Here is a 61,365-nt window from a genome sequence, read left to right on the forward strand (position 1 = left end):
TCCTCCCTTCCTCCCTCCCTCCCTCCTCCCTCCCTCCCTCCCTCCCTTCCTCCCTTCCTCCCTTCCTTTATTTATACGTGGAGGCTTTCTGAGCATCCTCCTCTGCTCACCCCCGTGCCAGCCTGAGAGGGCACAGGTGGGATTTGAATGCAGATTCCATGTCAGGTAACATTTACTGGGAGCCTTCAGTGTCGGGTGTTTGATCCATATCTTAACACTTAATTCTTGCAATAGTGCACCGGGAGGGAATCTGCTGCCTCATTTTACAGGCTCAGAAACAAATGGTTGGCCTAAGACGACCCCATGGGTAGGGGGCAGAGCCCAGGACCCAACAGACACCATGTGCTCAATCCCCACCTCAGGTTTCACATTCCAGTCTCACATTTGCTCTTGCGTTCCCTCGTGCCACTCTGGCTGGGTCCTGGGCTCTTACTCCTCTCAACAGAAGCAGCCCTGGTATCTAATAGCCCAGCTCCCAGCAGGCTCTGTGGGAGGAAGGTGGCAGAGGGAAGCAGCCCCCTTGGGGAGCCCATGAGTGCAGTCCTTGTTTGGGGGACCGCTCCCTGGCCAGGGCCCTGGAGCAGTCAGGGGCAGGAAGAGGGCCAGGCTGCTCCGCTCTGCACGGGGTGGGGGTGGGGTATCTCCAGGCCTGAAAAGTCAAGCCAGACCAGGGGTCACAGCCACTCCTTCCTTCCCCCAAGATGTCATGGGTCCAGCAGGCTCCCCCTGGCTGTGCTGGTGCCCTTCACCATCCTGGAGCACCTGCCTGGCGGAGGGGTGGGGTGAGAATTTAAGCTTGCCAGGCCCCGGGCTGCGTTGAGTCAGGAGCCAGGAAGGAGCTTTGGGAGAAACTAACACCACCACTCCACTGGGCTGGGAAGACGAAGGGGGCCACTAGGGTGGGAAACGGGCCTGGAGAGAAGAACACAGGAAAACCAAGACAAGGAGAGAGGGACAGAGAAGGAAACACAGATGCAAAGAACACGTAGAGAGAAGAAAGACAAAGAGCACAGAGGCCAAGAGACAGACACACAGAGAGGAGAGGAAGAGCCTGAGAGAGGGAAGAGGGACTCCCCCCACCTCCAGGACGGGGAGAGGCCTCGGGCAGCTCCTCAGCTGGGGTTCGGCCACAGCCTGCTGGGCTCCGGGAAAGAGGCAGGGACCACACCCCTCTGGAAGCAGTCAGGGTCCCTCAAGGAGGAGGGTGTGGGGAGGAAGCCAGACATGAGCCACGTCTGAAAAGAGAAAACAGCAGGGTTTTGCAAAGGCCTGAACTGGCTCTGGGCAGGGAGGTTACGCAGACTGGGTTCTCTGGTCTGATACTTCACAGTGGACAGAAGGGACAGAGCCCCAGGCAGTCTTGGGCTCCATAGAAGGACTGGGCGGGCAAGGTTGTCCAAAAGAGAAGCCCGGCTCCCTCACCACCACTCCCTTGCAGGTGGAAAACAGAGACCCAGGGAGCGGAAAATGTCCGGCCAAAGGTCACACGGTTTCCAGGTTTTCTAGAACGGCAGCCCCTCAGTCACTCATTCAGTGATTCACTGAATTATTCCACAAGCATTGGCTGAGCAACTGCCATGTGCTAAATACTGTGCTAGGTACTAAGGGGACATTGATGAATAGTAGATGGCCTTCCTTCCCCAGAGAGAGGCAAGCATGACAGCGCATTGTGCTAAATGCTGTGATGAAGGGGAGCTCTGGGGTGTGGAGCCAGTCTGGGAGTTCAAGGGTAGTTCCCCAAGGAGGAATAATAGGGCTAAATTGAAAAGTTGAGTAGGAGCCAACCAGGAAGGTGGGGAGGGGGGAGGGGGGAAGGGGAGACATGCCCAGCAGAGGCAACAGAATGAACAAAGTGCATTGCATCCAGGTCACAAAATTCAGCTCACTCTGCATCCCAGTGCACAAGGAAGCTCAGTTATTTTGTTTGTTACTAATCTGACTTTCCTCCCAAACCACGCCCTGCCTCGGTTAGCAGGAAAATATGACATAATGTCATCTAATGTGGTTTAAAGCTGGGTCTGATCCGATGTAAATGATCTCTTTAGGTAATGCTCAGTCTGTCTCATGTAAAAATGTTCCATCTTTCAGGTCACTTCTACCTCCATCTGCCTCCCCAGGGGTGTGTGTGTGTGTGTGTGTGTGTGTGTGTGTGTGTGTGTGAGAGAGAGAGAGAGAGAGAGAGTGTAGGGGGCTCTAATGTGAGCAACCAGGCAGATGCTGGGTTGCCCTGAAGGGCAGATGGGATCCATACCATCTCCCTCTCCAGGGTGATGATGGGGTCCTCACAGGAGGTCTCCAGCCCAGCCCAGGCCCAGTCGTGGCCCTGGCTGGTCTGGCTGCACCTTGGCTGGTGGTGCTTACAAAACCACAGTCTCTCGCTTGTTCCCCGTCTGACCTCCTGCCCCGTGGTCTCCCCTCAACCTCTGCTGCCCGGGTCCTTTACCCTCCCAGGACTACTTGCTCACTTGTTCTCAGTTCAGCCTCCAGGTTACTTGGAATGCAGGACAGCCCAGGAAAACAAGTGCTCAGGACTCCCTCTCTTGGACCACAGCGTGAGGCTGCATGCCCCTGTTCCTGCGTGGTATTGCGGAGAATGAATGCATCATCCCCTGTTCTTGTATATTTACCTCTAATTTTTCGCTATTATGAATAATCCTGTAATACATGTCTTTGAACCTTTTTCTATGTGCACATATGCAAATGTTTCTCTGAGGTAGATACCAAGAGGTGAGTCACCAGGTCAAATACACCAAGGTATGAGTATTCTAAATTCTGAATTGAGTCTGTGAGTTGGCCTCCAAAAAGTCTACACCAACTTACATGGCCACTCATCAACATTGGATATCATCAATATTTTTCAAAATTTGTCAAATAATTTTTCCAAAATTTCTTTTTTTTTTAAAGATTTTATTTATTTATTTGAGAGAGAGAGAGAGAATGAGAGATAGAAAGCACGAGAGGGAAGAAGGAAGAGGGTCAGAGGGAGAAGCAGACTCCCCGCCGAGCAGGGAGCCCGATGCGGGACTCGATCCCGGGACTCCAGGATCATGACCCGAGCCGAAGGCAGTCGCTTAACCAACTGAGCCACCCAGGCGCCCTCCAAAATTTCTTATTTGCCAAATGAATTTCCTTTGGCATTGCCCAAGCAATATTCCCCTTTAACTTCCATTTCTCTGAGGAGCTGCAAGGCAGGCATCTTTGCAGGCATAAATCCATTTTATTTCTCTTATGACTTTCCTGTTCCAATGCTTTGCCCAGTCTTCTATCGGGTTGCCTATCTTTTGTTGTTGATTTACAGAAGTCCTATTTTCCAGACATTGATCTCTTCCTCTGTGGCAAATATTTCTCTTGATTTGTCATTCGAGTTTTGCCATTATGCTCTCTCCTTTTACAAAGAAGTTCCTAACCGAGAGGCGGTCAAATGTAGCAAACCTATCCTTTAGAGCTATCGTCTTTTATTTTATATTTTGTTTTTTCTAAGTTAAAATTAAAAGTTGCTCAGGTATCCCAAATGGTCTCCCACACAAGGGACTTAGTGACTGACCCACAAAGGATTTAGTCCAACTTTCCGCGTCAGGGAGAGAGCCCTGTGCCCAAGCAGCCACTGCCACCATCACTCCTGTCTGCCACCCGGCATCACCTGCCCCCCATCCCCGATCCAACAGCCAAAGCAGGGCCCTCTGCCAGGCCCCGTGTTCCTCCAAGGGCCGCCCCACCGTCTCCACTTTAAGTTCAGATAAGGGTGCACAGTGCCCGGGCTCCTTGCCTGGCAGGTCTGCCTGCTTGGCCCAAGGCCATGGGCAGTCCTGGTGGGGTAGGGTACAGCCTCCACCTTCCTATGGATGTGACTTTGGTCCCTTTTTCTCCTCTGGGATCTGGCAGCTTTTCCTTTTCAGCCCACAAAACACTCTAATTACACTCTGGTTACACTCCCTATCCCTGACCACCCTGTTGGCCCCTGGCTGCATTTCCCAGAGCCAGGCAGAAGATGCATGCTCTGGTGTCTGCCTCACTCCCTCCCTCACAGCCCCTCACAACCTGACAGCCTGAGCCCATGCTGTGCAGCTTTTCAGGGTCCCCTTTCCCACTTCTCATTCCCAGGTAACCCCAGAGCCAGGGATCCAGGTTGTTTCCAGTATCTGCCTTCTCAAAACTGCTGATCTGCTGCCCCTTCCCCCTGAGGACCCCACATTCTTGTAGGACATCTGGGGGCCTCTCCTGCAGCAACACTCTAAAAAAGGCCACACTCATGAATTCCAAGGTCATTTTCTGCCTAGAGCTTCTCTCATTAAAGACAATATAACTTCGTTCCTTACAGAACAGTCCTCCTGAGCCCATACCCCATCTGAATTCTAGGGTGACCACTAAGGTACATACATTCAGAGTAGCACCCATCAGCCGCTGTGCCTGAAATGTCACCATGTGTATGTCACAATGTCATTCCCTTGTGTAAAATGCCTTTTCGGGGAGCTTTCTTTAAATGCAAACATATTCCACTCTTTATGCTTTAGTATGAATTAGATTATCATTGGGTCCCCCTGTGACAAGAAAAACTATGACAACCAGACAGCCCAGATTTTCCAGGGACATCCTGATTCTAAATATTAAAATATTATATTAATTGATATGTGCATAACCAAAATTTGTACTCCCTTTATGTGAGTCTATTTTTTCAATGAAATTATTTATTACGTGTGTGACTACGTATGGTTTAATTTTTGTAAATTATTCACACTTAACCCTGTCCCAGGCCCTGAGCTAGAGCTAGGGATACAAGCACAAAGACCCTGGACACTGATTCAAGATGAAGCTCATGGCCACAGGAGAGGACAGGTGGGCAACAATTCTATCCTACAGAAGATAAGTGCTGGGACAGGGGTTTGACCCAAGCACTTTGGAGCCAGCGAGGGGGGTAACTAACCGCTTGAGGCAAAGGGGAAGGTCGCGAAGGGCCTCCGGATGTAGCCATATGGGATAGACAGTCAAGGGCATTCACACAGATGTAACAGCTGTGCAAAAGCCCGGAGGCCAGAGACAGCATCTTGCTTCTGGGGAAAGGCAAAGCCCCTGGTGCTGTTAGGGCCAGAGGACAGGGTGCGTGGAGGAGGGGAGGGAGGCAGCAAGACAGGGACCAGATCATGAAGGGCCTGGCATTTACCAGGCTAGAAAGGAGCTTGTGGGTTTTATCTTGATCGCAATCAAGAGCCCACAGAGGATTTTCTTTCTTTCAAATATTTTATTGACACACTTACAGAAAGATTCACGTATCTTAAGTATACATGTCGATGAATTTTTACAGGAAGTACACCCATATAAACCAGCATCCCAAGCAAAATACAGAACATTTTCACTACCCAGAGGTACTCCCCAGGCCCCTTCCGGTCATTATGCACTCCCCCCCCACCACCACCAAGGTTAACCACTTGTCCCGTCTTCCAGCACCATAGTTTCATCTCACCGGGTTTGAACTTGATGAAGGTAGAATCGTACAGTATGAACTCCCTGGTGTCTCTGAGAGTCACTGGAACGGCCGCGGGAGCAGTAACTAGAGCGAAGCGCGTGCGCAGTCTCGGGTCTAGGCGCTCTGGCACAGTCCTGCGGACGTTCTGGTGCGTGTCTTTCAGAGCTCATATGTACACATCTGGGGGAATATTTCACAGAGTGGAATCTGGCTCAGCTTTAATATGTGGTGCCAAATAGTTTTCCAGAGTGTTCGTAGGTGAAAAGTTTTGAGCAAAGAAAAGGCAGAATGAGGCAACCCGTCTCGGAAAAAGCGGAGTGTGAGGGGCGCAGGGACATCGCAGGGGAGCTGCCCTGAGGCTGGTGGCTGGTGGGTATGGAGCTGGGGGAGATTGCCACCTCGGCCGGAGAGGGAGATCAGGGAGTGGTCAGAGCAGGGAGGACAGAGAACGTGTGCTGTGGAGAAGGACTGTGACCAGAGACAGGCCCTGGACACAGCCATGGTGAGGGAGCCGTGGAGACAGAGGAGCCTTCACAGGCTACCGAGAAGTCATAGCCTAGGAAAGAGGGAAGAGCCAGCCAGGGGAGGGGGACCAATCATAGGCACTAAGGGGAGTGTCTGAGGTAGAAGGGCAGGTCTAGAGCAGCGGAGACACCAAGAGGGCCACCGATTAGGACCAAACGAGAGATGTCCACTGAATTTGATGAGAGCGTGCGGGGGTCCTGTCGGAGGGCATGGTCAGTAGTTCTGGTGTGCACGCCAGTCTGCGCACTAGGCTGCCACACGATGAAGCAGGAGAAATAAGCAACAGGCTTAAAGGGCTCAGCACTGCATCTGGAACCCTGACATCTGTCCTACTGAAATCATCCCCCCTGGAGGCTGGGTGCCGCCACCGGCAAGGGGCAGGTGCGGTCTGCTCCTCCCTTTGTCTCCCCTCTCCCCAGCACCTTCCCGGGCTTCAGTAGGAGTTGTCCTCAGGGCCCAGGCTGAGGAGGAGAAGGTGATGATGCCAAGGGGTTAAGCCTGAAGGGCCAGGCAAATCTCTCAACAGCTGCGTGGTTTATCAGAAGCTTAAAGGTTACTAGAGGGGGTAGGAATGGGAATCGCTTCTTGAGATGAGAATGAGAACAAAGCAAAGCAGCCTGGGTCCCTGTCCAGGTCCTCTCCTTCCTGGGGACACCCTGCCCTTGCCCTTCCCCAGGTGTGGCACTCAGGCCAACCCCAGGGGACCTCCCTCCCAGCACTAATGATGACAGCCACAGATGAGCCCCGAGCCAGGACCCCGTGCTAAGTGCTTTCCTCACAGCCTCTCTTTCAACTTTCAAGGGGATCTGCTGAAGAGAGTGGAGTGTATCATTACCCCCTTTTTACAGGCGAGAAAACTGAGACCCGGGGAAGTAAATTCACCTGCCCAAGAATACCAGCCAGGAGGCTGCAGACACTGACTCCAAAGCCTCTGGGTGCTCTAACCCCCACCCAGTCCATCTCTGCACCCAGGCTCTTTGAATCTCGGAGTTGAGTTGACCCCCGCTCCATCCTCTGGGAAGGCCCAGACCTACCCCTTTCCTCTCTACTTCCTGAAGTAGGAGTTCTGCTGTGCATTCGGGAACAAAAGGGCCACTGTGTTAGGGTGGAGTTTTTTACTGGCTGCATGCCCTTGGGCAAGTCATTTGGCCTCTTTTCTTTATAAAAAAGTGGGGATAATCTAACCTGCCAGGGTGGTGGTGAAGAGAAACTTGAGTTGTACGTGAAGGACCAAGTGCAGATGTCTCAGAGTCAGCAGTCCATCGGGTTCTGGTCACTCCTTCCTCTGGTTTCCATGTTTGGAACTCCCTCTTCCCTTTCCTGTCAGAGGCTTGGTCATTTACATGGACAGCTCCAGTGATGGTCTTTGCTGTGTAATCTGAACAAGGGCTCATGTTTGCTTTGGGTAACCCAGAATATCTCCTTGGACCCTGACATTAACATCCCCCAAAACCTTTCAGCCTGAGGGGTTCCTTGCCTGACACTGACAGACCTTACCAAAAAAAAAAAAAAAAATAGAGCTGGAGTGTTGGCTCAGAGCCCCTGGACCGGCCTACCGAGTAACTGCTGGGGTCCTCTTTTGAAATGCACACCTTGACTCAAAGGCTGATGGGCCAATAGCACCTGATGGGTCTTCATTCAGGGTTCTCTGACTTTTTAATTCAGTGAGGTTCCTCCTGTGGACACATACTCTCACACGCAAGCCCCACTCACACTTATGGTCACAGTCAAGCCCACGGTCACACACACACTCATAGCCAAGAGTATATACTCCGAGGAGTCACCTACTGCCAATTGAGGGGAGGGTGCGGTTGGCAGCCAGCGGGTAGGATGCAGAACTCTGTGACAAGGGAGATGTCATGGTCCTGCCCAAAGGGGTTCTGTGTCAGCACCCCTACTCCAAAGAGGGAGTGATGCTTTCAGGTGGGAGGGGCTTTGATGCTCCTTACAATAGAGTAAGTGGGAGGCACTCACCTTGGATAGCTGTGACACAAGGCTCAGGTTGGAGAGAGGGATGGGCTGCCTCAGCCATGCTCCTGGGTGCAGGGGTGTGACCTCCATGCTTCACTTCTCCTGCTGCTGGAGAGAACTCTGGTCAGGTGAGGGTTCTCTCAGATGATTCAGGGCCCTGGGGTGCTAGAATTCTGGAGATGGATAGGGTGCATAGTGCTAAGGCAATGGCAAGGAGCCACCCATCCTTGGTCCACTACATTCTGTGATAGCAACACCCCTGCTGTCCCCTCATTCCTACTGGTGGCCCTGGTCAGCAGCATCTGTCCCCACTGGCATCTGTTGAAGGGCACACATTCCCATCTGATCAGACCCATCTTAGATCTGGGCAAAAGGGGCCCCGCCCTGGGCCCTGTGCTCTAGAGGCTCATGCACATCACAAAGACTGAAATACGAGTATAGAGATGCAGAGAGTAAGAAATTATTTTGGAAGCCCATTAACTGACTGAGCAAACAAGAAGACCAGAGATGGAAGTCAGACACAAATTGTCCCCATCTGTGCTGGGCCAGAGGCCCCAGGGCTGAGGTTACATTACTGTGTGAGCATCAAGCCTCCCTGCATCAGACACACTGAAGTGTTAGGACGTAAGAGTGCATTGGAGAGGCAGAGCCCTCACCCCTCACATATCCAGGTGGGCTCTCAGCCGCCCCCAGCCTGCCCAGATAACCCTGGGTCCACATGGCTGGCACCATTAGCCTCACAGCGAGTCTGAGCACCCCTCCAAGGGGTTTGGCACAGTAATTAAATCAGGGCCAGGAGGAGGGGGAGAATTGAGTGCAGGAAGTAAAGCAGCAACTGCAAGGTCCAGAAGGAAAAGAGAAGCCCAGAGGCACTCACCTGGGACCTCCCTGGTCAGAGCTCTGGGGACAACACAGCTGGGACACCGTAGCACTGCGGGTCCTGGCAGCCTGTAGGAGGCAGGGAACTGTAGCACAGCTGAGGAGGCAGGTCCAGGGTGGAGGCAGGGATCACTCCAAAGGTACAGAGCTGAGCTGGAGTAGAAGCCGGGTCTTTTGGTAAGAGGACTCTTCCCACCTCCCCACACCCCGCAGGAGCCATGGAAGCTCCAGGCTCGTGACTTGTTCCCACACGGCCGGGGCTTTGTTTCTCCGTCACAACATAATGCTATTAATGAGACCAAGGCACTGAGCCTTGTCCCTAGGCTGGGCTCTCCTCCCCTGACGACAGCTCCTATCCCCCAAAAGACAGACACAATCTTAAGAATAATTGGTCAAATTCAGCAGATAGGTTTTCTAACGGTTGGACTGCTTCCATATCATCTGACTGCCCCCACCCCAACTCTCCAGACCCCCGCCAGGAAGCAGGCAGCCCAGAGCTCATCTCAGGTTGATCTATCAGTGGTTTGTGAGCAATTCAAGGGCAGGATTGGACCCCACCCCTCCCTGGGTCCGCAGCACCGAGAACAGAGCTTCTCACAGAGGCCTCAAGGGTACCTGATGAATGAATGAATGAATGAATGAACCATGTCTGTTTTGCCTGGAATAATATCCCCATACCAATAAGAGAGCACATGTGACATGGCACAGTGCCAGGAGAGACGTGGAGGGTGGATGGATGGATGGTGTGCTGCGTGTCTTCCCTTTGTCCCTCCAGCTCTGCTCACCACATTTCCACATCTGCTCTCTGTCCCGGAGGCTGACCTGAAGGGACTGCATCAACTGGCTGCAGTGCCCTTTGGTTTCTGGTCGGGTCAGCTGAAGGGAAGCCCAGCAGGAGATAGAAAGGAAGAGAGAAGAAGGGAAGAAGCTGGGGTACTTATTCCTCAGGCCCCCCTCTCTGTGTGGTGTCTCAGACTGACATATCTCTTGACAAAGGGAACTGCTCCTCTCAGGTCCTCTCTCCCCCCGTTCCATCAATGTCTCCCTCTCCTCATTCCTTCAGGTTCTAGGTAATATCAACCTTGCTGTTCCTAACTCTAGGACACTAGAGTGGTTTCCCTTCAAACCACACCTCCTCATCTTAATAGATGTCCCTTTATTAAGCCCACCTTTTTTTAAAAATATTTATTTATTTTGACAGAGAGAGAGGGAATACAAGCAGGAGGAGTGGGAGAGGGAGAAGCAGGCTTCCTGCTGAGCAGAGAGCCTGACATGGGGCTCGATCCCAGGACCCTAGGATCATGACCTGAGCCAAAGGCAGACGCTCAATGACTGAGCCACCCAGGCGCCCCTATTGAGCCCACCTTGAACTCTCCTACTTTAAGTGTAAATCTGTTTTCTGCTGGGATTCTGTCTGATACAAATGGGTAACTGGTTGGATGGATGGATGGATGGATGGTTGGATGGACGGATGGATGAATGGATGGATGGGTGGATGGATGAATGGATGGATGGGTGATGGATGGATGATGGATGGATGGATGGATGATGGATGGATGGATGAATGGATGGATGGGTGGATGGAGGGATGGGTGGATAGAACCAGAGATGGTCACAGTAGGAAATGGATGAATTCAAACCCACATTTTTCAGATGTGGACCGTGAGTCCCAGAGAGGGAATGGACCTGCCCAAGGCCACCCACCACTTTGGGGCAGAGCCTGTTCCAACCCGGTTTTCCAACTACCAGGCCAGTATCTTTCCATTGCCTGAGTCAGCGAGAGTTTCAGGAAAGGAGACAAAGTGGGTCATGGCTTGGGGCCAGGGAATTGAGGGGCTTTGGAAAGTGACCTGAGTTCAAGGCCTGGCCCCACGGCTGGCTTGCCGGGAGATGTTGGCAAGTCACCTGATCTCTCTCGGCCTCAATTTCCTCAGCTTTGAAATCAGAAGAATAACTCCTCCTTGCAGAGAGTTCCCTCCTGCAAGAATATAGAGAGAGAATCTCCGGCTTTGTGCCTGAATAACATGTGTCAGGTTGAACGTAAGAAACTGTCAGATTTTCAAATGATGGTTTCACTCACAATTATCACTTTTATTGGTCTTAGTGCAATTATTATCAACTGTGTGCTCTTGCACATATCCCTTTCTCTCTCGGCCTCCTCATCCAAAAAAAGGAAGCTGATATGCAAAGCACATCGCATAAGCCCTGGCACATAGTAGGTGCTCCCTGGAGCTTGGTCTCCTCAACGTCTTCCCCTCCTCATGCAGTCACTTCCTCTGTGGGAGGTCACAGGGGGACCTGTCCTCCCTGCCAAGTACCACGGCCCCGTGAGGCTGAGGATGAGATCGTGACTGAGAGACAGGGGAAGAGTAAGGAGCTGGCTTCTAAAATCATTTTCTCGGGGAAATGTGAAAAGTTAAAAGAAAAACTTACCAGGTCATGTTTTCAAACACCTGACACCGTGCAACCCTATGAAGCCATGCCTGGGACTTCAGGTGTCAGCGACAGGAGACCAGAGCCCTGCGGGTAGAAACTCCCTCCTCCACTCCCCGCCTCCTCCCTGAGCAGGATTTAGCAAGACGGTTAGTTCAGTGTGTTCTGGGTCATAGCTGAGCAAATTGCCAAAATGTCCTTTGGGCAGCTGGAGGCCACCTGGAGCCATAGCAGAACTGAAAATTCCAGATCTGGGAAGGCCCCTCATCTCTGAGTTCAGCCTCCTGCCTCTAAATGGGTGGCTGTCAGACCCTGAGGGCAGAGGCTGCCCCCACCCAAGGATAGAAGACGCCATCCCAACTTTCATCCTCTGTAGGGCTTTCCCTCGTGCCAGCCAGGAAGCCTCCCTTTTGTCCAGCCTCAGCCCTTCCTCCCTTGACCCATCAATCAATAGCCCTTGATCGCATCTCCATGTGCTAGCCCAGGGGACACAGGGACCCCCAGAGCATCCCCTCCCCTGTCCACTCCCCAGTCTGCATCACTGGGTCAAGCATACAACTTCTCTACCAGCCTGGACACAGGCTAAGGCTAGACCCAGGTGAGGCAGGACCCAGGTGACAAAGAGCATGTGGCAAGCACTCCCTAAACAGTTGCTCAGTATTAAATGACTGGGTGAACAAATGAGTGAACAGCCAGGCTCTACAGGAGCATTTTTGGGAACCAGGCTTACGGCTTCCCAGGTAGCCCGTTTCCCTAGAGGAAACAGGCTAGAAGTGGTAGGCCCGAGCCAAGGCAGGCATGGCCGGCCACCCAGGCCTCCTTCCGCCCCCGGGGAGGCGCTATCCACTGGAGAGGCCACAAACCTTCCCACACATGCCTCGGCCTCAAACCAGGAGCTGGGGGATCCCCAGGTCTGGAAAAATCCCTCCTGCCTGGTGCTAGGCTTTCCCATCCCACCCCACCTCCCCCACAGTCCTGGACATTCTCAGCACCATTTCTTGGAAGGAGATACTGGCTTATGATCAGAAGTTCTGGAATTCACTACAGGAAGTGGCCATCTGAACAACGGGAAGGGAGCCCTGACTGCAGAGCCAAGAGTTTCAGGCTCTGATGCCCACTCCGGCAACTACAGATGTAGGATGGGGGATCGGATGGACATGGGTTCAACTCCAGCCCTCCCGCTTAGGCGCTGTCTGATTCCTGGCAAGCCATTCCCCTCACTGAGCCCTGGTTTCCTCTTTTTAAGAAGGGATTATAGTATCTGCCTCAGCAGATTCCTCTGAGGATTATGTGAGGAACCAGATATTCAGCTGGCATGCAAAGATTCTAACTTACTGCATGGTAAGTCGCTGGTGCTCAGAGCCCCCTGAGTGCCCCTCCCATCCAACACATCACCACCCCCAGCACGATTCAGCAATGGAAGGGTTAACTTCTAGCTCAACAGAGGATCTCCAGGATCTGGTGACCTTTCTGATCAGTGGGTGCCCATATTAAACTAAGGGGTATGAGAAAGTGCTTTATAAACTGCCGGGTGCTGGCTAACCCCTAGATCCACACCTTCATCTCAGATCCGTCTCCTGATCATGGATAGTCCGCCCTGCCTCCTGGACCCCCATCTGGATGGCCCGTGGGCATGGCATGCTCTCCACTCCCACTACACTGGGTCCCGTTAAACCCAGTGCAAAGATCTGCCTCACCTCTGCCCAGCTGCTCTGCATCGCTTCCGTACCCCGTCTGTCCCTGCCTGACGATTCTGTATTCCCTAAGTCCCCCAGATCCGTCCCTCCTTCCTGCCCCCACCCACCTCCTGCCCTCCTCAGTCCTCTGCTGAATCAGAACAGCCTCCTCACCGGCCTCTGCACGCAGACCGCACCCCCGCCCCGGCATTTCATTCTCACGCACTGACATCCCTCAGTGATGGCTGTCACAGGCCGGGTTCCTGGGGAAGGAGATTCTGGCATGAACATGGGCTGACAGGAGGCTTACTGGGGATTGAGCGCAAGAGCAACACCTGTGGGGGAATGACTGGGCAGAGGGACAAGTTGGGCTGTGAGGCAGACCCCACCTAGGCCTCAGCCACCCTCTCAGGGAGCTCTGCAGTTGGAATGAATTTTCACAGTTGGGCCAAATTGAGGCATGGGCTCTGGGCAGTAGACCCCGCTATGGACCAGTCAGTAGAGACGGACCGGTCCCAGGAAGGGGAGTGCCATTAGATGAGGAGGGTCCCTTCCGCCTAAGGCAATGGCAGGGAGGAGAGTCTCAGCCTGTGAGCTGTCAGCCATCAGAGGGTCGGCTGCTCCGGTCTGAGGGGGCAGGCGCGGGCATCTGAGCAGTGTGCACGGTGCCCACTAAAGGTGCTCTGGGTAGAGTAGATCTTCAGGAATGTTTGTTGCATGATGAAAAGGATAACCCTCCATTGCCTTCAAGATGAATTTTGAATGTCTTAATCGGCACACAAGGCCCTCATGATCTGCCCCAGACATCCTCTCCACTGGGCTCTCATCTCCCCCCTCCCTGCTTGCCCTCCACTCTCTTCCCATATTGTGCTTCTCGCAGTTTCCCGAGCCCCACATGCCATTTCACACCTCTGCTTTCACACACGTTATTTCATCTGCCTGCAATGCCTTTAAATGGAAGAAGAAATCCTCCTCTCCTCTTCCAGCCCCTCCCTGCTCCTCTAGTGAGACTCTGGCCAAGCTCTACCTCCCCCCCGGGAAACCTTCTACTCATCCCTCCGCACGTGCTGCTCCCACACCGTCCAAGGGCACTTAGATCCTCTTCCAGGCCCAGATCCGCAGGGCCCTCGGTAGCCCAAGACACGCTGTGGAGCCAGAGTAGGAGAGTCTCAGGAAGGGCAGGCAGAGAGAAGAAACAGAGAGTGAAGAGCCCAGGGGCGTGGGGGGGGGGGGGGGGGGGGGGCGGGCTTCTCGGTGTCTCATACTGTCCAACATGACTGTCCTTGTCACCCTTCTTCCCCCACTGCCATCACCACCATCAGCATGGTGTCAGCAAGACCACACTGTTGAGTGCTTACTACGTACCAGGCTCTGGGCCAAGGATTTTGCAGGCACGCTCGCTTTAACCCAATTTTATACTCACTATTAATAACCCCCAACAGCAGATACTATTATTAGGCTCAGGAAGGTTAACAGCTCTGCCCAAGGTCAAACAGCTGGTTAATGGTCTGTCTGGCCCAAGGACTACACCTCACCAGCAGGCAGCTGGCCACACTGATCTCATCCCTTCCTGCCCCTCCCGTCCCTGTCCCTGTCCCCATCACTGTCTGCGGGAACTTTTCTCCTAAATGAAAGGACAGCCCCCTGAGAAGATGTAGGGTGGGCCCAGCTGCAGCTCCAAGAGGCCGGGGAAGGGTGTTGGGAGAGGGTGCGGGAGCACACTCAGAATCACATCTGCCCTTCTAGATCAGACCAAGCTGGGGTCCGATTCAGCTACGGCCGTGAGTGCTGCTTGGAGAGCTGGTCCCCTCCTCTTGTCTGCGAAAAGGGCATCCGAAGCCCTGAGGGAAAGAGCCCCGTTGAGGGTCACACTGTGTGTCAGGGGCCAGCCAGGGTTACAGCCTGGACTCCGGGCTCCCAGACTGGGCCACCTTTAAGGGGGAATTTGACAAGAGGCGCCTGGGTGGCTCAGTTGTTAAGCATCTGCCTTTGGCTCAGGTCATGATCCCAGGGTCCTGGGATCGAGTCCCACATCGGGCTCCCTGCTCCGCGGGAAGCCTGCTTCTCCCTCTCCTGCTCCCCCTGCTTGGGTTCCCTCTCTGGCTGTGTCTCTCTGTCAAATAAATAAATAAAATCTTTAAAAAGACTTGGGGGGAGAATTTGAGGGTACAGGGAAGACCCCCTCCTCACTCACACAAAGGCCTACCTCCCCAGGCTGCAGAGATGCCTGGAATCCCTCCAGGGTGACGAGCCTCCTGACCCTTGACTCAGGCCCAAAGTCTCCACCCCAGCTGGAAGCCACCCGCCCAGCTCCCTCAGCTCCGGATGTACACAAGCAACCAGGGACTGACTCTGAGGAGGCTTTGGGGGTGAGGAAACCCCAAATGTGGTCATGACAGGGACAGATGGACAAACAAGAGGCAACACAACCTAGTGAGAGGATTTAGCCAAACTGGTTTTAATCAGGCTCCAAGTGTACTGATCATGTGAACTCTGGGAGGATATCTGATTGCTGTGGGCCTCAATTTTCTCATCTACAAAACGGGAATGAGAATTCCTATTGGCAAGGTTGTTGTGGGGATTCGACGAGACAGATACTGAGAACATTTAATGAGGCAACAGGCCTGGTGCCCAGAAGGAGATGTAGGTAGGTGGCAGTTGGATTATAACTAAATCTGGGGTCAGACAGAGCCAGTAGATTTGTCCACATTTCTCCAGTCCTGGCTGGACAACACAGACAACACAGAAACTTCTTGGCCTGACACCTAGGACTCCTACCCTGCCTTTTCACCTCTGCTCCCTCATGCCTTGCTCCAGCAGTTCCAGAATTCTCTGTCATATCATTAGCTTTTACTGAAAGTGCATGTTTGCTTTCTGGTCTGTCTCCCCAACTTGGCAATGATCCCCTAGAGGACCAAGACTGTTTCTGGCTCTTCTGTGTCCCTGGAAGCCAGCCCAAGAGCTCGCCAGGGTGCCCAGTGCCCAGGGTCCATTGAAGTAGAGTTTTGTAGCCTCAGAAGACAGACTGACCCCAGGGGTTGGGTGATGCAGGAAGGCAGATACCGTGTGAGGATGGCCTTTCTGCTAGAACTCTCCAAAGGCAGAAGGGAGTTGCAGATGTGGTGAGTTTCCTGGGAGCATTCAGGCAGAACCTGGGTGGATATTTGGCAGTGGTGTGATTACCAAGGACCAACTGCATCCACAGAATCTACGAGCCTGGGGAGAATGTCTGAGTTGGAAAGCCAGCCAGAGGCCCTCAAAAGACAGATGGGGAGACTGAGGCCCCCAGGTACCCAAGGTGAGCCAACGCTACATCCAGGCAGAGGAGCTGGTCTCCTGGCTCTGCAGAGAGAGGGTGGGTACGGTTACACCCATTTTACAAAAGAGGAGAGTGAGGCCCAGAAGGGGGCAGAAATTTGTGGAGGTCACCAAGAGAGTGTGTGATAGACCACATCCATCTCTCTGGCTTCAGGGCTCTGCCATGGCTGTCTGGGCTGAAAGGTTTTTGGCTGGAGGAGGAGGAGCCAGAAGGCTGATCCCCACCCTTAGCAAGGCTGGAATAAGTCATATTTCCTGGGCCCTGGGGCAATGTTTTCCCGCTAGAAAAGCTACCACATACTCCCGGCCCAGCTCCATTGGCTCAAACACCAAAACTCCGGGAGGGGAGGCCTGCAAGGCACTCATTACCCGTCCACAGAGAGTCTGAGGAGGAAACGGCCTCAGAATGGGGAATGGCTGTTCTGGGACCTCACCACCACAGGAGCCTGGCCAGGGGGACCTTGACCCCAAGCCCAGTCTCTCTCAGGAGAGAGGCAGAGACAGACACCATTACAGAGGGGAGATTATGCTGACCTGGGAAAGTCAGACAGGAGGGGGCAGGTCTGCCTATCAACAGGTGGGAGGCCTTTGAGAGCTGGGAGAGGAAACAGCTCAGATGTGCACATCCCTCAGCTGGGCTCCCATTAGAGCCCCTGCTGTCCCCCTCAAGGACCCCCTGCCAACCCCAGCACCCATCCTCCCAGTTGTGGCACTCATTGGCCCTATCCTGTCTCTATAGCATCAAACAACCCTAACTTGTCATGGTCTCTCATGACTCCGTGCCTTCCACATGCTGTTCCCTGCCTGGAAAACTGTTCCCTCCCTTGTCCCTCTAAGTCTCACTCATCTTTTACTCCTTCAGCTGAGGCTTCCCTGAGAGGCTTCCCTGGCCCTGCCGCCGAGCCCCTCTGGCTCCCTGATGTGGATCAGAGGCCACCTGCTCTAGCTTCCCCCAGCCCACATGGCTCCTTCCCTCTGTCACAGCACAGGGCACACCATGGTCACTGTTTGTGTCTGCCACCCCCAACAGACTGGAACAGAAGCCTCTAGAAAACAGGGTTGGGCCCTGATTTAGGCAACATCGTCAGATGCAGCAAAGAGCTGACCACAAAGGATCAACTCATTCATTCATTCATTCCAAAAATAATGACCAAACCCCTCTGGCCATGTGCCAGGAACGTTTCCATGTGCCGGAGACAGAACAGGAACAAAACAGACAAAATTCCTGCTGCAGGATCATCACTGTAGGGGGGGAGTGGTGGTGGGGGGTAAACAGTAGTGAAAATGTAATAGTCCAAGCAAGTTTGGATGGTGACAGGCGCTGTGAAGAAGGTAACACAGTGCTTCTTGAACCAGGAACTGCAGAGAGGACGGTGGGTTCCAGCACAGTGGCCGGAGGGAGGTAAATTCCAGACCCGCTCACCTGTAGGTCCCTCTACAGGTTGCATTCTCTCTCACGGGCTGCCAGGCGCTGGGGGAAGCAAGCATGTAGGAAGGAAGCCTTGGGGGCCCCTTGGAAGTGCCAGACGTTTCTCCCACCCACAGACACACTTCCTGGCTCTCCAGGAATTCGATTCAGCAACAGTTACTGAGCAGTTAGTTATGAAACAGTCACAGTGGCTGCCATTTATTGTGGGCCTGGAGAGTTCCAGGGGCAGAGCTGGCCTCCCTCTCTCCTGGAGCCTCTCAACAGCTAGGCCCTGACTTGTCCGGGGTCACACAGCTAATTTGTCCAGGGTCACACAGCTAGTCCCTGACCCGGCTGGGATTTGGGCTTCGATCTGGTGACACCAGGCTCCATGTACTTCCCACCACACCCCACAGCCCCCCAAGCAAGTGGTCTCCCTGATGGAAAGAGCCAGGGCCTGAGTCTGGATTCCAAGGTCCTAGTCTCAGCATGGGGTTACTGAGTTAGGAGGAGCCGCTTAACTCCTTTGGGCCTCAGGTTCTCTTCATGTCAACAGGAGCCCATTAGCCCAGCTCACCTGAAAGGCTCGCTATGAGTATCAGATGAGCTTCATTGTGCAAGTATTTTAGGAAATACCACCACAACGCAAGAGTCAACCTCTCCTCCCCGAGGGCCCCCTGAGCCACCCTCCCTATCCTTTCAACCCTGCCCTGGTGTTGGGGCCTAAGCCAAGCTAGCCACCAACTCACAGCAGGTTTGCTGCTGGGCTTAGGCAGAGGCAAAAGCCGCTGTGAACCCTGATGACCTCACAGCCTGTCAGACCGAAAGCCAGTGTCAAAGCCAAGGGCAGTGCTGAGAGTAGGACCGCCAGTCTGGGGAAAGATGAGTGCCAGGTCAAGGTTCAGGGGTCCTGCAGTTTCATGCTGAGGCATGATGACTCAGTAACATCCCAATTTCCCCCCCGTCGAGAGAGCCAGCTGCTGTCCCCGTGCTAAGGGTCGCGGGGGGGTGGGGGGGCGCAACACCAGCATTTGCTAAGGACCTACTATGTGCTGGCGCTTTCTCAGGCATTACCTCATCTAATCTACTATTGAAGCACAGAAAGGTTAAGGGGCTATGCTCCATGATGCATAAGGAGAATATTAGTTTACTAAAAGCTGCCATAACCAAGCCCATTATAAGCTTCACCTAAGTTGTTAACTTTTTTTATTTACTGGAGCCACTCCCGCAGGTGCCAGGAGCGCGAAAACTAACCTCAAGTCCCAGTGCTGCCTCTTCCTCACTGTGTGAACTTGGACAACTGCTTCCTGTCTCTTGAGCCTCCGTCTGTAAAATGAGGGCACGAGCCCCCCTCCCAGGGTCACTGTGTTGTGAGATCCAGGTGGCCACAGCACGAACCCTGAGAAATACTCTACGCGTGTTTAATTCCTATGACTGCCACCAGAAAATTAAAATGAAAGCATGCTCACAGACAAGTATCCTCTTTTTCTCTGTGGCATGGGGCCTGCCCTGCAGCTCCAAATAGTAGGGCTCGGAGCTGGCTGGGGTGAGAGGGAGGTCACTGCCTCCGCCACGGGCAGGTCACTGACACTGACTCACAGAGGTCACTGTGGCCTGAAGCATCCCTTCTTTGTGTAATCATTCCCAGGATATCTGCTGTGATAGCACAAAGCCCATGGCTGATGAACTTTCTTCACCTAACTGGCAGGACACCTGAGTTCCAGCCTGCATTGGCCTTGGGCCCTCACCCTTATGGAAAGGCACACTATTTCATGCCTTCAGATAGTCTAGACCTAGGGAGGTTGGGAATTTAAGCAGAAGCCTGAAGAATCAGAGCCCAAAGGAGTGGATTCTAGTTGGGACTCTGCCCCAACATACTCTGTGACCCTGGACAAGCCCTTACGTGCTCTGAGCCTCAGTTTCCCCATCTGTAATATCTAGGGTTCTAAGGCAGTTCAGCCTGTCCTGATTGTGGAGAATTCTTCCTGGAGGGGGCTTGTCCTCTCCCCCAGGCCCTAATCCTGAGCACTGTTGTATGCCAGGCCAGGACACAGGAGCTCCTCTTGGCCCTGAGGGAAATAGGCCCCCAAAGCACAGTCAAGTTAGGTAAAATAACCCGACCAAGGTCTCCCAATCAGAACCCCAGGACAGTTGTTTGGTTACAAAGAGACTCAGACCAGACAACACCATCACCAATGCCCCCATCAGAGGGAGCAAGTTGTGTACGTTCACAGTCGGACTCTGTGGTCTCATGCTCACACCCCCCAGACAGGGCAGGAAGGGCCTCTAATCAGCACTTCACAAAAAATCAAATGGAAAGTGAGAAAAAGGGCTTCATCAGCCTACTTGAGATTACAGCTGGCAAGTGGTAGGACTGAAATATTCTCTGGTCCCATGCACCCGCATTCTGTGAATCCATTCAGTATACTTCCATGATTCTAATGTCCTGTGACTCTGATTGTCACAGTCGATGTTCCGAACATCTGGTTACTGTCCCTTCCTAACACCGTGGTGATTCTTTTGCTTCCAACATTAAGTCTAAAAGCCTGTTCTTTTTTTTTTTTTAAGATTTTATTTATTTATTTGTCAGAGAAAAAGAGTACACGCACGAGCTGGGGGAGCGGCAGAGGGAGAAGCAGGGTCCTGGCTGAGCAAGGAGCCCGATGCGGGACTGGATCCCAGGACCCTGGAATCATGACCTGAGCCGGAGGCAGACGCTTAACTGACCACCCAGACGCCCCTAAAAGCCCATTCTTTTACAGATACTCACTGAGTGCCTACTATATGCCAGGTCCTGAGCTCAGGGCTAGGGACGCAGCAGCGAGCACGGTGACGCCCCTAGATTCTCAGAGCTTACGGTCGGGAGGTAGAGAGGACAAGCGTGAGCCAATGATGACAAAGTGTGGCAAAGACCATGGCAGAAGAAGCAGAAGGTGCTACAGAAGCGTGAACCAGAACAGAGGAACCACCCGTGGTGGGCCAGAGACGGGGTCCCGAACAACCATCAGCTAAGCTGTGACTAGAGGAGGCAATGGGCTTCAGCCAGTGTTCCAGTTAGAGAGACCAGGAGCGACAGCGGCCGGGAGCAGGGAGAGGGGACCCGGTCCAAGGAACTGAAGATGGTTGTGTGTGTCCCAGAACTCAGAGATACAGGTGGAAGATGAGGCACAAGAGGTAGGCCGGGGCAAGATTATGCAGCGGTTTTGTGTCACGGTAAATAATTACAACCTCATCATAAAAGCAACAGTCATGGGAAGATTTTAAAACCAAGTAGAGGCGAGGTCATTATTGCAATTTAAAAGAAACCCTCTCGTATTACGCTAAGCAAAATAAGTCAATCAGAGGAAGATAATTATCATATGATCTCACTCATGTGTGGAATTTAAGAAACAAAACAGAGGATCGTAGGGGAAGAGAGGAAAAAACAAGACGAAATCAGAGAGGGAGACAAACCACAAGAGACTCTTAATCAGAGGAAACAAACTGAGGGTTGGTGGAGGGAAGGGGGTGGGGAGAGAGGGTAACTGGGTGACGGACATTAAGGAGGGCATGTGATGTAATGAGCACTGGGTGTTATATAACACTGATAAATCACTCACTTCCACCTCTGAAACTAAAATAAAAATTTTTTAAATGTATAAATAAATAAAAGAAACCCTCTCACGGTTCCAAAGAGCTTGGTCTGACGGTGATGACATGCAGGCAGGAGACCTCAAAGAGGTGATTTCCACGGTCTAAGCAAGAAAAGCTGTCACCTGGACTCGGCTCAGGTGAGGTGAACAGAGAGAAGGGGACAGATTTCAGAAGCTCGGGGATGCGCCAGCCGTGGGGACGAGGAAGAGTAAGGAGTCTGGGATGGGTCCCAGGCTCGGTGTTTATACAGCTGGGTGGGTGGTGACACCTTTGCCTGAGATGGGGACTCAGGAGGGGCAGGTTTGGGTATGAGCCGAAGCTTTGACTCCAGCGAATGGAGTGTAAGACCTATAGGACTCCCTCATGGAGACGCGACCAGCAGGCAGGTGGCTGAGAGCCTGGCATGCGCGGAGCCGCCAGACAACATGTTCTTCAGCATCGGGCAGCAATGGGAGGCATGGGGCAGGGCAGGGGTGAGCCGCCCCTGGAAACCCTTCCGAGAGTGAGAGGCAGAGGGGAATGCAGAACAGAGCCTGGGGAACCACAGAGCTGGGGACGAACGGGGGGGGGGGGCAGCCTGTGGTGGGGGACAGCGTAGAGGGGCGAGCTGAGGAGAAAGACAGAGTCAGCTATGATAGACGTCACTCCGTGAGGGTTGGTGTGCCGCTGTTGGCAGCTTAGCAGTGGCAGAGGCCGGGTTATGGTTTTCTAGAGGGGATGAATGGGAGTGAGAAAGTGGAAACAATGAAACTAGACTGTCATTCAAGAAATTTAACAGACGCAAGCCAGGATCGTCAGTACATGCTCAGGAAATACTCCTAAGTGAATGCATCAGTTGGGGAGAGGGAGCGGTGAGTGCGGAGCAGCTAGTCCGGGGAAGGTATTCTTTTGTTCTCTTGGCTTGTTTGGCTTTAAACACCAGAGACACTAAGACAGAGGTTCTCAGACTTCCCATTTTAACTTGTTAGTGGGATGTGAAATCAATTTACAGGGTTGTGACCACCACTGTTATAGCTAACGGAACAGAATAAGATAGAAAAGAAAATATCAGAGTATATTAAATGCGGTAAGGGTAAGTATTGTTCTGGCAAACATTTGCTTCTGCTTTGTATATACATATATGTATCGGTGTCCCTGCTCGTGTGATACTATGCATTTCTTATGATGGGCTGTCATTAAAAAAAAAAAAAAAAAGTGGGCGCCTGGGTGGCTCAGTTGGTTAAGCGACTGCCTTCGGCTCAGGTCATGATCCTGGAGTCCCAGGATCGAGTCCCGCATCGGGCTCCCTGCTCAGCGGGGAGTCTGCTTCTCCCTCTGACCCTCTTCCCTCTCGTGCTCTCTATCTCTCATTCTCTGTCTCTCTCAAATAAATAAATAAAAGCTTTAAAAAAAAAAAGTCTGAAAGAACTTGTTTGCTTATGGATAGGAACGATTCTGATGTTCTCTGAGAGTCAACTTGTGGGGGTAGCATTCTGTAGTTCTGTTTGTCCTGGGACAGAAGGTAATAAATTGTGCACACAGCCCTTCGCACGCAATAACGTAATCATGTAACCCAAGCCTGATAACAAAGTTCTCCAGAGTTCACTGGCCCTCCGAGACAGGACCTAGTCATGAAGCCTCTGCCCCCTGGTGTAAATGAGACATCTTCCCTATAGAGGGCGCTGTAGCAAGGGGTCCAGGAGACACTGGTTGGATAATGGCCCTGCAAATATGTTGTTATTAAGAGGTTTGTTGGTGACAAAGCCAGGACTGGAATCCCATGTCCTGGCCTCCGGGCAGGGGCTCTTTGCCGGCACGGGGTGGTGGTGGGATACAACCTGTTTCTTGTCGGGAAGACAGAGGGGAAAGGGGGCGGGTCCAGGTCATTGATAAGGACGAATAGGCTACAAGGAGAGGGAGAGAGGGACAGAGAAGGGCAGAGGAGGAGGAAGAAACGAGTGTGGGGGTAGGGCAGGTCAAGGAGACGGATAGGCTAACAGGAAGGGGAAAAAGAACCCAGAGACGTCCCTCCTCCCTGAGCACCCTTCACCGGCACTCTCTCAGATGAGCACCTGACAATGGAGTAGACCATCTGAGGTTCCCATGCACATGGCACCAAGGACTGACATCTCGGCCGACACGTAGGGCCCCAGGCCCTGTGACTCACTCGGCTTTTCTCAGACCTCAGACCAGGCCCCCTCATGCCTGGTACCCCAGCCACACTGAAGCACTGTTGCTTCACACTCTCCCCTCTAGCTGGAATGGCCTTAACTTCTTCCAGAACCCCATATTCCCAACCCCTCTCTCCCCAGCAGGGCTCTCTCAACCGTCACCTCCCTGATGACCCCTTTCTTCATTGCTCCAACTAGAATCTGGCCCCCTCTGCTGTGAATGCTCCGCACGGATTTCTATCAGAGCCTCCAAAACTCTTTGGAACATAAGCTGTCTGTGTCGGTGTCCCCCACCCCAGCTGTGGGTTCCTGGAGCCCAGCACCAGACCTGACGTGTGAGTTCGATAGGTGAACACTTGCTGGATGGATGGATGGATGGACGGACGGACAGTGGATGGGCAGAGGGATAGAGAGTAAAGACGGTAGGGTAGACAGATGGAAGGATGGCACGGGCAACGGAAAAATATGTAGTTATAGCGGCAATGTAAAGAGATTGAAAGATGCCTGACTGGGAGTCTAGAAGCTTTCCTGTTCATTAGCTCTGTGACCTTGGACAAGTCATTCCCCTTCTTTGGACCTCAGTCTCCCACCTGTAAAATGAGGGAGGCAATAGGGTAGAATGCCTGGTTTCTGATCCCCAAGGGCCCTTCGGCTTCCACGCTGACTCTCCAGTGACAGGTGTATCACCTTCTGTCTGAACATGCAGGTCAGCTTAGCTTCTGGAGGCAGGGATGGAGTCAGAGGAAGCCTGGAAGCCATGGCAGGGAAAGGCAGCACTTGAGATGTGGACTGGGCCTCCTGGCAGAAGACCAGCTCTGGCAGTTGCCCAGGAAACAATTTGTTCCTGACCCCTTACCACTAACACCAAACTGGGAATTCTGGAGGCTGAGGCCCTGGCAGGTTTCACTAACAGTCTTGGGCCTCTGTGCACACCAGGGCCTCGCGCTGAGAGGGCCCACCAGGGATCCACGGGTCCAGTAGAGGGAGCATCCCTCTCTACTGGGTCCCATCCCCACTCCCAACACCAATGCCACCTTCCTTTTTTTTTTTTTTTTCCTTCCTCCGCAGGGGGAAAACAAATCTTTGCGTCTGCCAAACTTCCCATACCCCACACTGGGTTCTCCTGGGCCATACCATCAGGCTCCCGCTTCAGCTTCCCTGTCTCATTTTACAAACGTTTGCTGAAGAATGAGTGAATAAATCATAATAGTAGTCGCCACCGTTCATCAAGGGCTCACCATATTCCAGACACTGTTCTACACAGTCTACATGGATTAATTCATTTAATTCTTACAATAACCTTTGAGGTAGAGACGATTTTTCTCACTTTACAGATAAGAAATATAAGGCAGGGGCTTCCTGGCTGGCTCAGTCGGTGAAACCTTCGATTCGACTCTTGACCTCAGGGTTGTAGATTTGAGCCCCACATTGGGTGTAGAGATTACTTAAAAATAAAATCCCCTTCGAAAAAAAGAAGAAATGTAAGGCAGAGAGAGAAGTTTTAGAACTTCCCTACTCTAAACCTGGGATTCATACCTCCGCAGTTCAGCCCAGAAGTCTGCCCCTTGCCATAATGAATAAACAAATGAAAGAACAACCTTGTTCATGACAGAGGTATCCTCACTGTGCCACGGACACACCAAGGAGGGCCTCCAAGGGTCAAGTCAAGGGTTGGGAAAGTCAGGTGAGGCTTCCTGGAGAAGGTGATACCCGGCTGGACTCTGAATCAGTGAGAGATGGGGTGGAGTAAGGGGCACTTCTGTAAGGGGGCGCAGCAGGAACAGAGTCAGGGAGGCAGTGAGGCATGGCCAGAACCTGCCGGGAACCCCAACAGCTGGGGACGTTGGGGCCTCCAGTGGCAGCAGGGGCGGGGCTGGAGAAGGGGCTGCATAGAAGCACAGACCAAGTGCTTCCAGGCTCAAAGCAAGAGAAACTGGGGGAAATGAAAATGTCTTTGTGGAGGAGGCAGCCGGGCTTGGAAGACCATGAAGACTGCAGCTGGCAGACTGAGCTGAGAAAGTCATTCCAGGCAGGGGAAAAAGCACGGAGGTGGGAGAGTGGGAGAGAAATATTTAGGGAAGCATTTGCTTTGGCAGGAGGAGAAGAGTGTTCATGGCACAGTGACTGCTGAGACACCAGCAAAGGCCAGGCACAGAATTCTGCCCGGCCAAGCACTGGCTGGAGTTCTGTCAGAGACAGTTTTAGGCCCTGGCTGTGTCCCAGGTCACTTCTGAGGCTCAGTTTCCACCACATCTGTAAAACAGAGATAAGAGACGACCTAAGAAGGGTGCTCAGAGGCTCAAAAATGAAAACGTGTGTGGAAGGACTTGGCAAACCCTAAGGAGTTCTGCCATGTCCCCCAGTCCCTGTACTGACATCACAATCACCACACGAGCTTTTAAAAAACATAGCATAGCACCAGCCAACTCAGCCCTATGCAATCAGCAGGGGCTTGGACAGGCAGTCTTTGTCTTTCAGCTCTTCTTTTCTATTATTGCCTCACGTGGCTCTATTAACTTTAGATCTGCCAGCTTCTGACAGCTGGAAAGAAGAAAATGCCCCAAGAAAAATAGAGATTCGGGAGCTTCATGGAAATACATTGGATTTGGCGGGTTTTCTGGTCAGGCTTGAGAGCTACGGTAAGGGAAAGAAAAAGACCTTTTAGCTTTCTCAAAACATGGGAAATGAGCAAGGCAACCGAAGGGACTACTGGTGTCTTTGACCTCCGGTCTGGAGAGTTCTGAGAAAAAAGAACTCAGTTGCAGTACGGCTGGTCAAGGAAATCAATGAAAAGCACACAGCACCCTACAGCGTACAATATTTTTGCATCTATGTTAATTCATTTGATCCTCCCTCCATCCCAGTGAGGTAGGGCTTCTTATTTATTCCCATTTTACAGGTAAGGAAACAGGCTGAGGCGAAGGAAGTCCATAGGTAGCCGAGGATAGAGCAATGGTTTGCATCTGGGACACTTGGTTCCCGAGGTCTCTCTTATTATACCACATTTTGCTTTTGTGTGGATTGTACAAGGAGCACGGGGGCCCTGACTATTGTTCTAGCTCTGCAGAAAACAGGTTGTGTGACATTGGACAGATCTCTTTCTCTGGGCCTCACCACTATCAATCTGTGTGGTTGTTAAGTGATTAAAAACCACACAGGGATTAAGGGATGTAGTGACCTTTAAAGCATCGAGTACAGTCCCTGGCAGGTGATAACGGTCAGGATGGCTACAGAAGGGTGAAGACAACGGGAAAATGATAGTGTCTATGTACAAAGGGAGGGGCAACGTAATAGTATGAAGGACCAACTTCGCCAGGCAGAGGGCTTCCTGGGGGAGGAGAATCTGGATAGAGGCTTGAAGAATGTAGAGGTGCTCCCCTCCCTCATCTCCCTCCCCCAGTTCCAGGTGACTAGAGGACTAGAGTTTTAAATGTGTAAGAGGGGATGGCCAGAAATGAGGCTGAAGAGGTGGGGCGGGGGGCATATCTCATGAGCCTTGAATGCCAAGCCAAGGAGTTCGGCTTTTGCCACTGAAAGGTTTTAAGTAGACAAGTGTCATGATCACTTTTGGAGTTTTGCAGTTTAGGAAGGATATTTTGTTGCAGTGTAGACAGCAGACAAGGGAGATGGGTAGGGCTGACAGACATTCCCTACCCAAAGCCCAAGTTAGGGAAGATCAGGGAAATGATGAATGCAGAAGTGCTTCAAAACTGCCTGCAGCCACCAACCAAGGTGTGAAGGGCTGTTCATCATGTGTACTTTAGGTGAAAAGCCATTTGGGAGAGCCTGGATCCTCCAGCCCAGCCGGTAGACCCTGCATACAAAGGGCAGTGGGAGTTAGCATTCCCCTCCCCCCCCACCCCCCAGTTCCTTGGGAGTTGATTATTTATCTCCATTTCTCAGATGCTCAGCAGGAGCCTCACTCCAGAACTCCACATCAAGGGAGCGGAGGATGAAAGTCTCCAGGCCCGGGCCCAGGGGGATTGCACTGAAAGCAAGCCCTCTCTCCCCCAGGGAAGGGGGCCAGAGAGTCAGATGGCCATTCCCTGGGCCCCTCCCCTCCCAAGCCTACTGGGCTTTCCAGCCTCTACACCATCCCTGGTGGGAGACATCTAGGTATAATAGTACTGGCAATTAACACTGCAGGATGGTGCTTCCTGTGACAAGTTTTACTGCTTTACTAAGTTACCCTGTTTACTTCTCATAGCAGCCTCTCCTGTGGCGCAGAACCTGAGAGAGGATAGGTGACTTGCCTAAGATTACCCAAAGCTGGGAAGTGGCAGGGCTGGAACCCAAACCCTGTCCAAGCTCAGGGCCCTCACCAAATGCTTTTGGGGGGTCTCCTCCCCCAGACAGGGAGAAGGGCTGGGAAGGGCTTCATCTCCTCCTGAGGGCACCAGGCTGCACCGAGAACGATGAGCAGGTGCAGAGTTGAATCTCAGCGGCCCATTTATTACGAGCTCAGCCGTGAGGAGGTGACTAGATGCAAAGGAGCCTGGGGTACAATTTCAAAGACTGATGAGAAGTCTGGCTGCTTGGCCCTCTGGCCTCCCAGTTCTGGCAGCTGGGTTTCTAATTGGGGGAGGACAAGGGCCAGAGGCAGAGGGGACAGGAGAGCTCTTCCGGTCCTACACTGAGAAGACCAGGCTCCCAGCCTTCTCCTCTCACCTCCCTAACGGGCAGGGTCTGGGGATCTCAGCCCAGGTGAGCACCGTCTACAGGAGCTGCACGGTCACTGGGTGCAGGGGAGGACTTGCAAGAACACTCTGGCTCCGTGTAGCAGATTCAGTTTTGCTGCCCTGAGGCTGGGGTAGCGGCCTCCACTCCTCCTTCCCCATCTCTCTACGTACCTCCCTCCTTCCAGGTAGACAGGCAGACACATACACACAAGCCCAAGCAACTTTTTTAATTAAAAAAAAAAAGGTAATAAAGAAATAAGCAAAAAGACTGGGAGTGCAAGTCTGGGCCACTGCCGGGGGAACACTGCCCAATCTCTGCACCCAGGGGCCCTCTCCACAACAGGGGGTTCCTGGGATGTCCAGGGTTCAAGACCAAAGCCTCCCTCCACCCCTGGGCCAGATACCTCTCGGGTGCCTGACAACTACCCCGTACCCCTGTCTAGGTGTGCAGAATGGGAGACACAAACTCACCCAAGCCCCACACTGGGAAGGCATCCACCGGGCAATTTCTCTCCCAGTCCCCGTTTTTAAAAGTTTTTTTTTTTTTTTGGATGTCTTCCTGACCTTATAAACGTAAAGAGGGGTGAAGAGAGGATGAGCTGCAGAGGAATAAGTGGTGCCTAGTCACACACACAGTTTCCCTTCTTAGAAATCCAGCCAAAGTCCACGGTTCCCTTCAGAGCAAGTAAGTCTGCCGCTTTCCCTCTCCTCTCCTGCTAGTTTTTCTGCCTTCAGCCTGTCTCTCTCCCCTCTGCGGGTTCGTCTTTCAGCCAGTCTTGCTCGGTTTCAGATTCCTGGTCTACTTCTCACTAATGTCTCTGGACCTCTTTCACTCATTTAAAAAAACGAAAGGATGAACTCGAGAAGAGGGAACCCTCACCCACTCAATCTCTTTCTTCCTAACGTCCCCCCACCGTCTCTTTGGCGCGCGCGCGCGCGCGCGCACACACACACACACACACACACGCACACGCACACGCACACACGCATTCTTGCGACCTCCAGATGTTCCCGACCATGCGGCCATCTGCTGAGGTTGCTCAGGCGCTCTGGCGAAGGGGGCAGGGATCCGGGTTGCAGGAAGCTGGGAGCGAGGCTGACTGGAGTGGGCGGGAGCTGCGTGCGCACTTTTGAGACGCTCCCTAGGGTGGAACCCGGGCTCGCTAGGGCTCCGCAGGCGGGCGGGGGGCGGGGCGGGCGCGCGCCGGGAAAGCCGGCACTTTGGCGACACTCCCTAGGTCGTCGGGCGGCGGGCCCGAGCAGCCACTGGGCGCCGGGCAGGCGGGGGCGGGGGGCTCCCAGCGGCGGGCGGGGGCCGGGGGGGCGGGCCGCGCCGCGCGGAGAAAAGCGCCGGCCGGAGAGCCCGCGGCCGGGCCGCCTGGGTGAGCGCGCCGAGGCGGCTGCGGTGCAGGCTTCCAGGTGGGTGTGGGTCCCGGGCGGAGCGGGAGTCGCGCTGAGGGCGAAGGTCCGGAGCCCCGGACCCCAACCTCGCCGCCCCATCCGGCGGGCGGGAGGCGCTGGGACTCTGGGGGCGGGCCCCGGGCCCCTCAACTTTTCCTGGATCCAGGGCGTCGGCAGCGGCTGCGGGGTGCCTGGGGCTGGGCCGGGGTAGGGAACACGTACCAAGGGGTGAGGGCTTCCAGGAGACAAAGGCTCTGGACGCGGGCCGGGGGCCGGCGCCTCTGGGGTCTTTGTGCGGACACGTGCATCACGCGTTTGTGGGTCTTTGTAGATTTGGATCCGGGGACGTGCATCTGCCTGAGCCTTTTGTGTGTCCGTGGCTTTGTGTGGCTTTTTGGTGCCTATGTCCACGTTTTGTGGGCCCGCGTTTGGTTGTGGGTGGGCTCATCGTCGTGTGTCCGCGTACGTGGTCTGTGCCTGTCGACGTGTCTGGGTTGGGTGTCCGTGGAGTGTGTGCGCGCCGAGAGCCAGACACCGCCCCAACTCCTCGCTCCCCTGCTGTCCACCCGGGCCCCCGACTTGACTTCAAACTTTTCTCCTGGTTCCTCCGGCAACAGCCCCCGTCCTCCTCCCGCTGCAGCCGGGGCCGGGGCGCTGGCGGCCCGCCCCTCCTTCACCTCCTGAGGTTCTTAGAGCCGCGAGGGGATGGCATAGGATGGGGGCGGGGGTCAGCCGCGCTGGGGGACTCGCCCAGGCCACGGCTGGGCGGAGCGTGCGGGACACCCCAGCCGACCCAGCTAGAAGAGAGGTAAGCGGCCAGTTCTGGGCCCCGGCGTGGGGGCTGCAGCGGGAGAGGACAGGAGAGGAGACGGCAGCCGGTGTTGCCCGCCGGGCGCTTCTCCGAGGGAGTGTGTGTGACCGAGAGAGACGTGTCTGCTTGGCGAAAGGCCGGCCCCTACCCCCGGCTCCGCTTTGAGATCCGCTCTCCGCTGGCGTCCCGCCCCCGGGGGATGGGGGGACCAGCCCTCCGATCCGGTAGGTGGGGAGGCGACGGCTTCTGGGATCCCGGCACCTACTGGTTCCCAGTGGGACGGCCACGGGCCCAAGTCCAGCCCTGGGCGAGTTGCTCAGCCTCTCGGAGTCGCAGTCACCCTGCTCTGGATGGGGGCGAGAGAACTCCCTCTGGGCGCCGAGCGTGCAGTCTGGATTACCCGCGCTGCGGGATTCGGCTTGAGAGCGGTGCCGCCCACACTTGGCCGGGACGAGGAGGTGACTCAGGAACTTCCCCGATCCTTCCTTCCTGCCTGCTCTACCCTTCAGATAAGTCCAGACTTGCGGAGCCTAGGTCTGACCCCAGAGGGAGCGCTCAGGGGTGGAAGCCTGCTGCGCCTTTGATCCTGAGTCTCGGAGATAGCCCTAACACCTTCCCTCCCCTGCCCCCTCAACCATCCTCCACCCAGTCTTTAACTTTAGAGTTTTGGGGATGCTGCAGATGTGAAGGAGGGCCACAAGCCACTCACCTGGGAAGGAGGCAAACATTGGCGCTTTCCTTTCTCTGCCTCAGTTTGCCTTCTGGAAAGGAAGATGTTGACAACTTCACCCCTCCCTTTCTGTCGTGGCTGACTGCTGGAGACCACAGAACCTGGAAACACTTTGATGTGTGACACGCACCTCCATTCTTTCTAGAGCAGTCCCCAGGCAGTGATTTGCTGTATTGAATGGGGGCAGGGGAGGTGGCTTTGAAGGTAGGGAGGGATGAGGTGAGGTGGGCCTGGAGCCCCTGCAGCCCAAGGAAGGGAAGGCTGGAATGCAGCAGCAGGGGTAAGCAGGAAGTGTCTCTCACTGAGGGGACAGCACTGTGCGGCTGTGTATTCTCATAACAGCACAGAGGTGGTCAGCATTGTGGACTCAATGCAAGGTGGGTGTTGGGGTGGGGTGGGGGTTGGAATTCCCCTGGGAGGGAAGGGGGGGGCAGATATGAGGGCCCTGAATGCCGGGCCTAGGAGCTGGGATTTGAATCTGCAGGTGGTGGAGAGCTGCTGGTGGGTTTAAGCAGGCATAATAGCGTGGGATTGATAATTCCAAGAAAACTTCCTCTGGCTTGTGGGCGGTGCTGGAGACTGAGAGACCAGTCTGCAGGCAGAGTCAGAGTCAAGAACCTAGATTTTACTCCCACTCTTGTCGCTTCCTAGCTCTGTGACCTTGGCCAAGTAACTTTACCTCTGGTTTTCAGTCTCCTCATCCTTCCGATGTGAACATTAGTAATTCCTGTCTCACTGATCTGTGGTGAATGCCAAATAGGATGATAAATTACATGTGCTAACAAAATGAGAGGAGGTTTGTGGTGTGCCTGTGGTGTGGGATTGCACTGACACCAGAAGGCAGAGACAACTTCAGCTGCGGTCCTAAACCTGATTTCACCACCTGGCAAAGCCCGAAGTCTCCTGCAAGCTTGGGCCAGTGATGTCCTCACCAAGCAGGAGGAAGCTTTCTGTCCAGGACATTAAATTTATCTGGTTTATCCCCTTTCACGCGGCCAGGCCCCACACAGGAGATGAGCAGGACACAGATCCACAGATGGTCACAAACCACAAAGGGTATCATACTTTGATATGAGCAACCCAGAGGCCATGGGAGCCTAGGGGGCGATGCAGGTCAAAGAAAAGGGCATCTCTGCCGTCTTCGTCAGAGGGAGCAACCTGTGCAAAGGCGTGGGGCCCTGGAAGCAAAATGGACTTCTAGTCTGGCAAGTCATCTTCGTAGGATGGGTTCTAAGTGGGAGCAGTGGTAGGTCCTATTCTTCTGTTGGGATTGTACTGGGGTGCCCAGTAAGGCTGACAGTTGGACGCAGCGGGCTAGGAACGAGGCTGTCATAGCAGTCCAGGCCGGGACGCCTCCTGAGCTGAACCTGGGCAGGGCGAGGTCACTGCCTGGCTTGGGGGGTGAGAGAGGGGAAGATGGTGACCCACCTACCCGATTCTCATTCTGTCCTCATTCTGTCAGAGGTGACACACCTGCTTCAGCCTGCTTTGTCTTCTGCAGCCTTTCCAAAACCCGCTTCCCAATTCCCTGCTAAATCCTGGTCAGCATTTGTAGCCCAGGAAGGGCCCTGGACGGTGCCTTAGGAGAGAATCCAAGGCTCCCAGGCGCATTTTAGATTCTTTAAACTCTGCCCCTGCTTCACCTTCAGATCTGCTGGTGTCGCAGCTCCTTTTTCTTTCCTGGCCCCTGAAAGCAGCCTTTAGGGGACAGGAACCCACATGCAGTGAGCACCAATGCGTGCCAGGCCTGGGACTGAGTCTTCATCTTTCTTACCTTGTGTAATCATCCCAGTGACCTGCTGGGAGCAATACCAGAATTCTCACCATGTTACAGAGGAAGGCTCAGACTCAGGGGTGAGGGCACACGCAAGCCTCCTGGCAGGAGAGGCACTCTGGGGTTGGCGCCTGGTCTGCCTGGCTGCAAAACCCCTTCCTCTGCCCCAGACTGCCTCCCCGTGAGTCTACACATGCTGCCTTCCACCGAAGGGATCTTGGCGAGCTTCAGGAAGAAGACACGCCGGACGGAGGAAATAGTCTTAGGAGCCTTGCCCATTTCCCTGTAGATCATCCTCCTCGGCCAAGGTTGCTGGGCCCAACTGCACCGGGGATAATGTTATAGAGGAGGCCAGGCACTGGGTGTCAGTACCTGGATCCTGAGTCCAGCCCCTGTCCTCACAGGCTGTGTGACTCTGGACAGATGACCGAACCTCTCTGGGTCTCTTCACGTAGCAGGGCCACCTGACCAGCTGATCTTGTGGGGTGACTGAACAGATCACAGCTGAGGCGTCGGAAAGGTTAAGAGGTGTCCTTTGGTGAAGTGGTAGTGTTCTGAATGCCTGATACGTCTTCATGTAGTATCCGCTCTGTGCCAACCCCAGTGCTCAGCTCCAAGGACATACAGATCAATCGGACCCCATCCCTGCTCACAGGACAGACAGGTAAATGTAATTCCACTCCAGCACGATCAGCTCTAGCCGTCGCCCACACGGGCCCATTTGTAAGTTGAGTCCCAGTGGTATAAGGAGGGATTTGGAGCTCAGACATCTGGGTTTGAGACCTGGTTCCTCTACCACCCAGCTGAGTAATGTCAGTCTCGTCTGCAAAATAGGGACAGTGATCCCCCTGGTCAAGGACTGTGATGAGGCAGAAACGAGATGGTGATATAGAAGGTGCGCAGTGAGCTGATGTGTTTGTACAGATGTGTACAAACTAATGCCACACGGCATTAGTGATTCTGTTGGGAGAGTCAGCCCTCAAGGCCCTGAAATTCTTTTTGCCTTGAGTTTCCAGAGCTAAGTGGGGGGGGAGGGGGGGAAGAGGGAGGGGGCAGGGTGTTCGTGGAATTTCCACCTGGGGATTTCGTTGGCATCAGCTCGAGTGAGCTCATGGCGGAGGGAGCAGGGTGGGAGGCCGCTCGGTGCTGAGCTCGGTGCTGCCTCAGCAGCTCAGCACCGAGCGGCCTATCTCAGGTGGGGGCAGGGGCCCTGGTCCAGCCCAAGGCTCAGCCTCCTGCCCACCTCATTCCTGTGCCAGGGGCTCCCTTTTGAAGTTGTGGTGAGGAGCTGGCAAATCTTTGGCCCAGAAATGCTGTGATGTGGCACCAGGGGCAGGCACCTGGGGCCAGGAAGGCCTAAGCCAGAACCCTGAGCTCTAGATGAGTCTCAGAGAAGGAGGAGGGAGTTTGGACCCTGGCCAGCCGACACCAGCACACTGTCCAGAGAATGTTAGTACAAGCAGTCACAGACCTGCCGGGTGCCTGGCGCTGCGCTGGGTCCTTGGGTAGGGAGGAACATGAAGAAGAGTAACACGGTCATTGCCTTCTGGAAGCTTCGTAAGTCATCGCCGTCATCGACTACCACGCATGGAGAACTTAGCATGTGGCAGACACGGAGCCGAGTGTTTTCACACGCTCTCCCATAATGCTTTGACCAACCCTGTGTCGTTGCCCCTATTGAGGACACTGAGACCCAACAAGGTTGACACTTGCCTCAGGCACGCAGGTGTGGGGCTGGCCTTACACCTGGGTCTGAGTCCAGCAGGCCTGTTCTTCACCCGACTGGGTCTGCCATGGCCTCCAGGCCTGGCTCTGACACCAGCGTCGGGGAGGGATGGACAGGTGAAGAAGGCAGAGTCGCTGCCCCAAGCCGCTCACACTTGAAGTGAGGAGATGGGCAGGTAAATCACAGGATAGGATGTAGTGAGTATGCAGCCGAAGGAGGCTCGCGGACGGCGTGAGAGGCCCAGGCCAGGAAACCGGCTCTGGGGCCCGAGTGGATAGAACAACTTTGTTCCACAGGCAGGGCCCTGGCAGGCCAGGTGGGCGTGGGTGCCGCTGGTCGCAGTCAGGCACCGGGACCCGGGTCCTGGGCCCTGCTCTGCCGTTTCCTTGTCGTCACTACCCCTCTGGGCCTCAGTTACCGGTGATCGCTGGGGGACCTTCCAGTTCCCCACCCTGAACTCTCTGTGAGTTTGAGGAAGTGCGAGCAAGGGCCGAGTTGTTCAGAGCTCCCCACCGTAGGTTCAGGTCAAGACGGGGGCTCAGCTGGGGGAGGGACGACCGTGGGGACAGCGTGCCTCTGTGCCAGGGCGAACTTGATGTCTGTAGGTAGAAGGAGAGGTTGGGAGGGTTTTGAGAAGGGGAGTGATGTGGCCACACCTGTCCTGGGGGCTGTCTGAGCAGGCCCTCGCTGTCACGGGAGGGAATGCTGCCCGGAGCCCGTTAGGAAATAGCCACGCAGGTTTGTCTTCTGACCTCACAGGGCCATCGGCCAACTTTGCTTAGAGCCACAGTGGTCCCACCAAGGAATAACTCCTGGCCCCTGCCCAGAGGACCTTATGCGGTGTCCCCCCAACCCAGGGTGGGTAGTTTCTAAGCCCTTGTGTTCTGTAGGCTGGCTGACCAGTGTCTTTTATCTGCAGGCCGGGGTTCGGGAAAGAAGTGATACGTCTTGGGCCAAAGATCCCTTTCCTCCCTTGCCTTCGATGGTGGCCACGTGTCTGCCTTTCCCTTCCTCCCCAGGGTAGATCACAGGTCCCAGAGGGAGGCAGGGTCCATACTGTTACAGATGAGAAAACCGAGGCTCAAAGAAAGAAAGAACACCGTAAAGGTCACACAGATGGTGGCACGCTGGGCACAGGAGTCCCGTTCTTCTGGGTGCAAGGCAGGTGTTAGCCGTCTTGTTCCGACTTGCTCTCCTGTCCCCACGGCTGGTCTGTAAGCCTCTTGAGGACAGGGGCCTGGTCCCCCCACCCGCGCCCAACATGCACCTCCCATGGCCTTGCACAGCGCCCTGCACTCAGTAGAGATTTAGTAAATGCTTCTGGTACGTGTTGCCCTCCTGAGACGCTGGAGCTGCAGGGGCTAGGCTGAACCTCTCACTGTGAAGCCAGGGGAGCTGAGGCACAAAGAGGAGAGGGGACTCGTCCACGGGTGTGAGCAGACCAGGCTGGGGCTCCTGCCTGTCCTCCAGGGCCTGTCTTGTCACCACGCACAGTCATCCTGTCGCCTCCCTTTCAGCCTCCAGAGAGTGGTGAAGGGGATGGGGGAGGGCCCTCGGGGGGCTCCTTCTACCCTACGGCTCAGGAAAGGCACCAGCCCTCATCAACCGCACTTCCGTCAGCTCCTTGCACTGTGGTCTCTGGTCCGCACAGCGATCCCTTGAGGAAGGCGTTGTTGTCTCCGTTTTAGGTAAGGAAACAGGCTGAGAAAGAGGAAGTTGTTTGCCCGAGTTGCCTGGTTTGGCACGGGACTCCAGTTGCCAGGATCATAGCTTCTTCAGAGCAGGGAATTGACCCCAGAATGACAGTTCTCCTCTGGAGGGCCACCCCTGCCCAGTGGGCAGAGGCCTGCAAAGCACCATGTCAGGAAAAGCTCTGAGGCCCTGTGCAGGTTCCCCAGGAAGCGGTGCGGTGATGACCTCCACGGTGGATAATGGCTGTAGGTCAGATCAAAAGGCGCCATCTTTCCCTCACCCCCCAGGGCCTCATTTCTCAGTGGGAATAATCAGCTTCCCAGTCTCATCTTCACCCCTGTCCCCTCTGAGGCTGATGGGACCATCATTACCATCCCAGATTCATAGTTTAAGGAGCCGGTCCCGAAAGGTAAAGTGACTTGCCTGGTTCACACTGCAAGTTAGCGTCCAAGGATTCTGGCTCTCTGTGAAGGCCTTTCCTCTCCACGGAGCTGAGGCTAGTGGTTTCCGTCAAGGGGAACTCAACATTACTCATCCCTTCACAGATCCAGCAGTCCTGTGGAAACAGTGTGCCACCCAGGAAAGAACTGCTCTCCCAGAGGGTGCTGATAAGAGCTTTGACACATTTCATACATGTGTGCCGAAGGAAGGAGGAAGAGAGATGGGTCAGGCCCGCCTGCTGGCCCCCACCCACCAGCTCCCAGTCTGTGGGGGAGGGCAGGGTAGACCACACTGCAGTCTTCCCATGTGCTAGGAAGCCTGCCAGGGAGGCCCCGTTGCCACCATTCTATTTCGTCTCCACCACAGTCCCGTGAGCTGGCTATTCACATCTCCGTTTTACAGATGGGGAGACTGAGGCTCAGGGATTGTGGCTAGCCAAGATCAGAGAAAGCAGAGATGGCCATGGTCTTTTGGGAGGCTCTGTTAGTGGGTTTGTCAGTGTGCTTTATATATATTTCTCCTGTAAGAGAGGAAATGGGAGAAAAGGAGATTAAAACATGTTTAAATCGCTCAAAGTTCTACCATCTAAAGAAAAACTACTGTTGCATGGATATATTTTTTTCTAGACTTTCCAAAATTAGGATTTGGGTTGGTTGTTGTGTGTTTTTTTTAATGCATAGTTATAATTTTCCTAGATATGCAATTTATCCTTACGATACCTAGCATTATGGCATCAGCCCCCTCTATGAGGCTGTGGACTTTTCTGAGCATGATTTTTATGGTCTCCATAAAATCCCTAAGAGACTTCAACAGCCATTCTGAGTGGGCTGGGAAGCCCAAGCCTGGAATCAGGAGACCGGAGCCTAAACACGGGCCGCCGCCACCTCGCTGGGAGGCTGTGGACAAGTCACTGCACAGTGGGTCACAGGCTCCTCATCACTCAAGTGCCGGGTGGCACGCCCCGCTCTGCGACCCTCGTGGCATCCAGTGAGCAGAGGCCTTTTGTGAACTATAAAGAGCCGCACCCCTGGCCCGAATATTCCTTATCTTCCCTCAGTCTCCCCCTGAGAAAGTTCTGCCTTCCCCTTGGCTCCTGAGCCTTTTGCTAAGGGCTTGGAGCCACAGTGCCAGGCCCTAGCATCTCTGAGACACTCCTACAAAGGCACCCCTCCTGATGTTACCCCAGAGGGGATCTCTCGGCAGGACAGGGACACCGACTCTCAGACGGCGGCCCACACCTCCAAAGTTGTAAGGCATCTCGGGGATTTCTTTCTCTCGACTGCCTGGGACACCCCGGAGAGGCCTCTGGGCTCGGCTGCGAGCTCACCAAAGCCCCGGAGCCGCTGAGTATTGAAAGACCGCGGCACCGGGCCTGAGTTCTCTGGTCGCTTCCCTCTTCCTTTCCCACCAAAGGACAGAAGTGTGCGTTCCACTTGAACCGAACCAGTTAGGAGGTTACCAAGGCCTGAGTTCAGTTCTCACCCTCCGTTTCCTCTAAAACGGACCTAAGACTGCAGACCTCCTGGAGGGGCTGCAGATGTAGGAGAGAATGTGGGTCCAGCATTGGCCCGTCGTGGGGACTGGCTCGGACTGTCCCCGTCAGCACTTGCCCCTGGGAGTGTCCAGGCCTGGCACAGAATGGGGCCCCTGGCAGAGGTGGCCGCTGTGCGGGGCTGGCGGGGGGGCACCTTGTCCAGGGTGCTCAGAGAGCTCCCACAAGCGCAGTTATGCAGGCGGGGCCCGGTCGCTACTCCTGCTCCCTTTATGTCGGCCTTCCTGTCCCCGGTGGTCTGGAAATGACCACCTCGCGTTCGTGCCCAGCTCTTCGCAGTTTGCGTTGCCCTTTGGTGGGAGTTCAATCGCCTGGTGTGAAGAGGGCAGGGCAAGAATGACCGCCTTGCGGTACAGGGGACGGGGGAAGGCCTGGGGAGGGTGGTAAGAGACCCCTGCTCTAGGGGAGAGGGTTTGGGCTGCTTTCAGGCTGCCGGTCACATAAGCAGGAGCTCTCGAGGGGCCGTCTGGCATTTAATAGGCGCATTGTATAATCACCTTTGGGAACCACAGGGTAACCTCGGGGCCTTTGTGTGTGTGTGTGTGTGTGTGTGTGTGTGTGTAGTGTTTGTTTAAACCCCAGGAAGGGTGCGTGTGAGCAGATCGGCTTGGCAGGGAAGGTGGGGCTCTGAGTGGTAATGAACCCCTGTGGTGAGAAGCTCACCCAGCAGAACAAAGGGGGCCTGGAGCAACTCAATATTTTCCTTTTGGTTCCAGACATTGGAACACTCTGTCCTGCCTCAGTTGGGCCCAAGCCCAGGATGCACCTGGGCCGGGTTTAATCCTCAAATTGGACTCTACAAAAGAAAGGGGTGGGAGAGGAGAGGCCCACGTAGCGGGGGCGGAGGGAAGAGCCCCACTTCTCGCTGCCCCTGCTCAGAGCCAGAGTGCAGATCAGATGGCTGCTCCTTCAAAGTTTCATGCCGGGGTATCCTGCTGCTCCCTCCCTGGGGGCCAGTGGGAGGGATGGGTGTGGGAAGACTGGGCAGGAGGGCAGGGCAGGGCCACCCCAGAAGAAGAGACCTGCTGGGGTGAGGCTGGGTGCCTTCTGTCCCCTGGGCGGAGTGACCGCTCTGTGGCAGGAGTAGGTAACCGCAGACTGAGAGGCTCTCACTACTCTGCCCTCTCTCATCCCCCTGTGAGCCCCTCCCTCCTCAGCACTTCTGCCCCCGGAGCTGCAGCGGGCGTGAACTCAGGCTTTGGGTCACACAGGTGTGGGTGGGTGTGAGGAATGAATGTGACAACATGCATAGAGTGCCTGGCAGTTACTGTTACAATTGTACAGGGAGGGAAACTGAGGCCGGGGAGGGCCGTGGCTTGTGTCATAGCATGTGTCAGTGGGAAAAGCCCCTCTTGGGCCTCTGTCTGCTGTCTACCTCGCCAGTCCTGCTGGAGGAAGCAGATGAAAAGAGGGGACTTGGGATTGAGCAGGCCTAGGTTCTGATCTTGCTCTGCTTTTACTAGTTCAGGAAGAAAGCCTGTTCCTCTCTGAGCCTCTAGTTCTTCATCTGTATAAGGAAGGAACCAGCCCAGCTGCCTGCCCTCCACTAAAGAAAGGGCCAACAAGGGGTAATAGCTGTATCAGCTGTGGGTGGGGACAGGGCAAGGGGGAAGGGGCTTGGGACAGCTGTCCCCAGAGCCCATCTCGAAGTCTAGACACAGGGTCCCCCGTTGGAATAAGGATCCTGCCTCTGGAGGCCAGGCCAGGGACGGGGCTCCGGACTAGGGACTGAAATGGTGTTATCCACAAAAGGGGTAGGGTGGGGATGGTCACTGCGGGCCCCCCTGGCAGGGAGAGGCTTCAGTCTTGGGGGTTGGAGTGTGGGTCTCAGACATGGCTCAGCCACTGCCAAACCATGACAGTGAGTCATGCTTCCTCCGTACTCCATCCAGGTCCTTCCCCCCAGACGTGTGGCCGTGCATAGCTTTCTGAACCTTCTGCGTCTCAGTTCTCTTCGTGAAGCGGCAAGAGAAATAGCTACCTTGCGGTTTCTGTCACTGTGAGGGTTGAGTAGGCCCGGGCTGGGAGGCAGGTGGCGCAGTCCCCAGCACCCAGCACTTTCTCAGCCGAGGCGGATGGAACACCCTAGCCCATCAGCGGGAGAGGCCAGCCAGAGACCCGTCCAGTCCAGGCGGTTTCTGGCGGGGTCTTAAGCAGGCCTGGAAGGTTCCAAGTCCCCACCCTCACATCAGCCAGAGCATGCCTGCTTTTACCCGCTGATCTTTATTTTTTTAAGAAAGTGTTCTGCTGCTTCACTCATGTGGTCCACCCCTCCACCACACAGATGGAGAGACTAAGGCCAGGGAGGAGCGGGGACCAGGAATTACATGAGGAAGAGTGTCCGGGGGAAGCATCCTGGGAGCACAGGACTGGTGGTGGCAGCTCTGCCCAGACACACCGGCTTGTGGCTTCTGTGGTCGGGCGAGAACCGTCTGGTACGGGGTGCTTGCTGCCGTCCCTCACCTGTGGCTCTCTTTCCAGCCCCCACCATGCCGTGGCCCCTGCTGCTGCCCCTGCTGCTGTTGCTGGCTGTGAGCGGGGCCCAGACCACCCGGCCATGCTTCCCCGGATGCCAGTGCGAGGTGGAGACCTTTGGCCTCTTTGACAGCTTCAGCCTGACCCGCGTGGATTGCAGTGGCCTGGGCCCGCACATCGTGCCCGTGCCCATCCCTCTGGACACAGCCCACTTGGACCTGTCCTCCAACCGGCTAGAGACCGTGAACGAGTCGGTGCTGGCCGGGCCGGGCTATACCACGCTGGCTGGTCTGGATCTCAGCCACAACCTGCTCACCAGCCTCTCGCCCACCGCCTTCTCCCGCCTTCGCTACCTGGAGTCGCTTGACATCAGCCACAATGGCCTGGCGGCTCTGCCGGCCGAAAGCTTCACCAGCTCACCCCTGAGCGACGTGAATCTCAGCCACAACCGGCTCCGGGAGGTCTCGGTGACCGCCTTCACTACCCACAGCCAGGCCCGGGCGCTGCACTTGGACCTCTCCCACAACCTCATCCACCGCCTCGCGCCGCACCCTGTGGGGGCTGGCCTACCCACACCCACCATCCAGAGCCTGAACCTGGCCTGGAACCGGCTCCGCGCCGTACCCGACCTCCGGGACTTGCCCCTACGCTACCTGAGCCTGGATGGGAATCCGCTGGCCGCCGTTGGCCCAGGCGCCTTCCAGGGGCTGGCGGGCCTTACGCACCTGTCCCTGGGCAGCCTGCAAGGTCTCCCCCAGCTGGCGCCCCATGGCTTCCGTGAGCTGCAGAGCTTGCAGGTCTTGGACCTGTCAGGCAACCCGAAGCTCAAGTGGGCAGGAGCCGAGGTATTCTCAGGCCTGGGCTCCCTGCAGGAGCTGGACCTGTCGGGCACGGGCCTGGTGCCTCTGCCCGAGATGTTGCTCCTCCACCTGCCAGCACTGCAGAGCATCAGCGTGGGCCAGGCTGTGCGCTGCCGGCGGCTGGTGCGGGAGGGCACCTACCCTCGGCAGCCTGGCTCCAGCCCCAAGGTGGCCCTGCACTGCGTAGACACCCGGGAATCGGCTGCTAAGGGCCCCGACACTTTGTGACAAATGGCATAGCCTGGGGCCACATAACGGACTCCTGCCCTGGGCTCCCTCAGGTCCTGGGTAACTTATATTTTCATGTGCCCAAGCCCGGGGGGGGGTGGGGGGACCCAACAAGCCTCTGTGGCAGCCTCATTGGAAGAGAGCTGTGGACGTAGGGAGAGGCTTTGGAGCTGGGACCAGCACCCAGGAGCAAAGTCTTGCCCCTCTGTCTGTGTTGTCCCCCAAACCATAAGTAGAAGGTCTTCGATGCCAAACCAGACAGCAGTCCCCTGCTGTCCTTCCCCACTTGTCCCCAAAGTGCCTTCCCTCAGGCCTGGGCCAGCCCGACCCGGGACAGGAGGAGGCTAGAAGGAAGCCACTGCGACAGGGCAGAGTCAGGCCCACGGCTGAGCATCCCCTTGGGCCCGCGGTCCAGTCACTCAGGGGCATGGGCTGCTTTTATGAGGTAGCCCCCCTCTTTGCTCTGGGCACATGAGACCCACCTCATCCTTTTCTTTTCCTCGAGAAGCCTGGGTAGAACCTTAGTCATGGAAGGGACTAGAGAAAAAAATCAAGTGCGCCTTCTCACGTGACAGATGGGGCAACTAAGGTCTAGAGAAGGAACATGGCTAATCTGAGGTGCTACAGCGGAGGCGTAGCCGGCCCTAGCACCCTGGTGCCCTCCCAGTGAGGCCCTTGGCACTTTTCTGTCTTCTCTAAATCGGGCCCTCTTTCCCCTTCTTGGGTCCCCCCATCCTGCCATGTGTGCCCTTTCCCTGTCATTCCCAGGACAGGCAAGGGCCTCGGAGGTGGGACTCTGGGCCCCATAACTAGCTGTGTGGCACAGGTTAAGTCAGTTCACCGCGGAGCCTCTGGAAGCTTCAGCCATGCCAGTCCCAAGCCCTCCCAGTTTCCCACTCTGGCGTGCGGTCCCCCAGCGTCAAGACTGGAAATGCATCCGTTGACCCCTGAGGTGTACTGCCTCTTGTGGACTCGGCAAGAAGTTGATGCAGTCCTGGAAACCCCCGGGGGCCTCCTGGATTCCTCCCGCACTGGCCCTGAGCTCCACAGGGGTCTCCCTGTCTTCCCCATCCATCAGGAGGCAGGTACCCGCATCAGAGCTTATGCTCCACCCCAGGCGGCATCTCAGCTTCCCAGCCCTGAGCTCTTTCCTTCGTCTTTGTTTTATAAAAGTTGTTGCCTTTGTAATGGACTGTCCCTTCAACCACCCCACCCCCCCACCCCTGCCGGCAGGGGATGGAAACTTGTCATTTGTAAAAAGAAGAAAAACATTGCATTTGTTAACTTTTGTAATACTGTGTCCTGGGGATGCATTGAGGGAGGAGGTGTTGGGTGGAAGCCAGGGTGTACGTGGCCCCTTGGGCCTCAGGGGGCTGGTCCCAGAGGGATGCCCACAGGACAAGGAGAGCTCTGTCCTCCCCCACCTGCCCCGCCCTCCACCTAACTGGTCCTTGATTGAATAAACACTATAAAGAGTCCCTCTTTCCATCCTTTGACTGGCATCCATGGCCAGGCCCTGGGCAGCCTGTTCTCCCAGAAAAGCCCAGGGGCCTTGTGGGATTTGGACGGTGAGCTGACACGAGGGAGGCAGTTACTCGGGAGTGCTTGCTCCTTTCACTGTGGCTGGTACCCTCTCTAGCCTCATCTCCCCTCTCCCTGCTGCCCCAGCTCCAGGAACACACCTCTGCCTTTGCCCAGGCTGTTCCTCGGGGGCCTTGCCCTTTGGCCTGACCCTGCCGCTCAGCTCCTTCCCACTCTAATAGACCTGGTTCCTCCCTCACCTCCTCAGAAGCTTTCCCTAAGGCCCCCCTTCCCTGAGCTCCCGAGCGCCAGCTCCAGCAGTACACGGTTCCTGCTTGGCATTTTGACTGCTGCGGCCCCCTAACTCCCGTTTGCGTACTTCCAGCCCCGGGAACTTGCTAGCAGCTCATCTGAATGCCTCTGCTGTCTCTTAAGTTTTTCCTTCTAGCTGGCCAAGGTCTGTGGGAACATCCATCAGCATCATCACCGACAATGACAAGCTTTTTTTCTGCTCTCTGTTCTGTGCCGGGGGACTCACGTTCTTGAGGTGTGAGTGGAAAGGACACACAGAAGATACCTGACCATAAAGGCTGCATGGGAGCTGTGAGAGCCCTGTGGTGGGGATCAGAAGGCTTCCTGGAGGAAGCAGGTCCACAGAGCTGAGGACAGTGCACCTGGACTGAGGGGGGATGACACTTAGGAGGAGGGGGTCATGGGTGAACAGTGGTACAGAACCCAGAACATTTCAGGCTACAGGTATGTCTGGGAAGCTTGCCCAACATGTCGCTTAACCCCTGCCCCCGTCCCCAGACTTGGGCTCCATGAGCAGGAGGCTACCCCATCCATCAGTTAATATGGGAGTAGGGATCAGGGTGAGACCCCGGCACTCACGGTCCTCAGATTGGTTGTGCACCCCCCCTTCATCCCTTGGGACAAGAAAGCCTTCAAATGCAGGGTCAGGGGAGGGATCCTAGGGACTTTAACCCAGTGAGGCTGGGCCCTCCCGAAGTCCTCCTTGAAAGGGGGGGGGGGAGTTGGGGGGACATGGAATGTAGGTGTCTTTAAAATGGGGACAAAGCGGTGCTAAAGGCAGGGTGGGGAGGCCCGGCCCTCCTGCAGAAGACCCGTGAATTCTGGGGCAGGTCAGCTCTGCCCGGGGCTGCAGCTTCACATCCGCAAAAGCGGCGGGGACGAAGCTCCGTGGGCGAGGGTGGGACCGTCACACCGTGCCTGCTGTGGGGGCATTGCCCTGCACATCCCGCAGCCCTGGCCTCCAGCGAACCCTGGGGAGAGGAGAAGCGCCGCGGGCCCGCGGCCCTCACCTAAACCCAGCCCCCTCCGGAGGCTCCCAGCCCGCCGCGCCACCACGTGGCCACACGTGGCCAGACACCCCCGGTCTGAGGGGTTGCGGAGCGAGGCCCAGGGCCCCTGGAGGCCACAGCGGACCTGCCCAGCACTTCCATCCCCTAGCCCCATGCCTTCATGCTGCTACAGTCTGCCCTCCTGGGATCCAGGGGCCGAGAATGGGGACATTAGAACCTTACAGAAGTAAAGAGATGAATGCAAAGATTCCATTTTAGAGTTCACAGAAAAGGATTAATTTAAAATCTTGGGTGCATCACGAACTAGTTGTGTGACTTTGGCCACATCACTTCACCTCTCTGAGCCTGGAGAAGGGGGATGGAAATATCTCCCTCCACGGGATTGTATGAGTAAATGAAGTAATGTTTGTAAAGAATCAAGCATAGTGCGTGCCCGGCACAAATAAATGCCTGGTCCCAGCTTCACCGAACCACAGAATTAGGAGATAGATTACAGAATCAGGTAGTCTTAGACTCATATTTCAATAACTGACTCAGGACTGAAGAATGTCATAAAGGTTCCGGATTGTAGAGCTGCAGAACAATACTCTAATGCACAGGGTCTTTGCTCTGGGTGCCGAGCATAGAATAGGCCTTGAGCACACGTCAGTTGAGTTTTAGGGATGGGCAGACAACTGAGGCACAGTTTGTCATCATGGCACAGGCTGGCTCCCACACATTTCCTTGCATTCCACTAACAACACAGCTGTCACTCACTGGACACATGTCCCGCGCACTTGGTGTGCAAATACCATTTTCCTCCTCACCACAACGGCCCCAGGTAATATTGTCACCATACAGATGAGGATACCAGCCTGGGCCTGGCTTCATCTGACCCAACGGTGAGTCAGTCTTGCGTGTCCTACTTCAGTGGCTGACCCAGCTGTGCAGATCCCACACGTCAAGAGAGCAGAGGTGCTCCGAGAAATCGAAAAAAACCCTGGGATTCCATCTCTTTTTCTGTTGAAAATAAATCCGGGAAGTTATGCAATTCTAAGTACTTCCAATCAGACCACTGGTTCTACATCATAGAGCATGAAAAGCCGAAGATCAAAGTCAAAGTCCTCCCCCCTCCCCCCTCCCCCCTGACCCTATTTCACAAATGCGGAGCCTAAGGCCTAGAGAAGATCAGCGCAAGGTCGCATGGCAGGTGACCAGGATAATTTGTGGGACCCAGTGTAAAATGACAATAAGGAGACTCATTCAAAATTATTGAGAATGTCAAGATGGCAAGAGCAGAGCATTAAACCAAGCCCAAGGCCCTTCTAAGGTCCCACGGCCCATGAAGCCAACCCCGTTGTGCTTTAATCACACCATTTACAGAGAAGGAAGGAGCAAACACCCAGTGTTGGGCAGGATGGCAGAAGAGAGTCTGTAAGTTTGTATGTAATGTCATCCCTCTGGGAGCCAATTATTCTTGCAAATCCGGGCATTTCCCTCCATGGGTGTTATCATACCACCCCTGATGTCCCCAGATTGTCATGGCCAAAGGACTCTCAGAGAGGACAGGTGAAGACACAGATACTAGGACCCACCAGCTGCTTCCAAACCAGCCACAGGAGGTTTCTGTGCACAAGACCGCCAAGCATGCCTGGGACAGAGGCCTGACTGCTCCTACCCAATGTCCACCACGACAGGAGAGGTCCTCACAGGCTAATAGGGCCTTGCCCATCAGTGCTCAGTGTTCTGTGTTGGCTAATGCTCACGAGAGAGCAAATGTTCACTGATACCTAATATCTATCGATACCTAATGTCCATCAGTGAGAGCCCCCACCAACGGCTGATATCCACCAAGGGAAAATGTCCAGTGGCGGTAACGTCCACTATTGCTCAGCAAATACCAGTGTTTGCGGACAGCTAATTGCAATGATAACTGCTCTATGCATCGATATCTAATGTCAGTCCATAGCTCAGCATCTGGCAACAGCAAACGGCCATCCAGTGAAGTCACGTGTCCTGTGTTTATTCTTTTATTTATTAAAGTGCCGGCGGCTGTATTTATGGATGTGATTGTGTTTGTTGGGCCAAGCAGGAAATCCTTCCTGGGTTTCCTGTTCAATTCCAAAAGTGATTTCTTATTTTATTTTGCATACCTGTTAGTCAAAATGTTCTGAGTTAGGAATACACTTTACGTTTCTCAATATATACACGTATGTATGTGTAACATGTATATGTAATTATTATATACCCGATTCAAGAAGACAGAGAAAAAGAGAACATGGTTTTAGAACAGAAGTGTCAAGCCAAGAAAAAAATGCTCTCACGAGTTGCTTCTTAGAAGCAGCAACATTTTCCAAAGTTGAGCGATGGATCAAGGTATCAGCCCTCCTGCTTAGGTGAAGACAGACAAAAAGCCAGGTTCCCTAATAAGGTTAAGGACCTGACCCAGGGCCCCTTAAAGCTCTGTAACCATCAGTGAAGGCACAGGCTTGAAGCCCAGCTTTGCTGCTTACAGCTAAGTGGCCTGGGGTAAGCCCTTTAATCTCTCTGTGAGCCTCAGTTTCTACATCTGTGAAATGGAGTTGGTTAAGTATCTTACAGGCTTGTGGTGGGGAGTAAGCGAGCCAACATCACAAAACACTTAGACTAGTGTCTGGCATAGAATCAGTAATAATAAATAATATAAAATACTATTTGCTTGAAATTCTTTCTTTGTCAAACTTAGAAGCATGCTGTGACTCAAAACACAGGCAGTTTCTTTCAAGGGCCATCGACTCTCAGCAGGTGACCTCATAGAAGGTGTTATGCTCAGGAATTTGGCTGAAAGGAGGTTCTTCCCTCTGCCCCAGTACATTTCAAAATTGCCCTCACCGTATAATTTCTTTCTGACCCAACACTCGTAAGGGAACAGTGCTTAGGAAAGAGCCTCCTAACCATCCTCCTCGGGTCTGGCGGTCACAGAAGGCATGGCCAACCTGCTGTGATTTGAGATGGAGGGAAAACCTCCCACTCTTGGCACTGTCCCTGACAGTCTCACTCTGCCTAAAATTCCACCATTATGCTCCGGCTTAAGCTATGGAGATGAACAAGGGTCTGTGCGGGAATTGGGGCGTCTGCTAACTACTGGGGAGCAAGGGGTACCTGACCGCTGTCTTCAAATGTGATATACCCTAAAAAATGGTTTTAAGGGGCTACGTTATGATGGTTGCTGAGACGATGGTGCTAGAGGCCAGATCGTGAGATCTATAAAGTAAGTAGTTGAAGGAGGGCGCCTGGGTGGCTCAGTTGTTAAGCGTCTGTCTTCAGCTCAGGTCATGATCCCAGGATCCTGGGATCGAGCCCCACATCGGGCTCTCCGCTCAGCGGGAAGCTGGCTCTCTCTCCCTCTCCCACTCCACCTGCTTGTGTTCCCTCTCTCGCTGTCTCTCTCTCTGTCAAATAAATAAATAAAATCTTTAAAAAAAAAAGAGAGAGAGAGAAGGTAGGTGAAGGAGAAGTTCTCTTACATGTGCAGCCTTCTCTACCAGCCAGTGTGACGTCCTGTTCTATTGAAGACCCCCACGACCCAACTCCTAGTATCATCACCCTTCTTTTCGGATCTCAATTGGATCCAGATTTGCTTTAATCAACAGCACACAATAGAAGTGACTCAGGGTCAGTTCCTACGTTTTGAGAAGGCCTGGTAAGTTTCACTTTCACAATCTTGGGAGCCGGGAGCTGCCACATGTGGAGTCTTGTGAGACCATGTAGAGAAGCCGTAAGGCCATATGGAGAGAGAAAAGCTCAACCATCCTGCAGCCCAGCAAATCTTGGACCCCAGCTTAACAGGCCAGTGACGCCAACAAAATCAGCAGGAGAAGAACCAGCCAGGGGATCTCAGCCCTGCTTGTAGAATCGTAAGCAAATAAAACGATTGTTATGCTAAGCCATTATTCTTCAGAGTGGGTTCTTCCATGGCGATAAATAACCAAAACAATCCAGTCGTAGGCTCCAGAACCGCCAGTTTGGGTAGGGGGTGGCGGGTACCAGGCAGAAAGGCACAGTTGAGAGGAAACTCATGTACCAGGCGTTCTCGAGTTTATGAAGTGCCGCCCTGCACGTGAGCTCATCTCTTGTTCTGTGTGTGTCTCACGGCCTCCCAGGGGCCTGGCCAGTCTTCCCTCAGCCTCACACTCTCCTCCCAGCCCCTTACCCCAGCCCAGACCGAGGACTTGCAGGTCCCCAGACAGACGCACCTCTCAAGCAGGCCCTTCCCCTTGTCTCACCTCTGGTGCTAGCTCAGACCTGGAAGAATAAAGACCTAACCCCCCTGTCTGGCTAACAGGACTTCCCTGTCCCCCAGCAGCTTTCCTCCAGGCAGCGGGACTTCCGTGAGGGGCACCAGGGCTGGGGTGAGGCCAGTCACAGGCGGGGGCGGGGGGGGGGGCCCACAAGAGGGACGCCGCTCTGGAATGCAGCCCCCCACCCCCACCCTGCGCCGACCCTGGGAAAGGCGGAGCTTTTTGTTTCTTCCCACAGACTGTGGGCAAAGTCATACTTAGCACAAGCTTTAAAAATACTCTCCCCACACGCAGACACAAACCCTGTAATTCCCTTGACTTGCCCCACCCACCAGCTAAATCCAGCGTCGTGTGTGGACATGTGAGAAGTGGGTAGGGACCAGGGTGGGTGCTTGCAGGGAATGTTCTCTCGGGCTCTGAGCAGACCTCTCGGCAGTGGCTACACAGAACTTCCCTTTGCTAACGTGTTTTAAAGACAAGAACACCCTCAAAGGACGGGGGGAGGGGGCAATAAACGCTTCCCTGTCCTCACACCCACCAGCCTGATTACCTCCCACTTACCCTTCCTATCTCAGCATCCATGCCCCCACCTCCCCACGTCCTTCCCCAGGTGAGGTTAGGTGTTCCTCCTCTGCGTCAGCCCGCTACCTCGCCTTCCCTCCAGAGGGACACTGATCCCATTTATTTTCTGTTTATTTTTCCAGCTCACGCTTTACACCGAGGGCAAGAACTGTGCCTACCTTGCTTCCCAAAGGGTCCCTGGCACCCAGGCTGGCACGTAGTTGCTTGTCAATACATTCCTGAAAATCAATAGATGTGTCTGTTGCATCCATATTACTGACAGTGAAGTGGAGACCCAGAGAGGTTAAGTGATTTTCCCAAGGCTGCACAGCAAGCTCATGGCCAACACCAGCTCTTGAGACCTCCAGTTCCTCTGCAATAGGAACCTCCCTTCCCTCTCCCCTCCTCTCTCCCTCGGGTGGCAGCTGTGTGCTTCTGCCTGAAGCTGGGATGGGGAAGGAGTCCCCTGCGAGGGTCCCCCTCCAGCTCCTTGACAGGGAACCGCCTCTGCTCTGACTCTCCCCAGGGTGACTAGGTCTGTGCTCGGCTTCCCTCATGCCCCACAGCAACCCTACGGGCGATGGAAGGGCGAGTTCCCTCTCCTCTGAGCCTGCTTCCCCAGCTGTAACACAGCCTCCAAGATCAAGGGCTCCTTCTAACAGAGAGTCTGTGAACCCCCCATGAGAAAGACTAAAGAAGGCTGTTGTGCCTGCCCCATCGTGCTTGCAGCACGGCACACGGCACAAAACTTCACCAGAAAGACCCAGAAATCTCATTTTCTTCAAATGCACCAAAATTTCATTTCAATGTTACATAAGTTTCTAACGTGTGTGTGACTGTGTGTGTGTGTGTGTGTGCACGCGCGCACGCATGAATGGTAGTGGTGGCAGTTTTCAGGTTTTAAAAACAAACAAATCCAGATGATTCTACTGCATAATCAGGTTTGGGCAACATTTCAGAGTTTACACAGAGCTTACCCTTCACACCCATACCTCATTTGCTCTCCACAACCTTCTCATGAGGAAAGCAGGGCAGGGCTTGCCACTAACCCGTTTCACAGATGGGGAAAATGAAGCCCAGAGCGTAGGTGGCAGAACCTGGGACTTGTACTCAGAAGCTCTAGTCCCAATTCTGTTCTCTTCCCACTCCACGTAGAGTGATTCCGTTTCAAAAACAAAAGGAAAAGAAAAAGGAAAAGAAAAAAAGGACGAAGGTAATTACTTTGCTGAGAGACCTGCCCAAAGGGCTTGCTTAGCCCTGGCAGGGAGCCAAATCATTTGGTGGGAAGCCCATTTTCTAGGAGATGGGGGTGAGAGGTGACAAGAATAATAAAACCCTGGGACAAAGGCAACAGGATGCTGAGAGAGTGACGCAAAGGATTCGGGCGGCCCAGGGGGTGAGCGTGCAGGCCTCAGTGCTCAGGGTCCACCCCCACACACTTGGAAGCCCTACAGTTGTCAGAAAGACGCCACAGCCCCGGCCACTGGGCACCCAGGGGTGTTCCAACCCCAGCCCTATCCCTGGCGGCTCCCGTGGACTGCAGTAGAAGGTGGCAAATGGCTACCTAAGCGGGGCTGGAGCTTGAGTTCCCATCTGACAGAGGGGGTGCTGGGGATCCGTGCAAGCATTGAGGTGCTGGCAGAGCCAGGGGCAGAAGCCCTGTCTCTGACCTGTCAATGCCGTCCCTACCAGAGGGCCAGGCCAACAGCACGCCCCTTGCCTTTCCCCACCCCCTTGGCCCCCTTTCCTTACACCCCTGTTCCTGGTGTTGATGCTCTAATCCCAGGCCTGGGGCACAGGGGCGTGGGGGGCTGTTGAGGCAGCCCCACGAGGAGAGAGCAGAGGGGGAGCTCGGACAAGTAGAAGTCTGTGTGAGCAGTGGTTGTTGGCAGTCACCAAGGACCGCATTGCCTTCACATCTTCCCCTCTGGGAAAATAACTTCCAATCTTTAAAAACTAACATTTAGGGCGCCTGGGTGGCTCAGTTGGTTAAGCGACTGCCTTCGGCTCAGGTCATGATCCTGGAGTCCCGGGATCGAGTCCCGCATCGGGCTCCCTGCTCAGCGGGGAGTCTGCTTCTCCCTCTGACCCTCTTCCTTCTCGTGCTCTCTATCTCTCATTCTCTCTCTCTCTCAAATAAATAAATAAAATCTTTAAAAAAAATAAAAAAAATAAAAACTAACATTTATTCAGGTGATTTTTTTTAATTCACCAAATAGTTGTTGCTTATATATTGACTTACTTCATTCTCACTATGCCGAAAGATGTTTGACAGATAAGAAAACTGAGGCTCAGAGAGATTACCTGATTTGCCCAAGGTCACACAGGAGGTAAGTGACAGATTTCAGATTTTTTTTTTTTTAAGGAAGCTCTACGCCCGATGATATGGGGCTTGAACTCATGACCCCGAGATCACGAGTGCATGCTCCACCAACTGAGCCAGCCAGGCACCCCCAGATTTCAGATTTTAAAAGCAAGTCTGTCTGACTCTGGAGCTGATAAATAAACTAAGTGCATAGATGGGAAACACATGCTAACCATACAGAATCAGAAACAGAGAATCCTAGAGTGTCAGCCTCCTTGGCTCTTCCTCACAGTAGCCGAGACTGGGGTTTGGTGGGGACCTTGGAAGGGACTTGAGGTCCTGCGGCCGGTGATCCAGCTGCTCTGATCTGGGCTTCAGCCCAATCCACCGACCTGTGAGCAGGGCCAGTCGGGAGCAACGTCCAGTCCCCCCTGCTTGGTTGTTCTACTGGCCAAGGGCAGTTACTCTGGGCTTGGGAAGCCCCCTCAGAGAAACGCCCTGTGGGCCCAAGCCTTCATTCTTCCCCTTCTTAGGTAACCTGCTCAAGCCACCCACTCGAGTAGGCCTGGATTTGAACCCAGGTCCTCTGACCTTCCTGTCCAGGCCTCCTCCCTGCCCATCCCGGGGTCTTGTTCAGTATCAGGTGTACCCAGGGCATCTCGTGGGCCATTGCCAATTGTGGGTGAGGCTATGGCATAGTCCCAGGTCCCATGCCCATGTCCGTGGCACTTTTAACAAGGACCTCAGAGATTTAACTAAAAATGTCCGGTCATGTGGGGATACCCAGGCACGAAGGTAGGTCAGCAGGGAAAGTATTTAGCCTCTGGGATCGGGGTGGCAGGGCAAGCTGGGTCACCGTGCATCCCAGCTGCTCCTGCCACTTTGTAGCTGCAGCACCCCAGCCAAGACGTTGGAGCTCCGGGTCCCTCACCAGAGAGCAGGGATACCAACCCTGTTTGTAGCACATTCACACCACCCTCAGAGACCCCTCACATGGCCTGGCACACTGGGGGGCCTCGGGGAGCGCCGGCAACTTCCTCCACTTCCCAAGGCCGAGATTCAGGGCGCATGTCCCAAGATCAATGCCTGTTGGGTTTGACTGGGCAGTGCTGGTACCACGCTGGTACATAAACCGTCACTCTCTGTGTCATTAGGCCTAGTGGGGACCCCAGGGAGGTTTGGGTCATTATGTCATTGACGCCCAGCCGGGGGCACTGATAAGACCAATTAATGTGACCTGTATCCTGAAATTACAGAGGAAAAGGAACTAAAAGTAACCACGCGATCAGTAATGCCTATCTTCCTCCCGAACAGCGTGTAAAATTTCAGAGCAATTGCATGTCTGTGCAATTTTGACCTTAACAAAAAGCTTGTGAGTTGCTAGGATGGCATTGTTAGCTCCTTTTACAAAAGAGAAAACCGAGGGTCGGAGAGGAGGTATGCAGTTTGTCCAGGGCCATACATGCGGTGGCAGAGAAGAGAGTAAACTCTGGGCCTGGTCCCCTGGCCTGGCAAGAACTGGTAAGTGGGAAGACACGGGGAAGGAAGGAAGGACTTGGGAGGACAGGATCCTCCTGTCTGCCCCCCCCCCCAGAATTGCCCTTAGTAATAAAAGAATACGCAAACGAAGACACTGTGGGATCCCATTTGCACTGTTGTTTTGTTTCTAGGGGGTGGTGTCTTCTTAGAGGACAGGGTGGGAAAATAGGCTGTCTCATGCCCGGCTCAAGAGAGAGAACTTCGGCACAACTTTGCTGAAGAGCAGTTTGGCAATACGTACCCAGCGTCCTATAATGATTTCAAAATAAAAATTGTAAATGAAGCTGCAGCCCCAGCTAGGGAGTGGGTAGTGGCGGGGAGGGGGCCTGAGGGCCCCCCGGGGGGTGGACAGGACAGTAATATCCCATCCTATTGATTTGGGGGCTGGGTACACAGACGAGTTGTGACATTCAATGAGCTGTTCCCTTTGATACATGTGCTTTTCTGTATCTATATTAAACTTCAGTACAAAGGGGTTTTTTAAGGTTAAACCTACAGAAGAACATTTAAAGATGTGAGGCGATGTCCATACATATATATAAATATCTTAAGTAGAAAAAAAAAGTAGGGCACAAAATAGTATATATTATTTGACACAATATTTGGTTTAAAATTATATAAATATAGAGGCGCCTGGGTGGCTCAGTCGGTTAAGCCTTAGACTCTTCGTTTTGGCTCAGGTCATGATCTTGTGGTTGTGGGATCAAGCCCCACGTGGGGCTCTGTGCTCAGCACAGAGTCTGCTTCAGATTCTCTCTCCCTCTCCCTTCTGCTCTCTCTCTCTCTCTCAAGTAAATAAATAAAATCATATAAATGTAAGGGCACCTGGCTGGCTCAGTTGGTGGAGCATACGACTCTTGATCTCAGGGTCGCGAGTTCGAGCCCCACATTGGGCATGAAGCCTACACAGGTAGATAGATAGATAGATAGATGATTGATAGATAGATAGATGATAGATAGATAGATAGACAGATAGATAGATAAAATTATATAAATGTGTGTATGTGTAGAGAAGTGACTAAGAAGATATCCCAGGTTGCTAACAATGGATGTCTCTGTCTGGTGGAATTACGCCTCATCTAAACTCACTTCTTGGCTCTGTATTTTCCATATTTGCTATGATAAAGATGTATCACTTTTGAAAAAACACGCACAGAGTTGTTTTAAAAGCTAGCCTTCGATATTTGTAGGGAATTCCCTAGCTTATAAATATTTTTTAATAACCATGTTCTTAGAAAGATCCACAGGACAGAGATGATTATTCCCCCTTCAAAGATCAGGGAACAGTAGCCCAGGGGGGGAGCCACTTATCCAAGGCCTCACCACAGTCACCCATGGAGGGAAGGCTAACCTCAGGTCTCCCAGCTCCCACGCTGAGCTGTCCCCATTACCTGCTAACATGGCAAAAGACCATGCTGGGCACAAAGGGACTGTGAAGGTAACTGAAATCATAGCTGTCTGAGTTGGACTTCACATCTCATTCAGTCCAATCCCACCATCTCCAGAATGGGACCACCTGGTCTCTCCTTGCATACCTCCAATGACAGGGGACTCGCTGTCTCCTAAGGCAGCCCCTTCCATTCTAGAGCCGCTCTATGCTCAGTGCGTTGCCCAGCATTTTCATCGACCTCCACCTTCCTTCACCCATTTTCATCCTGCTCGTTGGGCTACAGGAATCCATATGATCCCTCTCCCTTGTGGCAGTCCTGTGGAATTTGGGAGACAACAATCTGTCCCTGTCCCTCACTCCTAATGATAAGACTTTAAGCTTCTAATTTTCTAGACCCAGACCCTGAGACCCGGCGAAATTGAATAACTTACCCAAGGTCACACAGCGATTTCAATAGATGCTTACTGATTATCTGCCCTGGTACAGCACATCCTGTTGACTCTGCTGATGTGGCTGGAGCTACCTGGACACTGGGGGACAACCTGGGATCCCCTTTTCAGGAGTGGGGTCTGGAAAGGAGACATATCTCGGTGCCAAACCTGCTTCCAGGTCCTCTGGGAGCCACAATCCCCCTCCCCCCACCCCGCACACACCGGAGAGTCCGCATGCGCTCCACCCACACGCTTCGCTGCCCGGAAGTGCTCCCAGGCCTCCCAGATCCCTCGGATGCCCCCGGAAGTCCCAGCGCTCCTCTTGTAGTGCCGAGGCAATGAGTCAGGTGGGAGGGGCTGAGGAAGGGAACGTGAGGAAGGAAGGAAACAGTTCCTGTTCTCTCACAGGGGGCTCTGAGGTGACCTTGAGCAAGTCACTTCTTCTCTTGGGATCTCAGCTTCCTCATTTGCCCACCAAGGTGCAGGTCCTCACCCTAAACCAAATCCTCGCGGATCCTGCTGTGAGGAGCCGGTAGGAGCCAGGCTAGGGGAGGGCTCAGACAGATCAGGGACCCGGGATAACCGAGGGGTGCAGGAGCTAGGGCTGTTTAAAGTGACCCGAGACCCTCCTTTCTTCCCTTCTCATTCATTCAAGCCTCCTCTCTTGGCCAAGCCCTGGGCCAGGCACTAGTGAGAGAGAGATGCATCGGCCAGGGTACCACCCTCAGGAGCCCATGACGGCATGGGGGAGGAGGGGCAGGAGGCAGGTGGAGAAGGGGGACAGAATACAGGCACGTACACCAACGTCTGCGGATGATAACGAGAAGCTCGGGGCACCGCGAGAGAATCCGGAGAAACGGAATCCGCTCAGTCTGCAAGATGCGAGCAGGAGGTGGTGGCCTCTGGCTGGACTTTGAAGGAGGACAGATAGGAGCTTTGGCCGGTGGACAAGACGGAGAAGGGCATAGAGCAGAGGCATGGATGTGGGAGGGCCTCCCCTCCTGGGGAGAAGAGTTTTCTACAGATCCCTGTAAAAACTCCCCGGGAAGGAGCCGCCTCTGTTTGCCAGGCTCCGGAGAGACAACCTGCAGCAGAGAACAGAGAAGCTGGAATAAAAAGGCCTTTCAGGTCTTTCTAAGGTTGGCGATTCTGAGCTGACCCCGATTAGAAGGAAAGCACAGTGTCACATTTCAGGACTAAAGAAGGATCTCGAGCCGAAGTTACAGGATTACAAAAGCCTCCGTGGAATCCCTATGCCTTTGCCGGGGCCTGTCCTGGCCTGGGGGCCCTCATCTTCCCAGAATTCAGCTCTCAGCAACCTGTTCTGAAGTCCCCCGGTGAGGGCCTGGGCCCCATACCTCCTGCCAGAAGAAAGACCTGTGAGAGAGCTGTGGGTGGGCGGCCAGGGGCTGAGCCTCCGGGATCAGAGCAGCCCAGCCAGCGCCCTGGCCGCCAGGACCCCCAGCTCGCACCCGAGTGGTACAGAGGTCCTTTCACGTGGACCCCCAGTTACCCATTTCTCCCCTGTCCCCCTTAAAACACAGGGGCAGCAATCTCCTTACCCCCAGTTGTCCTCTGCCAAGACTAGGAGCCTTTGGCTTCTCTCTCTGCCCTCAGGGACGGTAGGTGGGTAAACTTAACACCATCCCCGTTCCCAGATGAGTCAGAATGGAGACTAGGAGGAATGGGCCGGGGGGTGGGGGGCAACTCCAGGAGGCTAGGTCCCCAGAGAACGTCTGAGCTAGGGCTGAGGACCCACAGAGGGAGCCACCTCTTGCTTGCCTGGGTTCTTTTTTTTTTAAAGATTTTATTTATTTATTTGAGAGAGAGAGAATGAGAGCATGAGAGGGAAGAGGGTCAGAGGGAGAAGCAGACTCCCTGCCGAGCAGGGAGCCCGCTGTGGGACTCGATCCCGGGACTCCAGGATCATGACCTGAGCCGAAAGCAGTTGCTTAACCGACTGAGCCACCCAGGCGCCCGCTTGCCTGGGTTCTAAGTGGCACAATCACTTTTGATTCTTGGGTCCCAGTCCATGGAGGACAGAGGGCTTGCTGACGGATTAGACGTGGGGGTGACCAGCAGTGAGGGGTCAGGGCCGACTCCGGATGCTGGCTTGGCTGACGTGTTGGTGGTGGAAAGGCAGAAGAGAAAGCCAGGGGAGAGGGCTACATAATGAGCTAGCAGGAAATGTCCATCATCTCCTTTAAAATTTCACCTTCTGCATAATAGGAAAAAAAAAAATTGTAAATGACTGACTTAGTCAGTAGAGAGGTAAGTTAAATAAACAGTTCCATCCGTACTAGGCAGTATTATAAAGTAGGAGAAAGGGGAAAGAGCCACAGTAAATTATGTTTTGAAAGTGGTTCATAGAAGAGTATTGCATAACAATCCTAGTTTTGTAAAAAGAGATGTATGAATTTTTCTAAAAACTGAAATAGTAAACATCAAAACATTAAAAGTGGTTATCTCTTTTTTTCTTTTCTTTTTTAAGTTTGTTTAGAGAGAAAGAGAGAGACGGGGGCAGAGGGAGAGGGAGAGAATCCCAAGCAGACTCTGTGCTGAGCACAGAGCCCAACGAGGGGCTCAATCCCACAACCCAGAGATCATGACCTGAGCCGAAATCAAGAGTCAGATGCTTAGCCGACTGAGCCACCCAGGCGCCCAGTGGTTATCTCTCGATGATGAATCCCTGGGGATTTTTGCTATCTTCTTTGTGTGTTTTTCCCATTCTTTCGTAAGGAACCACAAGTGTTACTTATCTATGTGCTCCATGCTGAGGAAGATATGGAGTCTGGACTGACAGTTCCTTAAAGCAATAACAAAGAGTCTGGAGATATTTCTGTCCCCCGTGTGTGTGTGTTCCCCCCAACCTAGTTCTGTCATGTTGCGGAAGCAGCCCCTTGGCCCCAGGCGGCAGCTGAGTGTTTGCTTGTCTGGGTTCTAAGTGGCACAATCCCTTTTGATTCTTGGGTCCCAGCCCGTGGAGGACAGAGGCCACCAATAAATTGCATCAAGACCTCTGGCCTGGAAAGGCCCTGGGAGCTCACTCCAAGTCGGGTGAGGCTGACCTGCCAAGGCTAAGAGCCTGGAAGAGGACTAGAACAAGGTTAGGTGCTGTTGAGCCGGTCCAGGTGCACATGATAACTAAAATCGATACATTGTTCAATAAAAATGTGTTGGATGACTTAAAGAAGGGACAAGATCAACTTTGTGAATCTTTTGGATACTTTGGGACTTCTGTCTTCAAATGACAGGTGAATTGAACAGAATTATAAAAAATTAATTCAACACCAAATGCTAGTCTATCAGCTGCCCCCAGACTAGTAGTGCTCAGTCCCAGTAAGACCTGAGTAAGTCCTAGTGAGACACGCGACTGGCCCCTTGAGATCCAACTGAATCCTGTTCTTCCCTCGTGGCCGAGCCCAGTCCACGGTGGCAGCTCGCTTACATTCCGCTAAGTGAAGGGAAAAGGATGGAACCAGGGGCCTCACTAGCTGCACTCTTATTGCCCTGAGCTCATTAGTTTCTCACACTTCCCTCCAGAAGTTCTGCACACACGGGATGTCCTTGGACACTTGCCTGAAATTGGCAGAAAGCCCCTGACCTTTTCCTAATGAGAGCGTTATTAATGTTCTCTGACTCCAGAATGACAGCTCACTGCTTTTTTTTTTTTTTCCTTCCTTCCCTGAAAACTTATTAATGTGGGAGTATCTGGGGGATTTCAAAGTTGGCAATGACCTTGACAGTTTCTGCAGTCGCTCTGTCTGCGGTGCCCTCGGGCATTCAGTGGTATTTCATCGGTTCACATAAGCCTTCCAAGGAGCGCCACGAATTCTAGACCAATTCCCATCCAATCACCCTGACATCTTCTGAGCTGACAAGGTTACCATTTTCTGGCAATTACTCTTCGTCTTGCCTCCCTCTGTTCTGCACTGTGGTTTCTGCCCCTTAAAGTTGGCAGGGGCTTAGCATCAAACTCTGAGTCATGGACTCATGAAGGTCAGAGCTGGAAGGGTCCCGGGGGGGCAGGGGGTGGGCAGTGGGTCCAATCCTCTCATGTGTGAATTCATTTTCATTCCTTTCATCCATCATTACCAAGCTGCTCCTCTGTGCTGGGCCAGTGCCAGGTTCTGGAGGCACAGAGCTGGTGTTCCGCAGTCTCCCCAGCAGCCCTTGAAGAATTTGCTCACACTCACAGGGTGGAGAGACCCTGTAAACATATCCAATTCATTCAGAAAAATAAGGCTTCCGTAGAGGGCCGGGTAAAGTCCAGGAGAGGGGAGCGTGAAATGGAGAAGCCAGTTGCACTTGGTGAGATCAAAGAAGGTATCACAGGAAGAGGGGGGGTTTGGAATTTATAACTTGATAAAACGTTGAAGATAATAGTCGAGGGTGTGTGTCAGGGAGATGTGGGGGCAACAAACATTTCCAACAAAAACAGTGGCCTCTTGGTACAGAGCCTGGGCTCTGGAGTCAGACCGGCTGGGTTTGAATCCACCTCTGTGTGACCCTAGTCCAGTCACTCATCTTCTCTCTGCTCAGTTTCCTCAACTGTAAGCTTCACAGGCGCCTGCATGTAAGGAAGGCTGCCGCACACAGCCTGCAGTATGTCTCGGAGCGCCCTCTCAGGAAACTTTTCCAGCGGATGGTAGTCAAGTGCTTGCTTTCTCAAAGTATCGTGACAGTTTGTGACAGACTAAAGTAACGTGTCGTGAGGAGTGCTGTCTTTTACTAATTTGCCCAAAGGCCAGGTAGCTTGGCACCCACGGTGTCTTTCTGCTTTCAAAAGTGAGACTCTGGGGCGCCTGGGTGGCTCCGTCGTTAAGCGTCTGCCTTTGGCTCGGGTCATGATCCCAGGGTCCGGGGATCGAGTCCAGCGCCAGGCTCCCTGCTCAGTGGGAGTCTCCTTCTCCCTCTCCTCCCTGCTCATGCTCTCTGTCACCATCTCTTTCTGTCGGTCTGTCTGTCTCTCTCTCAAATAAATAAAACCTTTAAAAAAAAAAAAGTGAAACTCTATCAGGCAGGGGTCAGGGGAGCTTCAGTCTTCTTCGTTTTAAGTAGACGCCACACTCAGTGTGGAGCCCAATGTGGAGCTTGAATTCCCAACCCTGAGATCAAGATCTGAGCAGACACCAAGAGTCGGACGCTTCACCGACTGAGCCACCCAGGTGCCCCCAGAGGAGCTTCAGTCTTGCTGGGTCTCTTGGGGTGTCCATGGAGAAGCACCCCTGGCTGTTTGGTCCTGCTGCCCACCGGCCACACTCTTCTCCACAGAAGCCCTGGAGGGATGGGGCTCCTTTCCCTCACTGTTCTGTCCCTTCGGTCCTGCCCGATTACACACCTAGCGGGGCAGGGGATATACCTTTCTGCACAGATGGTTGACCCCATCCTAAAAGGCAATGCCGAGAGGAGATAGTCTTATTTAAGTAGCAGGGCCTGAGTCTGCAAGCCCCCAGCCCCAGCCCCTGTGCTGCTGAGAGGGATGAGGTGCGTTTATTTCCTGCTCTTCAGAAGAACCAAGATGTGCCCCGTTACCCTTGAACACAGTGTCTCTCTAGGTAAGGTTTCCCAAGTCCTCTGTCAGAGTCACCTGAATGCTTACTAACCTGTCTTAGCCTTACTCCAAACCTGCATCTCTGCTGAGTCAGAGTCCTTGGGCGGGGTGAAGCCAGAAATCTCTGCTTCTAATAGAGTTCCCAGGTGATTTGTAGGCCTGTCAAGTTTCGTAAAATTCTGCCCCTTGGTTCTCTCTTTCAAATAAAGGAAAGACTTATTGACAGTTCTGGTCAAAGGATTTTACAAAATTCTTTAGTTCTTTTCATGATGTGGGTGGTGTGTGTATGTGTGTGAGGGGAGTGTATATGGTGCATATATGCATACGTGGTGTGTAAGCATATGCAGTGTGTGTGTGTGTAATATATGTGTGTGATGTGTGTGCATGTGTGTATTGTGTGTGCGGTGTGCGTACATGTGTGTGTACGTGTGTAGTGTGTGTGTGGTGTGCGTGCGTGTGTGTAGTGTGTGTGGTGTGCATGCATGTGTGTGGTGTATGTGCGGTGTGTGTGTGTATTGTATTGTGTATGTATGTGTGTGCATGTGTGTAGTGTGTGTGGTGTGCGTGCACGTGTGTAGTGTATGTGTGGTGTGCATGCATGTGGTATTGTATGTGTGGTGTGCAATGCATGTGTGTGTTGTGTGCGTGCATGTGTGTGTC

The 61,365-nt window shown here is 53.9% G+C and overlaps 1 protein-coding gene and 1 long non-coding RNA gene across 6 annotated transcripts; one reads left to right on the top strand and one right to left on the bottom strand.

Moving 5' to 3' along the window:
• Positions 1-29,449: 29,449 nt before the first annotated feature.
• On the top strand, positions 29,450-43,301 carry TSKU (tsukushi, small leucine rich proteoglycan). 4 transcript variants are annotated; one of them, XM_073879753.1, is made up of 3 exons: positions 29,495-29,552; positions 33,305-33,513; positions 40,742-43,301. In XM_073879753.1, the coding sequence occupies exons 2-3, from the start codon at positions 33,408-33,410 to the stop codon at positions 41,821-41,823; spliced, it is 1,188 nt and encodes a 395-aa protein (XP_073735854.1). In that variant the 5' UTR covers positions 29,495-29,552; positions 33,305-33,407; the 3' UTR covers positions 41,824-43,301. The 4 variants fall into 4 exon arrangements, with proteins under 4 accessions (XP_025704412.2, XP_073735854.1, XP_073735855.1 ...); XM_073879754.1 differs by having other exon boundaries at positions 29,535-29,552; positions 33,308-33,513; XM_025848627.2 differs by lacking the exon at positions 33,305-33,513 and having other exon boundaries at positions 29,450-29,552.
• Positions 43,302-44,938: 1,637 nt separating this feature from the next.
• LOC112806196 (uncharacterized) lies at positions 44,939-55,904 on the bottom strand. 2 transcript variants are annotated; one of them, XR_012374477.1, is made up of 5 exons: positions 55,645-55,904; positions 55,152-55,289; positions 54,866-55,036; positions 49,666-49,725; positions 44,939-45,665 (listed from the first exon to the last, which is right to left on the bottom strand). It is a non-coding gene; the product is annotated as an uncharacterized lncRNA (long non-coding RNA). The 2 variants fall into 2 exon arrangements; XR_003203823.2 differs by lacking the exon at positions 54,866-55,036.
• Positions 55,905-61,365: the final 5,461 nt, after the last annotated feature.

Source organism: Callorhinus ursinus, unplaced genomic scaffold (assembly GCF_003265705.2).
Source record: "Callorhinus ursinus isolate GAN/ISIS: 27379988/994484 unplaced genomic scaffold, GSC_fseal_2.0 scaffold35, whole genome shotgun sequence".
NCBI lineage: Eukaryota > Metazoa > Chordata > Mammalia > Carnivora > Otariidae > Callorhinus > Callorhinus ursinus.

Bases quoted from the DNA above. Each gene is read 5' to 3' on its own strand.
- TSKU (XM_073879753.1), top strand. From the start codon at position 33,408: ATGCCTGATACGTCTTCATGTAGTATCCGCTCTGTGCCAACCCCAGTG. The intron at 33,514-40,741 runs GTAAATGTAATT...CTCTCTTTCCAG, and splicing joins CCTGCTCACAGGACAGACAG to CCCCCACCATGCCGTGGCCC.